The sequence below is a fragment of the Patagioenas fasciata genome, chromosome 14 (assembly GCF_037038585.1).
Source record: "Patagioenas fasciata isolate bPatFas1 chromosome 14, bPatFas1.hap1, whole genome shotgun sequence".
NCBI lineage: Eukaryota > Metazoa > Chordata > Aves > Columbiformes > Columbidae > Patagioenas > Patagioenas fasciata.
In genome coordinates, this window is record NC_092533.1 from 7406381 (window position 1) to 7475727 (window position 69347).

At 45.9% G+C, this 69347-nt stretch overlaps 4 protein-coding genes across 7 annotated transcripts in view; 3 read left to right on the top strand and 1 right to left on the bottom strand.

Moving 5' to 3' along the window:
• Positions 1-598: 598 nt before the first annotated feature.
• On the top strand, positions 599-23071 carry TBC1D9B (TBC1 domain family member 9B). Of its 3 annotated transcripts, none has more exons than XM_065848844.2 (22): positions 599-778; positions 3241-3351; positions 6037-6155; positions 7230-7458; positions 8114-8372; positions 8988-9195; positions 9323-9535; positions 9694-9855; positions 10461-10611; positions 11013-11227; positions 11972-12089; positions 12803-13088; positions 13762-13891; positions 15076-15174; positions 16010-16078; positions 16855-17095; positions 17449-17514; positions 17668-17739; positions 18129-18200; positions 19281-19328; positions 19777-19883; positions 20666-23071. In XM_065848844.2, exons 1-22 carry the CDS (start codon positions 661-663, stop codon positions 21356-21358), a joined length of 3786 nt encoding a protein of 1261 aa, XP_065704916.1. In that variant the 5' UTR covers positions 599-660; the 3' UTR covers positions 21359-23071. The 3 variants fall into 3 exon arrangements, with proteins under 3 accessions (XP_065704916.1, XP_065704917.1, XP_071670815.1); XM_071814714.1 differs by lacking the exon at positions 599-778 and adding an exon at positions 2099-2285; XM_065848845.2 differs by lacking the exon at positions 18129-18200.
• A 611-nt stretch (positions 23072-23682) lies between these two features.
• Positions 23683-27780, top strand: MRNIP (MRN complex interacting protein). Of its 2 annotated transcripts, none has more exons than XM_065849077.2 (7): positions 23683-23774; positions 23845-23904; positions 24362-24459; positions 25695-25764; positions 26068-26198; positions 26468-26570; positions 27055-27780. In XM_065849077.2, exons 1-7 carry the CDS (start codon positions 23715-23717, stop codon positions 27640-27642), a joined length of 1110 nt encoding a protein of 369 aa, XP_065705149.1. In that variant the 5' UTR covers positions 23683-23714; the 3' UTR covers positions 27643-27780. The 2 variants fall into 2 exon arrangements, with proteins under 2 accessions (XP_065705149.1, XP_065705150.1); XM_065849078.2 differs by having other exon boundaries at positions 26468-26555.
• A 439-nt stretch (positions 27781-28219) lies between these two features.
• Positions 28220-32802, bottom strand: SQSTM1 (sequestosome 1). Its single transcript, XM_065849075.2, has 8 exons — positions 32518-32802; positions 32255-32350; positions 31203-31432; positions 30928-31084; positions 30379-30468; positions 29612-29856; positions 29139-29346; positions 28220-28527 (listed from the first exon to the last, which is right to left on the bottom strand). Exons 1-8 carry the CDS (start codon positions 32693-32695, stop codon positions 28370-28372), a joined length of 1362 nt encoding a protein of 453 aa, XP_065705147.1. The 5' UTR covers positions 32696-32802; the 3' UTR covers positions 28220-28369.
• A 7204-nt stretch (positions 32803-40006) lies between these two features.
• MGAT4B (alpha-1,3-mannosyl-glycoprotein 4-beta-N-acetylglucosaminyltransferase B) overlaps positions 40007-69347 on the top strand; it is a 51624-nt gene continuing 22283 nt past the window's right edge. Inside the window, exon 1 of the mRNA XM_065849055.2 lies at positions 40007-40230. Within this exon, the coding sequence (XP_065705127.1) occupies positions 40134-40230 (97 nt within the window). The 5' untranslated portion in view covers positions 40007-40133. The remainder of the gene's footprint in view (positions 40231-69347) is intronic.

Below are 69347 nucleotides of genomic sequence, written 5' to 3' on the forward strand. Positions count from 1 at the left end.
GACGTGTCCCCGCTGTGCCAGGGACTGCAAGCGAGGGCAGGGTTGGGGGCAGCAGTTTGGAGAGGAGGCTGTAGCCCCCTGCAATGCTGCACTGAGAGCTCCCTGCCAATAAATTCGGGTGTGTAAAATGGGAAGGAGCATTTAAGTAGTCTGTCTTTATTAATGGCAGCTTCAGTGGGTCCCGTGGGATTGCACAGATTTGTCATCTGGTTGATTTTTTACTACATGAGCACATTGCTCTCATCGAATTAGTCACCCTGACAAAGGTCTTCTCAGTGGAAGCTGAGGGCCCAGTAAACGCCTTCTGCAGCACCTCAGCCACCGAGAGGGGACCGGCTCTGCAGAGCGTGGGGTGAACCACCACTGCCCCCCGAGGACGCGACACGGAGCGGGCACTGGCCGCACCCCGGGGAGCGGGGCTCGAACCCGCAACCTGGGCCCGAACCCGCAACCTCCGCCCTGCGGAGCCGCGGCCCTCGCTCCCCGCTGCAGTGAGGGCGCCGGGCCGCCAGGGGGCGCCATGGCCGCCGGCGCGGCCCCGTGACCCATCGGCGCGGCCCGGCCGCTCCCCCGGCACCGCCTCCGCGCTCCGGCCGGGCCCGGCCCAGCCCCGCCGAGCCGCTCAGCTCCCCTCCGCTCCGCCGCGGCGGCCCCGCCGCGATGTGGCTGGGGCCCGAGGAGGTGCTGCTGGCCGGCGCGCTGTGGGTCACGGAGCGGGCCAACCCCTTCTTCTTGCTCCAGCGCCGGCGGGGACACGGCAAAGGGGGCGGCCTCACGGGTGAGGCGCCGCGGGGCTGGGGGGAGGCTCCGGCTCGGGGCCGCTGCCGCCTCCCCGCAGGGCCGAGCCGGGCCCAGGGGGCTGAGGGGCCGCCCCAGGACGGCGGCGGGGGTCCTGTCAGGGCGGGGCAAGGAGCCGCTCGCCTCGGTGCGGGGTTGGAGCTGGGGAGCCCGGGGGTGCAGGCCCCGCCGGCGGGGGTGAGCCCGTTCTGCCGTTCCCGTCGCTTCCCCTCGGGTGTGTGAGCCCCGCAGAGCCCCGGCCGTTGCTGCGGCACCCACAGAGGTGTCCGCGCCTCCCCCCGCCCGTCCGCGCTCGGGCCGGTGCCCGCGCCCCCCGCAGCTCGGGGGAGCCCTGGGCCGCGCCCGCTGCCGCCCGGCGGGGTCCGCGGAGCACCGGCGGGTGTTCGGGGCTCTGGCTGCCCCGGCGGTGCTGCTGCGCAGGGGGGACAACAACTGTGAGGGGGGGTGGCCGGGATGGTCTTCTTCCCTTGTCAAAAATGGCTTGTCATACTCTTGTTGCCTTGAATTATTGAGGTGTTTCCTGTGTATCTTTGGTGTGCTTTTTCAGGATTTAGAGAATGAAAGTAAGACGTAGTTTTTAATTAATGCCTGTATGAAAATTCTGCTGTGCTTGGGCTGGGGCTGAAGTTGTGTTGGTGCAGTGCAATGAAAACTACCCATGTGTGCGAATGCCTGATAGCCCTGTTTGGTGGTAGGAACTGTTAATAACCTGTTACCAAGGCACAGTGTTAGCAACAGCAGAAAATCCCCTCACTTTTAAAATGCCCCATTTGTGTGCAAAATGCTTACACAGTTATGTGAATAATAAAAAATATGCTTTTTACATTTGTGGTTTATGCACAACCAGTTTCATGTATTAGCCCCATTAATCAAGTACACTAACTACAGAAATGACGCAGCTGATAACCATCATTACCATGTTTCATCTCCACAATATTTAAAATTATTTTACCCTGTTTTATGTAACATAACTTACTTGTGTAATTTTGCTGTAGGCATGTAATCGTATTCTGGAATTTCCCAGGTTTTTGCAAGAAGAAGTGACACACGGTGCTACTCTGGAAATATCTGATCTAGGCAGTGTTTGAAACTTTGTGTCTATTTACTTCTTGAGCTAGTTTAGCTCTTTCTTCAGAGCTCCTATGTATTAAAAGCCACGTGTCATCCTTAAGGAGCTGAACAACTGCAAACTGACATTTTAGAGTTAGAACACAAATATTCAGCCAAGCTGCAAAGGTGTTTAAGTTGCTGTCGTACTTGGGTTCTTAACATCTCTTGTTACCAGTCCATATGTCAATATGTGACACATTCAGGATTGTTATAGGAAGTGTTCAGAATGACTTTTAAATCTGTATTCTGCCTAAAACTATACCGAAGAAATGTGGAGCCAAAACTGAGACCCAGCTGTGCTGAATACATCTGTATTTGTTTCAAGGATTACTAATGAGCTTGCTGTGGATGGTGCTTCCCTTGAAGCATGTTCAATGGTATATTCCTAATGTGTTACTTCCTTTTGGGCAGCCAAGAGAGATAAAGGGGAGGAAGTAGCATGTTCTGTGATAATGAGTGAGATATCAAGGGGTACAGCTTACTCAGACTTGCCCAAACCACAGGGAACTGAGCCAGGGTCTCCCAAAGAGTGGTCCCGAGGAGCAGCCAGGCTCCCTAAGTTCTAATGTTAGAAAACCCTTAACAATGAGGATGCTGCAAACTTAATTTGCATTAAAGTTGCTCATAGAACATTATCTAGAATAACAGAGCAAAGTATCATCTTAGATATTTTATTTGCATAGTAAATAGGCTAATTGAAATAAGTGGGTATGCTTTACGAAGTCTGGTGGCTGTCAACATTTATTCTGGAAGTGTCTACTTTTTAATTTAATATATCAAAAGTATTTTAACTTCTGTATTATCAAATTTTGATTCTCTGCCTTCTTTCTTTGTTTAATTGAAATACTTCTAGAAACATCACTGAAACCTGGGAGTACCAGTTTTTCTAGAGCCATTTGATTCATTGTGGATGAGTTATGTTAGCTACTGTTTGCATAGGTGATGCTGAAAGACACAGTATTGAAAGCTCTTCTCTGTTTAAGTTTCGTAGGTTTAAAAATCACTCTTAGTAACAGAAACCCCACAGAGAATAATACATTTCACTTTTTTTAGTAAACTCCTAGGAACGTGATGGATTATAATGAGGTTTAGCAGACATGCAGTTTCCATCTAAACTTTATCCATTACAAGTGGGATTGGCTGTAGTTGGTTTCTGGGGAATTTCCTTACAGTGACAGGGTGTTCGGCTCAGATATTCTCTCAACCAAGTGCTCATCCATCACAGCATATATGATACGAAACCTGTGTTTTCTTGTAGTGTTGACCCTGTATTTTTGTTTAAACCAGTTCTCCATGTTGATGTTACAGTGTTTTGATTTCTTTGCCTCCTAGGTCTTCTTGTGGGAACGTTAGACGTGGTTTTGGATTCCAGTGCCCGAGTTGCCCCATACCGTATTCTGCACCAGACTCAGGACTCTCAAGTGTATTGGGCAGTGGCGTGTGGTACGTATTGATGTGACTTGTCAGGGGCTGGATTTGTTTTATTCCATTGTCTGATTCAGGTGATCAGTTATCCCACGTAAAAGTATCTGTGACAGCTCAGGAAACTTTCTAGAGCTTCTGGTGGAATAGTGGAAGATGCCAGAAACAACAAAACTCAGTGTTGTATAAACTGTAGTTTAGAAACTTAAGACTCTGTAAAAGCTTCAGTTTCTGCAGTTGTTAGAAGTTTTCTTTCTTCCAAGGTGTGTTTGTTTGCAAGGTCATGATGCGATTGTTCAGAGAATAAAACTGTGATGATAGCGTTGCTGTGGGATGACGAGTGTTGTGCCAAAACCTGCTTACCAGGAGCACAATACAAGATGGGAACATGTAAGGTCATTCAAGGTGCCAAGCACTCTTAAGGGAATCTCTACTATCTTGATCCAGTTTATTTTTTTCTGCTATTTTTGGCTTGTAATAGATGTATAGATATACTAGATTGTAGAATATATTACAATAATATTTTTTTAATACATCAAGTATCCTTGGCCTCTTTTACTTGAGAAGTGTAACTGCTGTGTTAGAAAACCATGGTACACCTTGCAGTCTCTGGTGGTGAACTTTGATTAAGGCTTTAAGTCCTACTGGTTGCTGAAAAGAAAATATCTTCAGAAATATTTATAGACTGACTTTGTAATAAGAATCTTCACTTCTCACTTTGTGGTTGAGATGTAAAATCTGAACATGAAGTAATCATTTGCTAAGCCCACAAATGTTGATTGCTTGTTTTCCCTGTTCTCATCTTCTCCCCGGGCAACCGACACAATACTCCCCCTTGCAGAGCTACTTAAATTCTGCAGAAGAGAGGTTTAAAAATTGCAGCGTTTCACAGAAACTCAGTTTCCCATTTGAGGAAGGAGGATGCAGAGAAGAAGGAAGAAAACAAAATGGCAGCAGAAACTGCATAGAAAAAAGCAGAATACTTAGTGGCCTCATGTGCTGCAAATCTGAAATTTTATAGTATATCGAAACTCAACAAATGTGTTATTTTTGTGCAATTTCAGGAGTGCTGTAGTTGATATCCTCTATGCCCCAGTTACTTTTAAGAAATGTAGCATGGTCAATGAGTTGGGCTGTATAACAACTAAATGGAGTTTGATACATTTAGAACTGCAGAGTTCTACTCCTTTGTGTGTGTCATTCTGATGTCGATCTTAGAAGGACATCAGTTATTGAGGCCTGGCTTATTTTAGCAATATGCTCTCACTTGGTGAGAGATGCAGCTCACGTAACCAAGCAGAACACAGATTTTATTCCCCTGCCATTGTTGCTGGATCTGTGGGTTTTTGCATGACCAAAGCATCTTATAACTGATAATTGTGCCCTTAAAATAAGCCATTTAGTATTACTCAAAATCATTTATGCTTTAAAAATGTTGCCATTTGGCTAGGATAGATGTCAAGTAAATTTATACACAGAAGCAAAAGAAATGTCCGATCCATTGGGCTGTACACATGAACCCAAATTCATAGCCTGCGGTCCTTCAAGACAAGACAGCTTACTTGCTTCTAGTTTTTGGTTTCAGGTCCTGGAGTTATTTTTGCTTATGAAACCACAGATTAGCTGGCACTGGGTTGTATGGTTAGGTGTCCAACTACAAATAAGTGAAGACTATTTCATTGCTGAAGCTGCCTCTTGAAAAGTCAGGTAGAGCAATAGCTTTAGGGAGCTGCTTGTGTTGTCTGCTGCTTCCTTCATTGCCATCATTAAACACACAGAGGTCTAATGTACTCACAGAGAAATCGAGGAGCGGGAGGCATGCTGTTAACAGTTTTAGATATCCTGCTGCTCTTGTATGAAACTTCAGAAGATGTATTTACTGGAATTTGGCAAAGAGAAACCTGCAGATGTCTTTGACTTGCATTTAAACTGATTTCTTTTTGTCGGCATTTAACACTGTTTCTTATCTTGTTAGAAAAAAAGGAATTATGTTATAAAAACTACTTCTACATTTGTATTCAAGAGAATATAGCAATACCCATTGAAAGAGAGAAATAAATATTTTAGTGAACACAGATCTTTGAAATAAGTCATGGCAACTAACTAAGGCAATTTTCTTCTATAGAAAAGTTCTTTAAATTGGTTACACAGTGAAGCGTATCCTTTGTGAACTCTTGCGGATTTTCTAGTTGAAGACAACTGACATATAAAAGTTGTGCTGCAATAGTTTTTTTAAGAGAGCAAAGAACTTTCTGACGTGAATATTTTGGTTGCTTTATTTTGCAATGGTATGCTCTCTGCTGACCATTGCTCATCAAAAGTGCAGCCTTTTTGTAAATGTAAAAACTTCAGTTGTTTTGAAATTTCAAGGTTCTTCTGAAAGTTCATTATTTTTATCCTAGTATACCACGAATTAAAAAAGTACTTCTTGTCTGGAACATGAGAATGCTTTTTGTCTGGGGAAAAAAGCTGTGTTTGGTGTGCACTAGGATGGTGTATTGGCAGTGTGCTCATTATCCTTGGTGGCAGTGGAGACATGTAATTAGAAACATAATGTTGGTGTACATCAAATAACCTTGACCTGTGGACAGTTGATGTATTTCATGTGTCCTGATCACTCTTTGGTAATTATTAGTTTCCTGTCGTTAACTTGTTCTGATATCTTTTTACTTTGCTCTTCTCATAATCTTTGACCCCTTAAATTAGGATCATCTCGTAAAGAGATCACAAAGCACTGGGAATGGCTGGAGAATAACTTACTGCAGACTCTGTCCATCTTTGATAACGAGGAAGATATCACCACCTTTGTCAAGGGCAAGATCCATGTAAGCGACACGTTTCTCTGAAGACTTGCAGATCCTGAGAAGGAATGGGGAGGTGGTTTTAAGATTTTTTTTACTGGTGGGAGGGAGGAAGCAAGAGCTCTATTGCAGGACTTCTCTCTCCTCCCTTTTCAGACATACGTACATCTTGAACTGCACACAGTATTACCAGCATCATGTTAGAGTCATAACACTGGCCAAATGTATTTTGGGAGTAGAGGTTTATGAGCAGTAGATCTCAACGAAGAGCCTGTTTAGGGTGCTCCTACTAAGTAAAATACAATGCCTCTTTAAAATCCCTGCACATTACACCTCTGAGGCAGAGAGAATGTTGTTATAAATGAGGGTTCATCTAGCAACAAATATGGGAGAGAGAATTCTAGTTTGCAAGCAGTGTACTGCCACGCCACAATGGTCTGGGAGCCGTCTCCTCTGGCTGTAAGGAGCCGCACCCCGACTCCCGCTGCCTGCAGAGCCAGACGGGTGCCTCTGCTTGCTGCGCAGTTAACACACTCAGATTCCAAGTCCACAAGTTCTCCAGGGTAGAAACTCGTAAGTACAGGGGGTTTTAATCGAACAGCAGAAATTTGAGTGTTTTCCAGTACTCCTGTCAGATTCTTTGTATTTTCTGTGTGTGTGTCTAAGAGAGATGGTGGTCATGTGTTCTTCCTTCTGGCTAATCAAGATCTGTCAGACTGTGGAGTTCTGCCCTTCCTGGCAGATGATCTTTTTCCTGTTGAAGAAGGATATTTGCAAGTGAAAACAGACTTCAGTTTTCCTGCAGGGTGTTCAAAGTGTTCCCAGGCCAACCATGAGAAACTCAGTCAAACGTTAAACACAAATGCTTGCCGCCTGTGCTCAGGAGTAGATCCCAGATCATAGACTCCAGGACTATCTGACTGCTCATTCTATGTCTTTACTATTTCTGTTAACATGACAGGGGAAATGATAACTACTGTGTCATATTTCTTTTTTCTGTCTTCCCGGATTGCTGCTGTGACCTTTTGCTGTATATTATGTTTGTCAGCAGGCATATTCCCTTCCATTTCTTCTCTCTCTCCTCCCATGTCCTTTCAGGGAATTATTGCTGAAGAGAACAAGAATGAGCAGCCCCAGGGGGAAGAGGATCCAGGTAAATTCAAAGAGGCTGAACTGAAGATGCGGAAGCAGTTTGGGATGCCCGAGGTGGAGAAGTTGGTCAATTACTACTCCTGCAGCTATTGGAAGGGACGTGTGCCCAGGCAAGGTTGGCTGTACCTCACTGTCAATCACCTCTGTTTCTACTCCTTCTTGCTGGGCAAAGAGGGTGAGTTATAAGCCTGCATGTTGTTTTTCTGCCACTTCCCATGATTGTTTTGATGCAGTTGATCTTTTGTGTGACCTTTTCTTAAGCTGTCAGGTTTTCTTCCTTTTGGGAATCCTTTGAACTGTAGCTCAATGCATAGATCAGTCTTTGCACTCAGGCAGCTCAGTGGTGTTTAGACTGAATGGCTGAGTCATTTTTCAAAACATTTCTCAAGTTGTACAAGTACACCTTAAGTTTTACTTCAACTGAATTAGAGAACCAAGCAATATTTTGACTTTGGTAAGTTTTATTTGGAATCACCACCAGGACGCAGTATTTACAAAGCTTGAATTTGCTAGAAATAATTTGCTAGAAAGAGAGAGAGAAGGAAGGAAGAAAGAGAGAGGGAGAGAACTTGAGTAATTGTAGTTGGAAGCATTTACTGCCTGGGAGATGGTCCTTTCGGAACTGCATTATTTCTAGTCTAGTTAATCCCAAAGATTATTTCCAAGTATTTTTAGAGAACAGTGTGAAAGTATGAAGAAAATAGTTGTCCACGTGTAAGAAGGGAAAATTGCTGCTACACTGAGAGCTTACTTGCTGTTTGAGCTTCATTTATGATTGCTTGTTGTTTTGCTTCAAATTGTAATAGTATTTTTTTAACTTTTTTTCCCAGTTACATTGGTGATCCAGTGGGTGGATGTAACCCAGCTAGAAAAAAATGCTACACTGCTGTTCCCTGAGTGCATTAAAGTAAGCACAAGGGACAATGAACTTTATTTTTCCATGTTTCTCAACATCAACGAGACATTCAAGCTGATGGAGCAGTTGGCTAACATTGCTATGCGGCAGCTGTTGGATAATGAGAGCTTCCTACAGGACAAGTCCCTCCCAAAGCCCAGAAAGCCTCTTAAGAACATCTCTGCATTAAAAAGGTATATGTTTCCAGCAGTGAGAAGACAGATAGCACGGGATTGTAATAATAAATAGGGTTTTCTTACTCCAGGAGCTGCATCACTTACTTCACTCATTAGCCTTCTGTCTGTTCTTTCTTTTTCCTGTCCCAAATTGGTACCGAGTTCACTCACACCCTCGTGTCTTTCTCATGCATGACTAGCTGCTGTCAGAAGGAATTTTCAACTAGGAACTGTTGAAAATTCTGTTTGAAAAAAAAAAGTGAAAGAAGAAAATGACATCAGCCCCTTTGTCTGAAGTTGAAGATTTGTAAAAAGTCAATACAAATGTATATATAATAAGTCCTCCCACTGGGGATTGTTCTCTGCAGTTTCAGAATCTGATGTAACGTTTAAGTTTTGCAGATGCACTTGCATATTTTATCTTGTATTGCAGGACATACCTTGTCAGTGAAGCATGTCTGAAGGCTGAAAGAGGAGTCAGATAAGGGGTGGCACCTCAGTTAGAGAAATGAATGCTAAGAATACACAGCACAGTCTGAAGGTTGTGATTGGAACAAACACTTAACATTAGAGTTTGAGTGGGTTTTTCAAGTGAGGAAAAACCTCTGGGAAATACTCTTTACTTTTCTTCAGAGACCTGGATGCTCGAGCCAAAAATGAGTGCTACCGTGCTACTTTCCGGTTGCCCAAGGACGAATGCCTGGATGGACACACAGACTGTACCTTGTGGACACCATTCAACAAGATGCATATTCCTGGCCAGATGTTTGTTTCCAACAATTACATCTGTTTTGCCAGCAAGGCAGAGGAGGCCTGTCATCTCATCATTCCTCTCAGGGAGGTGGGAATTTCTTGGCTGTGTGTTGAGACTACAGACCTTATTTGTGTGCTTCTCACTTTTGTGAGGTGCTTTATAGATAATGGAGAATCTGCTAGATCCAAATGGCCCTTGTCTTTTTGTCTTCTAGGTGACAATAGTTGAGAAAGCAGATAGTTCCAGTGTCTTGCCCAGCCCTCTGTCCATCAGCACTAGAAGTAAAATGACCTTCTTCTTTGCCAATCTGAAAGACCGAGATTTCTTGGTACAGAGAATCTCTGACTTCTTGCAGAGAACGCCATCCAAGAAACCATGCGGCAGCGACAGGGAGTGGAAGTGGAATTTGGCTGATCCTGGTTGCGAGGTACTAAGGAAATAGCTGGGAGGAGCATCTGTCTGCTTTTCAGAATAATGTTCCTTGCAGTGTGGTAGCAGTGCTCGTCACCAGCAAATGACATCTGTTTGTTAGACAATTAGCAGAGGAGGCTGCCTGAGCTGAGATGTTTCATGTTCTGTCCTTAGGAGGTTCCAGAGTTGCCCTCCAGCAGCCCGCTCGCAGTTAGTCCCACGGCTGCTCTCAGCAACCGACCTGTCAACTTCTGTGCTGGGGAAGTGCCAACAGCCTCGCAGGGACTACTTAAACTCTTCAGAAGAAACTCCGAGGAGCTCTTGGGACCCAAAGGAGTAAATAATATTCTGACTTAACTAACTATAAATAGTTTGCTGTAGGTTACAGATTTCCTGTCCTGCTCTGAGACTCTGACAATGCATTTTATCCGTGGTCAGTCCTGCAGTATCACTGCTCTGTCTGTCACAGTGACAGTGCTGCATGGATGTAACCTGACCATCAGTTTACTTTATCAGTACTGAGATACCTGAGATACTTGACTAGAGGCTAAGAAATGAGTGTTACTGTGTTTCTGGGGTGTAAATTCATGCCTGTGAAGAACTGCTTTTCTTCATATCAGGGAAGCAGAGAACTGCTATCTCTGCTTCTTAGTTAATCATCTTAGACCATGGTTCTACTTGCATTTATGTAGAGATTTGCAAGTTGTAATGCCATTGCATAGCCCATGTTAGCATTGTAAAGACTTGAGTTTAAGCAAGGTCAGAGCTGATTCAGAATGGTGTAAATTAGCATACAGCCTTTTATTCAGCAGAAAGAAGAAAAGCTTTAAATGTCACAATGCATTTTTCTTGTGTAGGCCTGAGTATACTCAGAAATCACCTGTCCTATAAACATAAAAATGCATTAATCTGCTAAAATAGCTATATTTGTTCCTGTGAAGGCAAAGGAGAAGATGAAGGAAGAGTCTTGGAACATTCATTTCTTTGAATATGGGCGAGGGATGTGTATGTATCGCACTGCCAAGACTAGGGAGCTGGTGCAAAAAGGAATCCCAGAGAACCTTCGTGGAGAGCTGTGGCTCCTTTTCTCAGGTAGGAGGTTGTGTGGGATACTTTAACAACTAGCAGGAATAAGCTTTCTGTACATCTCACATGAAAAGCTCTGAATCTTAGCTTATTTCAGAAGAAATTAAACACAAGCTAACTCCACCTGGATGACACTTCGTAGTGTTTTTGCCAAAAATGTAGTGATCACATTCCTGATACAACTTTCTTAATGAGCATAGTAGCTCTTTGGCCTCCTTTGCATTTCAGTGTTGGGACCTAGGCTCTAACATGATGGTTTAAGAATGAGATTGTTACTATACTTTCATAGCTATTTGTAGTTGATGAGTTTATGTAGTGCTTCCTGGCTGCCTCCTCACTGAAACTACAGGCAGAAGATCTGTATTCCAAAGCTCAAGAGGTGAAGCACTATTTGTTTGTCATTACAGGGGCTTGGAATGAGATGGTGACTCATCCTGGTTACTATGCAGATCTTGTGGAAAAGTCAATGGGAAAGTACAATCTTGCTACAGAGGAAATTGAGAGAGATCTGCACCGTTCTATGCCGGAACATCCTGCCTTCCAGAATGAGTTGGGAATTGCTGCCCTCCGGAGAGTCTTAACAGCTTATGCATTCAGAAATCCAACAATTGGGTACTGTCAGGTAAGAAAGAAGTCTTAGACTTGTTAGCCCTACACAGTGATTATGATCGACTTGGGCTTTTTCTGTGTTATTTTGTTCAGTTTCAAACTTTTCCTCCATGCTTTCCCTGTGGTGGTGTGAGAGTAGGAAAGAAGTAGTGATGTTGCAGGATCTCTTAAGTATCTTTTGGGTACAGTATTTAAATAGACTTTGCACATTTTTGTTAGGGGTAATAACAGGGTCTTTTACTACTGTTTCCTTATGGAGCTTTCCCTAATTGAGCAAAACTGTCTTCTGGTTTTGTTAAAAAGAGCAATTAAATGGAATAGGTGATGATGCACATGGGCGGTACATTGAAAATGAAGCCAGTTGCTGGTTTGTGAAACAACTCAGTGGAAATTCAGATTCATTTTGTGTATTGCTCTGGTATAAGAGGTTCTCATTATGTTCTTCTGTTATAACCAAATTGTTACAAAGCTTTTTATGAAAACTTTGAATATTATACTTAGTCACGCTGGTTAGTGAGTGCTTGCAAAAAGTCTCTGTATTATTTGCTGCCTCACAGAGGAACTGAAACAGGAAGGTAAATTGGCTCAAGGTCATCTGTTGACTCAGATACCAGTAAAAGCTGGAAATAGATGCGACTCTTAGTGACAGTTTTGCTATTATCAAGCTTTTTAAGTTTAGCTGGTCTGTAATGACAGAGTCATGAACATCTTCATGTTTCTCTCCTATATCTGCCTATCTAACGCTGCCGGCTTGTAGGCCATGAACATTGTCACGTCAGTACTGCTGCTGTACTGCAATGAGGAAGAGGCTTTCTGGCTCCTAGTGGCTTTATGTGAGCGGATGTTACCAGATTACTACAACACCAGAGTAGTGGGTGAGTCTTTGTCAAATTCATGCTGGAGCCTGGATTTTCAGCTGCAGTTCCACCAGGATCTCTCAGGGACGTTTCATTGTTCAGAGTGAATTAAATATAATGCATTTTAAATATTATGAAGCACAACCCTGTTCCCTTGAAAGTTGGATGCATGTGATGGAGACATGGGAAGAGACACTACAGACTGCCAAGGTAGTAGTACTACCTTGTAGTGACAAGGAAGATGAAGTCACTAAAAATTGGTATCAAGAGGGACGATTAGCAGTAAGGAAGCATACCTAGAAGAAAAGTAATTGGGTTATTTTTTATCCATCTGAATGATGTATTAAATCTTTGGACTAGGCTTCCAGGAAAGGTTAGTGAAAGCACCGCTTAATGGGCTTTTAAAGTTGGTCTCTGTAAAAGAGTATGGTTTGATGTAAATACTTTATCAGTAACCTTCTACCCCTCATTTTAGGGAAAATGCACAGATCAATGAGAGACTGTCTTGCTGCATGCTCTGCAGTGTAGAAATAGTCTCTGTCTAGGTATGTTATTTTTAATGAGAACAGGGAACAATTCTAAATAAAAGTGTTGATTTTAGTTCTGATGTTAAGAGGCTTATATGAAATTCAAGTGAACTCACACCATTTTGTTTAATCATTTATTAGCTTGAGTATAGTACCCTGCTACCACCAGTTTGAGTTCTACTGTTGGTTTTGTTTGTCTTCCAGGCGCATTGGTGGACCAAGGCATCTTTGAAGAACTCACACGGGAATATCTTCCACAGCTGGCAGAAAAGATGCAGGACCTGGGAGTGATTTCCACCATATCGCTTTCCTGGTTTCTCACTCTCTTTCTCAGTGTCATGCCCTTTGAGAGCGCCGTGGTCATTGTCGACTGTTTTTTCTATGAGGGAATCAAGTTTATCTTGCAGGTGTCATTGGCCATACTTGATGCCAACATGGAGAAGCTGTTACAGTGCTCTGATGAAGGTGAAGCCATGACTATTCTGGGCAGGTACCATTCATTGTTCTTATTTGTAACTGAGTAGTAGCAGTACCATTTAGCCATAATCTCTTTCTACCTAATTCCATTACCGAGCAGGTCACAGGTAACACTCTAGGACAAAACTTGAGCTCCAGAGGGGTTTGCTGTTGCTTTCTGCAACAGCTGAAATGAGTTTTTGGCTCAAGTACGGAGGACTCCCATCTTTCTGGAATTGTTTGCTTTGCAGCATCATGCATTCCTGCTTCTCAGTTTGAATTTGAACTCCAAAAGGTTGCTCCTCTGAAATTCACAGAATTCTGATCTACTGTTAAAAAAAAAAAATCCTGGCAGGAATTGCCCTGTATTATAGAAACATAAAGCTTTATCAAGCAGATATCTCCCAAGTCTAGTAAATGTAAGATTTTCTTGTTTGAAATGTGAATATCTTATATGCATACCAAGGTCTTCAGCTTACTACTAGAAACCCACTTTAAAAAGAGTAGAGACCCCAAAACTAGGGTGAAAATCAGCTTTACTTCAGGTACATTGAGGGTGGCACTGCAGGTTAGCTGGGAAAAAATAAATTTTCCTACATGTTTAGATTAATGTTACAAAGAAGTTCCAAATGATGCATTTAGGTTATTACTTCTTTTCTTGGACACTAATCCTGGAGTCTTGCATCTCTTCTGTTTCTTCCCCACAGATATTTGGACAACGTAGTTAACAGACAGAGCGTCTCTCCCCCTATTCCCCACTTGCACGCCTTATTGACAAGTGGAGATGACCCACCACTTGAAATCGACATCTTTGAGCTCATCAAAACATCCTATGAGGTAAGAGTCCGACTTGGTTTTCACCCAAGAGATTTTTCTCTACTAACATCCAGTTTTATACTTCGTGCAACCAAAATTTGAACAGTGTTCATAGCTTGAGGTGCTCATGGAGTGCAAGCCCAAGCCATAAATCCTCCTTTTCGGTGTGAACAGAGCATAACTCTGTTGTCTGTTGTGGATTACAAAGAGTCTCCCCAACACTGTTGGAGTCTGAAATGAAGACTACAAATGAGGAAAAATTACAGAGCAGAAATTTCTCCCTGCTTTGCCAAAAAAAGTCTCTATTGTTACTTGTATGTGAGGATTGTTACTGCTTGAGAGTTGAGGTGGGAAATTCAGGTAAAAATTGTGAGGTAAACTGCAGAGAAGTGGAAGCATCCCAGTTCATGTGCACAGGAGTCCTGTTCTGGGATCCACATTATGTTAACAGAAAGGTGACCTGAGAATGGTGCCGGTGCTGTTGAAATACCTCTGCAGTGCTGCAGGTGTAGCCCATTATTCATAATGAGAAAAAACTCGTTAAAAATGTGTGTCTGAATGGTGGAAAGAACACAGCCAAGAGACCTGGTGTTTGACAGTTTGTTTTTGTTATGCTGTGGTAAATGTGAATTCATTTCCCTTTTTATCTCCCGTTCTTCATCCGGTCCCCTTTCAGCTGCTTACAGTCAGGCAGCTCTCATTTAGCTAGGTATTTTGTTTGTTTCTTCAAATCTACCTTCTCTATTTGTTCGGTTTTTTTTTTTTAAAGAATGTTACCAGATTAATCTCACTTGTCTGACCTAGGCAGTAGAAAACCCCGTTAACTTTGGTGTTTGTAGCTGAATCTCATATGGGTCCTAGAAGAAAGCAGGGCTGCGAGGAATGACAACCTGTCTGTTCTCTTATCTCTGCCACAGCACGGGATCTGGATTTCTGTCAGTCCTGACAGATGCTTTTTCAGCTGTTCTTTAGAAACCTCTGATGTTGAATTTCTCATGAATTCTGAATGACTTCTCTTGCAGGACAGGGGTGAATAGGGAACAGAGCTCAAGTTTTTTCTATCTTCTTGCTGCTGGTAAAAGCCTCCTAGGGGTTTTAGATCATCTCTGAGGGGAGAGTATACTTGTTAAAGAACATGTAATTGAAACAGGGCTTGTTCTTTCTTTAGGAGGTGATGTTGACCTGGTCTGCTTCCTTTCTTGTAGAAATTCAGCAATTTGAAGGCAGATGACATTGAACAAATGCGTTTTAAACAAAGGCTGAAAGTGATCCAGTCTCTGGAGGATACAGCCAAGAAGAGTGTGGTACGTGAAGCTCAGATTGAATGAGCTACCAAATGGCGTATTAATGGAACAGGTTTTGCTGTAAGCATCTAGAAGGTTTGCCCTGTAGCAGACTCAGTTTTAAGTGACCTAGATAATTGCAGTTAAAGTGGAAAAAATGGTTTTGCTGGCTGGAATAATGGATTTTTAGTTGCCTTCTTTACATGGTTCTCTTTAATAAAATGGATTGAAGTGCTAGGGCATGATCAAATGAGTTATTTGGTATGGAGGGAGATAAAAACCACTTGTAGGTCTTGTAGTAGTCTCCACAGCTTGGCACTATCAGTTTTACTGCTTGCCTGGAATCTTTGAGAAAAGCTGGCTAGCAGATAATTATTTTCCTGCCATTTAGAGAGTATGCTAGCGCATTAGGGAATCTTACAGAAGGGTTCATGGGCAAAGGGGAGTATCCACATCTATTGCAGTTATCTCGCACATCCTAGGTGGAGAACCTCGTCCACATGTTTCTTTCACTGTTGTTTTCCAATGCATCTGAGTCAAATATCTGAAGATAAAAACAAGATGGGGGGGCAACACAATCTGCAGAGTCAGATCTGCACAAACAGGAGATTAGCGCAGTAATTTTTTCTAGCTACTCAAAATGTCAGTGGTTTCTGCTTGACCAGAAACTGTCTTCCTGACCTGTAATCCACAGCAATGGGAGGTAGTGGAATGGTGGTTTTCTCTCCCATCCTGTGTAATATCTCCTTGCACGTATTGTCTTCTCCTCTGTGCTACACAGATATTTCAGTGAGTCATGTTTAATTTTTCTAGCTTTGAAATAAATTGTTCACTCTGTCTTCTCCCTAAACTGTAGGTCCGAGCTGTGTCTAGTGACATTGGTTTCTCTATTGAAGAACTGGAAGAGCTGTATGTGGTGTTCAAGGTAAGAAGTTAGAGTGAGTTAGTGTTCCAACATGGAAAGAACAATTACTGAGAGAAGTTGAAAGGGAAGCAATGACTTTGATTCTTAATCCAACCTGCCAGAGACAGATGTGGCATTCTGTTGTACATGGTGCCAGTGAGACTGGCGCTATTACTATCCCATTGATTTTTCTTCTTTTTTTTTTCCAAAGATGCCAGAAAACATTCACAGTATTTGAATGATACTCAGATCATGAAGTCTGTGTAAAGGAATGTCACATAGCACTTAAAACAGAGAGCGAGGATTGACCCTACCTCAATTTTTATTCTCATGTTTGCCATTGACTTGCTCTGTAATTGTGACAAAATGACTAAAGTGTTTTGCCTCTATTTGTTATTTTTAAAAGAATGATGTTACTGAACTGCATTTACCAAAGTTACTGCAAGCTCAGTTGCCCTGTGCTGTAGACTCAGGAAGAGAGGCTTAGTTCCAAAACCTGCATGTTCCCTTCATAGTAAAACCCAAGTGGCATTTTTTTTGAAGTTGAGTTCATATTTTTTGTATTTTTTCACTTAAAATTGTTCTTTGTACTTTTTTGTGAAATCCCTGTCTCTTCCTTCATTTCATATTATTTTGTAGTGAAGTAACACTAGGAATAATGGGGGAGATGAACAGTGTGTCCTGAAATGTCTCTTTCCTGCTTACTCAATGCTCTTCTTGAGCTATAACAAAGTCTCCACTCCTGTGCGTTGTTGTAGTGAAGTATAATGTGACCTATTAATCCTTTCTCTCCAAAGGCAAAATATCTGATGAGCTGTTACTGGGGAAATAATCGTGCTGCCGCTGCTCGCCGAGATCAAAGTTTACCCTACCTGGAGCAGTATCGCATAGACATGGAGCAGTTCAAAGACCTGTTCATCAGTTTGACCCCCTGGTCCTGCGGCGCGCACACGCCTGTGCTAGCAGGGCGTTTGTTCCGGCTTCTGGATGAGAACAGGGATTCTCTCATTAACTTCAAGGAGTTTGTGACAGGCATGAGTAAGTGGTGCTTTGGGAGATGATGGAATATTGCAAAAAAAACGTTTCCGCTCTTTTCCAAGCAGAACTAAGAGGAGATAGTGGTGTTTGCAGAATGACAGCCTTACAGGCAGCCGCAGGCAGAACAGAAGGTGCCTTTTTGCCGCTGGGCAGTCTCCTGTTTTGAGAAACAATAGGTGGCAAACCAACAAGATGCAGCTTTGCTGTGGATTTCTTTACTGCTTCTGCGCAGGGCTTTGTGCACTTAGTGTTTCCTCATTGCATCTGATCTCATCCTGTTTTGAGCCTGTGAGCAGAGGATGATTCTTTATCCTAAGCACTATTTTTCTTAGCTATATTTTTTGTTTTCACAGGTGGGATGTATCATGGTGACCTTACTGAAAAACTCAAAGTACTTTACAAACTGCATCTGCCTCCCGGTGAGTTACCGCTGTCAGATATTGCTACTGCTGAGCATGGTCTGTTCTGACATGCAGTTGAAAATGGCAGCCTCACAAATTTTGTTACTGAAGTGGGTGATACTGCTGTTAATTATCTTAGACATCTTAATTTTTCCTTCTCTGTAAATACAGCTCTGAATCCAGAAGAGACAGAGTCTGCTTTGGAGGCCACGAGTTATTTCACAGAGGATGTTACAACAGAAGGTAATGCCACACTTGCTGCCTTTACCTCTCATTTTAGGCAGGAATTGCAGCATAAATCCATGTGCTACGAATGGTGATATTTGCAAGGCATGGTCTCATGGTGGCAGCATGTTGAGATTGCCAGTGTGTTTGAGTTCACTGTCTTTGCTGCATGATGGGAAAGAAGTTTGGAGCTTAAAATCCTCAGTGCCCATTCCATGCAGGACACAGCGTGCTCTGAAGCACAATCAGACTGCTGAGGAGCCGTGTGCTTTTACCAGCCCATCTCCCACCATGAGTTAGGTTTTTCATGCAAGTCTCATTGTCTCTCTTCTTGTTTTTGTTTCCTTCTCTCTGTCTGTCTATGTCTGGCCTCTTCTTCTGTTTTATCTGGGATGTTGTCCCCTCAGCCCCTCTTTCTGCTGCTCAAGTATCTCCTTTTGTCTCAGAGCTGGATTTCTGCCTGCACTGTGAATCTCAAGGTCAGTCCATGGATTATGTGCATGCATTGAGCATGGTTCTAACGCTGATACCATCTGCCAGCACCAATGTGTTATTTTAAATACTCTGAAGTTGTTGCTGCTGCTCCTCTCTCATGACGCTCCCACTGTGAATAAAGTGTTATAAGTAATTAGATATCTTTCAGTATATTCTACCTATTGAGTTTCAACCTTGGTGAAATAGGCTTTGTTCAGCTTCTTTCAGTGGAATTTATCTCACCCTAGAAACTAGCAGGGGGAAAATATGCCCACAGCAGCTTGTGGGGAGTGCTAGGGTTGCTGGTCTGGGTAGATGCTAACCTGTCTCCTTCACAGTCTTCTAATTTAAAACAATAAGGATCCATGGCATTGAACTGTAAAACTGTTAGTACACTAATTTACTGTATTTCTTAAAATACAATTTTAGGGCTTGTCATATAGGAGGTCAGATTATGTTAATTGTGCTAAATGTTTACCAAAATGTAATAATGCTCAAAAGAAATCTGAATAAGTACAAGGGATTGTGCTCTTTGGTGCTGGGTGGCTAACTAAATAGTCAGAGTTGAGCCAAGACTTCTATATAGTCTAATGACAATGTAGAGAACCAGAAGCAAAGTTCATGAAGTTAGATTCACAAATTACTCTCAGAGTGTCAGTTCAGTCAGTTAATAATGGTGAGTGTAGCTCTTAGTCACATTTATGCTTAGCAGTGGTTTGGGTTTTTTTCCATTCATTATCTTGTTTTGGATAACCTAATGTCTTCATCCTTAAGCCATCACGTTCCTTAGCTGTCTCTCTTGTCTGTGTATCACCCTTTCTTTTAAGAGTTCTGTCTTCTTCTTCTTCAGCTCTTCAACCCACTTTTTCAGTGTGTTTTTTTTATCCAGTTCATCTCTTCAGCTCCTTGTTTCCATCCCGTTCTGTTTTCTCCTCCAAACATGATGTGGGAATGTGAGATCTAACTTCCATTAAATCTATTATTTTATAATTTTAATTTGTATATGAGTTGTCTTATGTTCTTCATGTGATTATTGCTGAAAAATCAGTTATTAATCATTCTTTTATAATTCCACAATTTTTTAGAAACCCAAGAAGATAAAGGAAGGAGAAATGAGAATGGTCCAGAAAAAGGTAATTTCATCATAAATAGACCACAATCCAGTCTTGTCTCTCTCATATTATGAACTGTTTATTGTTTGTTGCTGTATCAGGGACACCTTTCAAAGTGTCCCGCATGAACAGAGGTGAAGTGGGATGTGAGCTAGGAAATAAATCTTATGCCTTACTGCTCTGACTCTTTTACATACCAAGATTGTAACATTTGTAAATCATATTTGGTAAGTTGTCAACTCACAGAGTTCATTTATGAGAAGTCACACTGATGCAGCAGCGTTAAGATTTTTGCTCTACTGAGCTGGATCAGATAAACCAGCAGAAAACAATGCTGCCTTCCTGGTAGATGCGTTCCTGAACTGTCAGTAAAACCTGCTTCCAGCATGATTTGTGCTTGCACAGTGTTGACTTTTTAAGTCTGAAACCATTAACCACCTGACAGTAGTGGTTTGGTCTTGCCTTGCAGAGGAGAAAGGTACCAGTCCACAGGACTATAGATACTACCTAAGAATATGGGCCAAGGAAAAAGAGTCCAAGAAAGAAACCATCAAAGATCTCCCCAAAATGAGCCAGGTAAGATGTGAATGTGCAGGTTTCCAGTGAGATGACCAACAGCTTAGTGGGGAATTCAGCAGTATGTGAAGCCATTTTGCCAGCATACTCAGTCCATGCCTGTAGTCTGCCCTGCTGTTCTGGTCTGCTGAGCTTTTGAAGCCTCTACTTCCACATGTTTGTGTTGACTTCCTCAGTGGACGTGGACAAAGTGCTCTGTTTTCACCAGTCAAATGTAATTGATTCTCTCTGCCTCCCAGACCAATTTCTGCTATCAGAACTGCAATCTATGTTTTCCCTCCAGAACAAGATGTTTCAAATATGTCATCAGTCACAGGAACTTGTTTGGCTTTTTTGATTTTGCATTGCCTCAAATTACAGCTGCTTGGCAGAGAGCAAAGAATGTGGTTACAGGAAAGAGAGTCTGGTGACCAGTGTGATCTTTTCTGTCTCTAATTTCCTTGATGGGCGCTACTTAAACCAGTTTGGAAATGCTTACAACCTGACCACAAAAGAGTAGCAGGACAGAAGGAAAACTTCAGATTTTCTCAGATGTGAATATGTGAGTGCTCTGTTCATCTGCCAGCAAAAAACCCACCACTATTAAATTGCTGTGTCTCGATTTGGCTACTGCAGCAGAGTTTGTCTGTATTGGACTGTTCTGAATCACTAGTCAGTTGCCATTTGGTGGGGAGGCAAATAAAGAAGGAGTCAGTCAAGATGGTGCCTGTTGCTTTATCTAGCACTGTCAACTCTTTTCAGCCTGAAATATAGTTGTTGTTTTTTATTTCTGTCTTTTAAAGGAACAATTCATAGAGTTATGCAAGACCCTTTACAACATGTTCAGTGAGGACCCGGTGGAACAAGAGCTCTACCATGCAATTGCCACTGTAGCCAGTCTCCTTCTGCGAATCGGGGAGGTTGGAAAAAAATTTTCCAACAGGCCTATGAGGAAGTCCGAGGACTGCAAAGCAAACAACACCCAAGATCCTGTGAGTGAAGAGGAGTCACCAACGTCTGAACAGAGTCAGAATTCAGCAGTGGAGCAGCAACACCAAACTGACTGTGAGGACAAAACCTGTGTGGGTGCTCAGTCTGAAAAAACACAGCAGGAGAACCAAACTCTAGGAGATGGGTCAGGGGAAGGACAAAGCTCTCCTTTACAGCTGCTATCAGATGATGAAACCAAAGATGATATGTCCATGTCGTCTTACTCCATGGTCAGCACAGGCTCCCTGCAGTGCGAAGACATCGCGGACGACACGGTCCTGGTTGGCTGTGAAGGCAGCAGTTCAGCTGCCAGGTATGGCAGCACCATTGATACTGACTGGTCGATCTCCTTTGAGCAGATCTTGGCTTCTATGCTGACAGAGGCAGCCCTCGTAAACTACTTTGAGAAGAAGGTCGATATCCTGCAAAAGATCAAGGATCAGAAGAAGGTGGAGAGGCAGTTCAGTTCATCCAGTGACTATGAACTATCCTCTGTGTCAGGGTGAACTCAAGGAAGCAGGAATTTGTCTTTGGGAGATAAAACAGGGAGTTAATGTGGCGGATAGCAGGATGGTTTGCTGTTTTGTGTTTGGGATTTTTTTGTTTAATCAGAGACCAGTAACTACACAATTACAGTAGATTCCTATCGATATGGGGCTTCTGACAGTGACTGTTTTATGTAGGTGCTTCTTTGGCTACTCTGGCTGACAGATTTACATTTTCAAGAGCCATTAGAACCCGATAGCCCCTGACATGTAGAATTACCACCATAAATTATGCATGTCTGCCTTTTGCTACCTTTTATTTTAATGATGTTTTATTTCAGACAGTAACTGCTCCTTGCCTGCCCTTGTTTGCTGTAGGTCCCTGGGTAACTCGCACAGCAGACGCAGCCTGGCTTGAAACCGCGTTCACCTCTGGCTGCCAATCTGAGAGCTAACGCAGCATAGTCCAGTGCTATAGGACCCTGACCTACAAATAGTCTTGTGAGTTCTTCAGTGCTGTCCTGTGACTCAGCAGCTGTCATGCAGATGTGCCCCACTGCTCCCAGCACCCTAAGGTCTGAACAGAGTCATTTCTCAGCTCTGCAGGTTTCTTTCAGAATGTGATTTGGCATTTTCATAGTGTACGATCACTTTCTTTCTCCTTTAGCATTCAGGAGTTTTCAGACACACCTTGTTTTCTAACATTTGCTTTTCTAATTCTTTGAAAGCCGTGGGTTTAAGTTTGTCTGGGAAGCCACAAGTTCCTTGACCTCGGTGCAGAAATAATATTAAGTCAATCAGTGGGCTCATGACGATTATAATGAGGGCGTATGTTCCTAAATTAGAAGTCGGTGAGTCAGCCTCAGCATTACATGGCGGTGGCACTCTGGTCTGCTGGATTTTCTCTGCCCAATTTTTAGGAAGACCCCTAAGAATACTCATCAGTCAGCCCTCACAAAGGCTTGGGGCAGGAAGATGTGCAGGAGGAGCGTTGTGCCACCTGCAGCTGCTCAGTGTGTCCTTTCTGAGCATCTCTTGTACAAAGAGTCTAGCAATGTACGTGCTCTGAGAAACTAGTAGACGTCGAAGGGCGTTTCTACCTAAAGAGGACAAAATCAAAGCAGTATGGCCCTCTGCCATCAGCCCATTATGGGAAACCTCAATGGAGCAGATCTCTTTCCAGTTAGAGACAAAATACTGGGAGACTGAGTCACTGCTCTTCAAAATCAATTTAGACCAGAAGAAACGACGAGTTAGCCTTCTGGTAGTAAGGCGTCTGCTCCAAGGAAGGAGAATTAATGCTGTTCCTATAGATAAATTCATCTCAGCGTGCAGACGTCTGCCTGGCAGGGCCGGAGCGAGCGGTGCTGCTGCTGGGTGTGAGCAGACCCTGCACTGGAGGAGAGGTTTGCGGCGGCTTTGAGCTGGTGTTCAGAGCGTAAAGGCCGGGAAGGACCCGTTGGGTTGGATGTTCCCATTTAACACTACTCTGTGTGGTACTCGGTGTTAATTCCTTGTGACATTCTGCGTATTCACGGCTGGTACATGTTTCTTATTTATCTGCCTCCTCTGTCCTGTATCACTGGAGAGCAGCCATTAGTAAAACAGCTTTTACTAATTATTCAGTAATTTATTGTAATTTTTTAAAAGTACAAATAATACATGTGATTTTACACTGTCTTGTCTGTCTTATCTGTTATATACTCAATAAAAGAACCAGAATCTTGTAGGCAACCTTGACTGCCTCGTATTTCTGTGAGCCCATGGAGTGTTCCTTGTGCTTTGACCCTGATGTTTATCTGGAGGAGTGGACTCGGTGTGAGTGGAGTCTTTCCTCCTTTTTTCATCTTATTTTCTTGTTTATCTTCTTTCTTCCTTTTCTTTTCTTGGTCATATTTTTTATCTTGTTCATTTTTTTAGTATTTTTTCTCTTTTTTAAATATTTTCTCCTTCCTTCCTCCCTTCTTCTCTCTTTCCCTTTTCCCTCTCTTTTCTCTCTTCTTCTCTCCTGTTTTTTTTTCATCTTGGTTTTCCTTTATTCAACTATTACTCTGTGTATTTACTTTCCCCATAGCACAGGCTCAGGCAGCTTCAGGTCGGTGCAAACCCGTGATGTTTTTCCCCATGCGAGCAGGTCACTTCTACTAAACACAGCTCCTGCTCCACCGACTGCGAGGTGCCGCGTTGAGTCTTCCCGTTCGAAGACAGATCAGGCCAGTTAATTGATTATTATTGAATAACTTCTGAGAGGCTGCAGAGCGGCCAGTCCCTACCGCTGTGTCACAGCCGCCGCCAGCGCAGAGCTCGGGAGGCAGGGCGGGAGAATGGCGGGGCGGTCACGTGGCCGGAAGGCGCGCGTTGCCATGGCGGCGGCGGGATGGCGCAGCGGTTCTGGGTGCTGCGCTGCTGCTCCTGCCGCCGCTTCCAGGTGCAGCAGGTGGGTGCGGGCCGGGCCGGGGGACGGGGACCGGAACCAGAACGAGACTCACCCCCCTGTGCCCTCCTAGGCCAAGCGGAGCGGGAAGTGGAGCTGCAGCGTGTGCGGCCAGCGGCAAGCGGTGCAGAAGGTGAGGGGCCGAGGTGGGGTGAGGCCCGGGGGGTGGCAATGGGAAGCCCTGGGGGTGGTACAGATCCCTGTGGAGTGGTACAGAGCCCCGTGGTACACAGCCCTGTGTGGAGTGGCAATGGGGAGCCCTGGGGATGGTACAGAGCCCTGTGGAGTGGTACAGAGCCCTATAGGGTGGTACACAGCCCTGTGGAGTGTTACAGAGCCCCGTGGTACACAGCCCTGTGTGGAGTGGCAGTGGGGAGCCCTGGGGGTGGTACACAGCCCTGGGGGGTGGCAGTGGGTAGCTCAGCGTGGCATTTAGCCCCACACAGGACATCATGCGCTCAGCCCTATATGCTCACTAAAATTCACGTGTCAGCACTACCTGGGGTGAAGCCTCGCTTTGTGCTGTTTCCTTCTGGCTGCTCCCTAAGCCTTGTTTTTATTTTCATTTTAATTTTTTTTTTTTTTTTCAGATTTATGGCCAAGGGTCTGGCCTGGACTGTAGACACCATGTCCAGAAATTGAATTTACTGCAGGGCAAGGCAGAGGAAACGATTGGTCAGACATATCGGTAGCGTGTTTAATCTTTATTTGCATATTTCTTTTGATGTGCTACAGCCAATGCGTGTCTTTACACACTGGCCACCTGTTACATAGCCTGTTTCCCTGGAAATAAGACAGAGTCTTTTATTAATTTTTGCTCTAAAAGGTGCTTACTTTTTTACATGTGTAGCTGCCTGGACAGTATTTAAATTGACTTTTTTGTGAACAGTAACTAGGGCTTATTTTTGGAGTAGGGCTGATATTTCAAGCATCCTCAAAAATCCTGAGAAGTCATGCTAGGGCTTATTTTCAGGAAAACAGAGTAATCTGAGCTCACAGGAGGGTTTTCTGTCCTGTTGTCATCACCTCATAGGACTAAGCTATTTGTTTCGTTTAGTGTCCTGGTGTGCTTCTTTTGACAACATTTTTTTTTTCAGATAATTTTAGTTGATTAGTAATTTGTAGTGGTCAAGCTTTTACCCACTAAAATGTATGCAATAGGGTTTGGATTTGTTTTGTTTTAATTGGTCTTTCTGATTTACTGTTTGATGAGATGACTGTGGAGATGGTGACTTGTTTAGTTCAAGCATTTGAGTGTAATTCCTGCTGGGCTGGAAAATCTGAGTAGCACTTTCCTGTTTATTTCGTCCTTAAATCTGTTTACAAATCGCCTAATCCTGAACTGGCCTTGAACTGGTCCGGCTTCCTTTTCACTCAAGGTTATTTTCAGAAATCTGTCAAAACTAGTTAGATAACTTCATTGTTTATGTGCAGTGCTTCAGGGTTAAACTTCGGGAGGAAAATTCATAGTTTGTTCACTTTTTCAAAATGAGTTCCTATTTCTATTCTCAAAACATTGTGAAATTCAAAACATTGTGACATAACTTCCCTTTTTCCTTGGTTGCTTGGGATATAATTAGTGGGTTTAAGCTCTTGTCCCAAAAGACACGCTGTTATATCCCTAGTTATGATCAATTAGAATTTATAATTTCATGATTAGTGGCTTTGTATCAAATGTGCTACTCTATTCGTATTGAGAGAATGAGGGCTACCCCCTAACTAGAGATTTTCAGCTATTTGGACAATATATCTTGCAAATCCTTCATTTGACATCTGCTTTTCTCTAAATCCTTTTTTTTCTCTGACATGCCACCTATCCGCTGTTCCTATCCACACTTTCTACCCAATCCCTCTTGCTATGACTAGGTGTTTTGAAAATGATAAATTGACAGAAGTGTTTTCTAGCTTAAACATCTATTTTAGGTGCGTAGAAGAATCTGTAAATGCCAGAAAAAATATAGCAGCCCAATGTGAGGACAGTTTGGTCCAGCAGGTAAGATACCTATAAAGCTGATATAAATACCAACCCATACTGACTGAGGTGAATCAAAGTGAAATTGGTGATCGCTTTATACGGGCTCAAAGAGCTGAAATAGTGTCTGTGATCAGAGAGGCGCCAGCAAAGAGAATGAGATGTACACAGAATCTCTGCCCCACGGGGATGCTGAACCTGGGAACACAATACAGGAACATGTGCTAAACTGACTGGTGATTTGAAGCATTCAGCACATACATGACAATGCCAAAAATGAGAACGCTGTATTTTGCTGTTTTCAGTGATTCTCTGATATTGTAGGAGGGAACGGCAGAAGTCAGTCGCTGGAGTAAATACCTGGACAAAGACAGTGAAGATCAGGAAGATGGGCAGGAGGAGGCAGAAAGACAATGGTTCTGTTCCCAGAGGAACAACACTGTGGAAGACCAAAGGTACAGAACGAATATTTTTTCTTTTTTCTTTTGTAATTCCTGCCCAAGTGGTGACATTTGGTTTGGAGGTGTGGGAGGTAGCTCACCTCTGATAGCTGAACAAAGTACAGGTTGCAATGTACAACCTGACCTGAGCAGGAGTTTGGTATTCGGGGGTAAAACTTCTCAGATTGCTAGAGCCATGCATTTTATAAATGTTTCTGGTGATTTGTGGAAAAAAATCACTGTGGAGCTAACCTGTCCTCTTTGTGAATGGTTTTGTTGGCTAGGAAACAGCAGAAGAGCTTCCGCTCCAGCGATGCGCAGGAGTACGCAGAGGAAATTGGAGATTTCCAGCTTGCCTACCGAGCCAAAAAGGTTAAAACCTCTGAGGTATTTTAGTTGCTGAAGATGCTTCCTACCAGTGAAACAAAACAGTCTTCTCCTGACCTCTTTCGTGTCATCATAATTTTGATGTTTTATGAGTCTTCCTCTGCTCTTTTGTTTGAATGATTGGGGAGGAAAAGAAAAAAACTGTGTCAGGAGTTTCTGTCTGAAAGGTTTTTGTCAGGTGGTGTAAGCAGAGTGGTTGAGCTGGATTCTCTACCAGCACAGGTGCAAACTACGCTGCTTTGCTTTATGGCACAGTGGCACCTGTGTAGTATGTGGTTATTATGGGATTACCTGGGGTGCCGGTGAAGTTGGGCTGAGTCTCCACAGCCTAGAGTTCACAGTTCCACCCAGTGCATCAGCCTCAGCGGGCTGCTGAGAATTTGGGTGCATTTGAAGCACCTTAATGCTCTTTTTTTTTTGCCTGCTTCTATACAGCTTGGCTGTGGTTGCTGGATTTATAACCAAGCTCTCTTTCTTCTTACAGCGCAAGAAATGTTTAGTAGCTGTGCGTGCTCAAGATGATGGAGACGCTTCTGGAGTCAGTGTGGTTCCTGCTGTCAGTGAGTCTGTAGTGCCTGAGGAGAATACACAAACCCCAATTGTTTGTACCAAACCCTCTAAGTGGGAAAAATTTCTCTCATACTCTGACAACTATAGTGAAGATGCTGCCAGGGTCACCTTGTCACCACAGGAGGGCAGTGGGAGGTTGGGGCTACACAGCACCACTGCAGCAGATGCTGGTATGACCAGTAGATGCTCAGGAAAGGTTGGAAGAACTCTACCTCAAGGTACAGGTTTTGAATTTAAAAAGTGTGTTGCTAGCACTGAGCAGCTCGTCTCAGAACTGCCTGGCCCCATGGTGCCTGCCATCAGTCACTCAGTTGAAAAGAACGCGTTCAGAGAACCTCAGAGCCAACTGATAAGGGCAGGAGCTGATGTCTTGGAGACCACTGCAGGAAGGTGCTGCTTGGACAGCCCCAGGAGGACGAACACCCTCAGTAACCCAAAGCCCAGTAGGGTTTCCTATGAACCCCTCTTCTGCACAGGTGAGGAGTTTGATGATGATCTCTGAGTTCAGGCATCTTTAGCATTACTCTCTTGGTTTTCCTCTATAGTGTATTTTTATGTTGAATACTGACCTGAGTTTGACCTGAAGATGGCTTTACTGTGAGCCTTACAGAACTGAACTATTAAATGTTTACTTGCTCTATGGCTGTGTCTGCAGGATGAGTACAAGGGTGGAAAAAGATCATTGCAGTGGGCAAGTACTAGGGTTACACTATTGTCTACCAACTTCATCAGCTAGAAATAAGAATGGAAATAGGTCAGCTCAGGGGAAGAAAGCTCCAAGGATTCCTGGCCAGTACCATTGAATTCTGTGATTAATTCCCCATTACAAACTACAGTTCTTTTCCACTGTGCCACCTCGTTGTTTACATCTGCTATAGCAACCCTTTCTTCCAGAGCTGCAGAGCAGGCTTCAATGGAGCCAGCAAAGTAGTATAGCCTTAATGGTATCCTAAGGTGTGTGCGAAGAGGCCTGTACTACCTCTCACACAGGGAGCTGCTTGGTGAAACCACATGTTCATAGCAAAGTCCTTTCCATCTTTTAAATAATACAGCTGTGATACTTAAAACACTAAGACTCATCACAGGAAGTAGTATTTATTTGTCTTCCGTTCTACAAGCACTTAGGAACAGGAGATAAAACTCTTAGCAGGAAGAAAGATGAACTGCTGAGTAAGTTGAACTGCATTGTTTGCTTTCAGTTAGAAGGAAAGTGCTTTTTGTTACACAGACTACAAGTGAGGTGGCTGCTTGGAATACTGGATGGCATCGAGTGCTGCCCCGATGTCGCAGTTCTTTGTCTGCAGGAGTCGAGTGAGCCATCCACCCTCATCAGAGAAACCCATGGAGAGCATCTGGGACAGAGATTCAATGAGGCGAGGGTCTGCTTCTGTTGAAAGAAGAATGGTTTAAAACTTTAAGAGGAAAACCAGCCAAGGCCTCAATAGCACACAGTAGGTTGGTTGGCACTAATCCTAGTAAATCTAGCAAAGCTGGATAAATGCTAAAAGACATGCCCTCCTGGGAGACCAGGATACATAACCGGTTAAGAGAAGTGCTGAGCCAGACTGAACTGGCCGTGCTGTTGCTCTCAGTTAAGTGGCCTGTGTATGTACTGTTACTGGCTCCCACCAGAAAAATGTGGTCCTGAAGTCACAGGATGTCCTAGTCTGCACCCTGCATTAAAGGGCTCTCTTCAAGAGTACACAGCAAGGATATGATTCAGGATACTACCTTTTTTCATGTTGCTTGAATGGCATATTAGTCTAAGGTCAGAAGTCTTGTTCAGACTTAGCTGCCCATGCTCAAAAGGAGACGCACCCGACTGTCTCTAACAGGGTGCAAGAGCTGCCATACTTGTTAACAAAGTTATGGACAAGTTCAGCTGTAATTTGTGTGACCTTGGTTTCTACCATCTCTAAAAGCAGGTCTGCTTGTGTTGTGCAGGTTGGTAGTTCCCAAGTGAAATCACTCTTATGAAACCTGCACACATCCTCCTACCTGGTGGGAGATGTGGGTAGAGTGCAGCTTCTCGCAGTCCTGTGGGTCCTGCTTGGGGAGGATCCTGAGAGACATCCAGGGAGCTCGGACCCTCTGTCTCTGGCATTTGCAGAGACTGTAGTTCACCTGTGGAAGGATCCACTTCTTTGGAAGATAAGTGGGTCCAGTCCTCATCACCCCCTGAAGAACTGCTGGACTCACTGTGTTCCTGAAATGGAAAGAACAAGGGTCCAGGTGCTGCAGTGTTTTCCAGGTAGGATGCATGCTCCTACTATCTGAATTTCACATGAAGAGTTACATCCACAAGAAGTCCCACCACCTTTGCAGCAAACCTGTGAAGCCAAGATGCTGTGTATCACTTAATCCACTGACACCTTAATATTCCATCCCACAATGCATGCTAAGTGATTATCTATCTACCTTCCTAGTAAAGCAACAGCAAGCTTATTAAATTAGCATCATAGTTCCTGTACCTGGGACTGGAAGCTGCCATCTTCCATTTGTGTGGGCACAGGGTCGATGACCATGTCTTGTATCTGCTCTGTAACAGTATTTACTTCTGGAGCAGAATCTGTATTATTCCAGTCTGGTCTGGTCTGAACATTTTGGTTAAGAGTACTGCTGCTCGCCTCAGCACTGTTCTTCTCTTGATTGGGAGAAGCAGGCGTCACTTTGCTTCTCTGTCCTCCATGTTCCACATCAATATCAACTTCAATACCTAGAAATGCATTTGAGATGGAGAAAGTCTTACAGATAATTTTCTAAAGCACAGTCATAGAAGAGCACAGATCAAGCCTATTCTAAATGCTGTAAGGTTGCTGTAATCCTACAGTTTGCAATGTAACAAGTAGGATTTAAAATGCAAAGCATTCTTTAAAGAATAGTTAAGCACCAAATAGTCATGTTCCTCTAGACAGACATGCCATGCATTCAGAGGGTCAGGGCACAACTGTCCACATAACCCAGGCAAAATCTTGAGTCACCTCTGACTTAAAAGTAGCGTTACAGTGGTGACATGTTAAATGACATCTCTCATTTCCTTCCAAAGGTGGCCTCTGAAATGGCAGCAAGTGGCGGTTCTAAGCCCACGCATTACTAGTACCACGAGTAAATGAAGCCTTCAGAGCTTCATAGAGTGAGGTAGTTCTGGTATCAGTCACAACAGCTGACTGCTGCTCCTGTTAAAAGGACCTTTAAGCCAGTCTCAGAGATCAGAACAACAAACCATGAAGTCACTTACCCAGGGGGCTCAGAAAAGCTGCAACACTCTCCCCAACGTTCTTTAAGAAGGTGACATTGGGGTCCTGAGGCTGGCTGTTAGTAGAAGCTTCTAGAAAAACAACTTCTGTTAGCACACATAGAAGCTCAGAGGGAAAGAGCATCTACAGTGTATCCCCGAGATCTTGGTGCTCGTTCCCTGTCACTCACATACACTGCAGAACAAAGGCAGTACAGTGACAAAAACTCTGAGCTACCTCTGGAACAGAAAACCAGTGGCATTAGCAATGTTAAGGCTCATTAGTCATGCTGAAAGGCAGATCTGGAGCAGTGACATGCTTGACCCAACAGCTCAGCTCTGTTTGGTTCCAGATAGCCTCTCTGCATCCTCATCTACTGCACAGGCCCAGGCATGCCTTACAATAAGCCCACTCTGCACTGAAAGGTGCTAATTATACTTCAAGCAAATTCATTTAGTTCCTATGTCTACTTTTCCACCCAGATTCCACCCTGTGCTGCACAACCTCAGCTAATGTGGCTCCACCACCCCCTTCACCAGGGCATCTCTTACCTTCCGCAGCAGGTGGACTGGAGGCTGCACCACCAGCTTGGGCTTGTTCAGAGTTTGGGCACGGAGCTGCAGGGCCAGGATATCCCCAGCAGTGCATCCATGGGAAGGGTGGAACACCATGCCGCATTTTACGGAGCCAGCGTCCTCGGGGAAGCCACTGTAAAGGGTAATGTCCACATGACTGTTCACACAGCCAGATTCTGAGTAACTGAAACTTATAACCTAAATTTAAGTAATATCCCATTCACTAGTTCCCCTCCATAGTTTTAGCTCACCTCAAATGGATTTAGCAGTGGACTCTGAAACATCACCATGTTGTGCTCCTTGTGGATACCTTTACCCTCGCAGGTGCTGCACAGGTCATAGTCTGGACAGACAGTGCACTTGAACCTGGCACCCACCACCGCTCCGTCGCAGCCATCACAGATGACATTGGGGTGCACCATGTCACGGGGAGGCTCCTGGCTGCACTGCGAACGATGTTCCCGCCTGCACTCCTTTTTCTCTATTAAGGAAAGGAAACTTTGCATCAATAACGAGGTTACTATTTAAAGGCTGGAAATCAGGCAGAGGAGAAGGAAGCACAAACAGCCCTTGTCAGAGCAGTATTGACTTACTAGGTCAGTTTATTTTTACACTGGCTGCCAAACAAGCTAGAGGCATGTAAGAGAACTTAAACCAAGTGCAACGGGGTTTCGCAAAGATACCTGCTCCTCAAACCGAGCATACCTTATCCTTAATAGTCTCTTGACATGTTTATTTTAGATTAGTATTGCGCTACCCCATTTGGCTTCTCGTCCCACCTTCCTAAGCGCTGCAAGAACACAATGTTTCTGGAAAGGGAGCTGGGAAGAAATGCCAGGAGGTACAACAGATGACAATGGGGTCAGCAGCACAGGCTCATTAGATGGGCTGCAGACTACGCTTTGCAGGTATTTCTGTGAACAGAAGGGACCAGGCAGCAGTGATGCATTGAATAAGCTGGAATTAAAGCTTCCTAACACGTTGTGAATATTAAGATGCCAGTGTCAGGCCAGGGTTTTCAGGGAGTCAGCACAACAACAGTGGCTCGCATTGGGCCAGCTGAGATGACGGGGCAAGGAGGAAACTTGTGATCTGTTTACCCCACCTGAGCAGGGAGGATTTATATCCTGGCAAACTACCCTGCCCTTTATTTAACCTCCCCTCTGAAGGCTGCAGGTTACACCAGGCCCTTGAGGACAAAGGGAAGGGCTGGTGCTTGTTTTGCTCGTTTTCAGAGCCCTGCCAGCCACCACACAGTGCTTAGCCAGAGCCCCGCTCCCACCCTTCGGAGCTGTGCAGGTACCTTTGATGTAAACACGGAAGATGCCGTCCTGCACGTAAGGCATCGCCATCTCTAGCTCCTCGTCGGTGGAAAAAGCAATCAGGTCCCCGTCTTCATCTGAGGAGGATAAAGTGCAGGATTAGTGCCCGGTGAGGTGTCACAGGAGGCAGCGAACCCGGGGACGGCAGGGACAGCCCGAAGGCTGGGCAGCCCCGCGCCCTCCCCACCCCAGGGCCACCTGTCTCGGGGCCTGACCCACAGAGGAGCCCCCCCGGCCCACTCACCCTTGTAGTGCATACGGAAGGCGGGCGGCGGCCCGGCCCGCAGCAGTCCCTGGAAGAGCTCGGCGACGCGGTCGTAGATCGCCTGGTAGCGGGCGGGCGGCGGCAGGGAGAAGCGGCGGATCTCGCGGGCCGCCTCCTCCTTGCCCAGCAGGTAGGCTTTCACCGTCAGCGCCGCCATGGCTGTGGCGCAGCAGGAATTGCGGTCGGGAGCCGGGAGGGAGGGAGGCCGGGCCGGGCACAGGCGGTGGCGGGGCAGGAGGCGGCCTGTGCGCCGCAGCCTTATAGCGCCGCGGGGCGGGGCCCACTCGGCTGCGCGCTCGCCCCGCCCCCAGAGATAGGTCCCGCCCCCGAGTCACGGGTTAAAAATACTCCCACCCAGGCTCCGCCCTCGGCTTCTAGGCTCCGCCTCCTGTGGACTAGGCTCCGCCCACCAGCCTGAGGGTTCGGGTCCCGTTCGTCCGCACACCGTGGGCACGACTCGCTCTTCATGTTGTCCAGCGCAACGCGGTAGATGTTCCCTGGTATGTTTCGTGCCGCCAGAGAATCTGTGAAGGCTTGGCAGTGGCTGCGTTTGCTATCTGCCCTACTCACCCCCTGCGAACAGTACCTGTGCGGGGGTTTGCACCCCTCGCTGCGGTCAGGGCAGTGCCAGGGAACACAGCGGTTTGCGGCGCTGAGCACAAAAGCATCTGTGGTGCTGAGCAGCGGGGAGCAAGTGCGGTGTCAGTGCTTTCTGGGTAGCTGCACCACCTCCAACACCTGTGGGTGGGGAGACATGACCACAGATCTGCTGTGCGCCGTGGGGCAACCCCAAATGAGTCCCCATTGCTACCTGCAGCAGCCACCACTCCTAGCCAGGGCACGTGCTAACGCAGCTCCCAGCCATCCCTCTCCACCTTCAGCATCGGGGCAAGCAAAGCCCAGCCCAGGCAGCCCCATGGAGGTGGGGAGCCGTGTGCCTGCCCAGCTCCTGCCGCGCTGAGGGGACCCGTAAGAGGGTTCGCGTGCTCAGCATGGCAGGAATAAATAACTCTTCATCTCATGCTCTTCCCTGAACCCAGTGTTTTGGAAAGGGGTCTAAAAATAAAGATACTAGTATAAACACAACTGACATTAAGGAGGATGTTCTGGGGGCTTTCCAAGTCGGCTGGCAGCAGTATTTTCTTGCAGATCAGATAGAGTTGACAGGCCTCTTAATGTGGCCACAGGAGAGTCCAGCTGGCAGAACATACCATCTCCACCATCCAAGTGTAATTAAATAAAGATGGATCAATGATTATTAGGTTCCTTGTTGGTGTTAATTTCCTCTCACCCAAGGGCCTGACCACTCTGACTCCTAGTGACATATTTCTTGGTTTAGGATTATAAAAACTAAGAAACTGTGTCATGATTTGTCATCTTCTGCAATCAAGAGAAAGGTAAGTTTTAATTTTCATCATGGAGATATTTTTCTTTTGACCTACAGTATGCATGTTAGAACACTTGACCTTCTGTATAGATAAATCTTTGGCATATGTGTGGCAATTTTGAAATCATGACACTTTTCTGGAACATAGTATTTACAGTGAAAAGGGTTGCCCTTTTAGCTTAAAAAGTTTTCTAGGAATTTTAATATCTAGGTATGACATGGCAAATATTCCACCATGAAGTGATGAGTTAAACTTTAAACATATGCAGATTCAGGTTTAAGCATGAATGACGCTGTACAGGGAATGATTCACCAGGTTTTACACTACAAGATATCGAAAGGTTTGGGTGCACAGCAAAGATATATTGTGCTCACCTTCCCTTTCACCTATTTCTTGTGTGTATCCTTATTTCTGAAAACGTCAGTGAAAGTTGCTGGCTTGACATCGTTGGATTATGTTTTTTGTTCCCGAAATCAGAAGAGGAATGGCAGGGCATGCAGTAGGGGACATTCTGCCATTGTCATACCTGCCTTGCCAAGCATCACCTCTAGCACATCCATCACATGCCCTATTTCTGAGGACCCAATGGCCAATTTTGGTCTCATTTGTAGAGCCAGAGACTTGTCTTTTGGGACCCAGCCTCTGCACATTCATTCCTCAGGCAGTGATCTGCCGCCAACCCAGCCAGAACCAATCCCCCATTCCCCTCTCCATCACTCTGCCTGGGTGTTGGAGGCACAGTGGGTTGTCCTCATGTTCCTGGGTCTTTTCAAGCCAGTTATGTGTCCACATTAATTGATGCATTTATAATTATCAGGTGATTCACCCAATTAAAACCAGAAATCTAAGGTTTCCTCTGTGTGAACTTTAATCCAGTTGGCAAATATGGAAAGGGCCAAAAGCCAAAGGGAATTTCCCTTCTCCTGGTGGGGAGTGCTGAGTCACACTTGGCTTTCTGGTCATTACATCATTCACTTTTACAAAACATAAGGAAAACAAGGCTTTCACCAGCCTGCTGTGAGCTTAGCTCACCGATCACAAGACGGGGTGACTCAGTGAAGCGTCTCCCCCTCCTCCTCCTCCTCGAGGTCAGTGATTTCCTCCCGGTGAGCCCTTCTCCAGCTCAAACCTCCGTGTTTCCTATTGCCCCCAGCCATGGGACGTGCCTCTCAGCCCCTGGAGAGGCCATGTGAGCAGCTGTGCTGTATTGCCATGTATTTTGTGTGTATATATATGTAATTATGTTTTTCCTTCTGTTTGCTGGATGATCTGGGTTTTGGCATTCCTGGTGTGAAGCCCTGGTTTTGTGGATGTTTTCTTATAGTTCTTTAGGAATTGCATAGCATCACAGCAACCCTGCCCGAAACGTGTTTTGTCAGTCTTAGCTTCTGAGCAGCCAGCTTCACAGAGGGATATAGCAAAGGAACAGCAGAGGGGATGGGAAACAAAGCTGTTCAAGTTTAAAATTTCAAAGTTACAGAGGAAAGGCTCAAAAAGGAGCAGTTAGTATCCCTGCAGTGCTCTGCTTTCTCTCTACACCCACTTTCTGCTGGGAAGTGTTTAAAAATAGTTGGTGAGATGCTTTGAGGACACGATCACCAGAAATTCTCCTTATGTCCAGGCTCTTAATGTTTGCAGTAAAGTCCTGGTGGGATGAGGGTGGGGGTGGGGAGTGTTCCCAGTCTTTTCCTGGCTCGCAAACCACAACAGAGGCTGAGGATGATTTTCCAGAGGGAATATTTCCCAAGCCATCACTCCGCTGCCCCCGCACTCCCGGCGGGCAGTGGCAGGGAGGGTCTGGGAAGCACCCCCGGCCCTGGCAGTGTGTGGTGACGTGGGGACAGCGCAGAGCGGCAGCGGGCAGGTGCTCACCGGGCTGGACCGGCTGCCACGGCCCACACGCTGTCACAGTGCCACATGCTCCTTCCAGAGGCTTCTGGAGAGGTGCAGGATCCTCGGAACACATCAGGTCAGATGTTGGTGACTCAGCCCGGTCCCGTGATGGAGTTCCTCCTCCTCCAGCCCATCACAATCGCTGTTCACCGCCCCCGATGCAGAAACCCTCCTTCAACCGCAGCGCAGGCAGAAGCGAAAGCTGCGAGTGCTTTGCTGTCTCATTTTGCAGGTTGGGTTTTCCTGAAGGTTAGCTCTGCCACGTCAGGTGTTTACACAGGCTCAGCACCATTGCTCATTGGCGTGATGTGAAACTTCAATGGCAGAAAACTCTGGGACAGTTTTTTCATTGAGACAGAGGAACTGATAGAGAAAACAGGAGGAGAACAGGCAAAAAGTACAGGCGCACCATGCAAATACGTAAAGATTTTGTGTTCCCAAAGGTGAGAAGCAACTTTTTGCAACCTCCAGTAATTACTTGGGGTGAGTGTTACTTTGAGGACCTGACTTGCAGCTTTTGCCCTGAATTAAAGCATCAAGGTGTCAACACATGGAAGGCAAGCGCCCTGTTGTGATATTCATCTCTCATGCTAAGGAGAATTTGGAAACATTTGTACTGCCATGAAACAAGCCCTGGTGTTGTCTGAACACAGCAGCCTGTGAAACACGCAGAAAATGAAGTTACTTTGGTTTATGAGAAAATAGCAAGGGCTCTTTGTTTAATGCAGCCTGGGAAGGACAGAGCCTGACCTACTCACAAATGGGCCAAACTCCAGAGCCAAGCTCCTTAGGAAGCCTGATAACATCAGCTATAAATCTGGATTACATTTTGTATCTAGACCTAATAAATGTTTTATCTTTCTGATTTTTGTAATAGCTTCAGGACCTGTGGATTACTATCAGAGAGCTTTTGGAGGAAGGTCCTGATTTCTGCAGTGTGCTCAGGCTTGCCAACATCAGCTGTTCAAAGATCATGAGATCCCCTTAGAAACCACCTTCCCTCTGTTGATTTGCTGCTGGTGTTTTGAGTGTCTGCAGCTCATATTTTAAACTTCGCTCTGCAAAAGCATCAGGGCTCAAAACTTGCTTCTTAAAAAAAGAATACAATCCAAAACTGGGATAAGAGGGAGGGACTTCAAGAATAAAAGGGAACTTTGCAGGTCTGATATAAAATCTCTGAATACTGGTCATTTTGCTTCATCCCTTCCTTTTTCCAAGGGAGCCCAAGGTTTTTGTCATGTGGGGACAGCATAAAGCTCATTCATTTATTCAGAATTTTATGAAGACAAAGCATAACAGCAGAAATCAGATTAATTTGGGAAAGAGCCTAATTAATAGTCTTGGAGAAATTATTAATGTGATTCTGTTCTTTTCTGCTGTAGATACACCGCATATCCCAAGTGGTAGGAGTGTTTTGCACATCCGAAAATAAACACCCAACATCTGATGCACTAAAACATGTCACGTTATTGCTGTAAACGCTTTAGTGACAGTAGGATTTCACACGCCTTTCCCACAGGTGGGTCTTACTTGGCTGCTGTCTCTGGAAGGTTTTTGCCATTAATTTCTGTGAACCACTGGCTGGCTCCTGGGTTTAACATGTAAGTTTAAAGTGAGAAAGCAAGCATGCTGGGGCTTGTTTGCTCTGCTCTGATGGTGGAAATGCTGTTGGTGGTGCAGTTGAGGCTTCCCCTGCAGCCCAGGAGCAGGTACGGTGGGTGTGCTGGGTGGGGGGTCTGAGCCTGGGGACGTGGCTGCTCTTTGTGGAGCCAATCAAAGCCCTGATGGGACGTGCTGCTGGCTCCCGATCTGCAGGAGACGGTCGCTTGGGCAGTGCCTTGCAAAATCCAGGTGAGGAAGCACAGATCCAGCCTCCCTTGTTTGGTTTTCAGTATTCCTAAGAGTGATGTTCAACACATTTCCCCAGTCAGGGATGTACTCAGTGTGAGCAATGGTCTGTGCTGAGGCCCCACATCTCCTCACTAGCTTCTCACAGCAGATGCAGAAACTTTCGGTGCCATCCAAAGGGCTCCCTCTGCCGATTTCCTTCCCAGATGTTCTCAACACTGGGAGAGGCCTTTTCAAGATTCGAAAAATGTGGCTTGATTTAACTAGAGAAGAGTACAGTCAAAAGTACCTCCTGCTGAAATGGGCAATCCTTGCTTTTCCATGTGCATGTGTCTTTCAACAAGGCACATGTATCACCCAGAGCACCCCTTCACCACTCACCTCTCCATAAGGAAATGGAGCGAAGGCCTGAGGAACCCTTTGCTGGTTTTCCCTGTTTCAGGAGGATTCCCGTGTTTGCTGGAGCACTGCTTGGAGGAGATGTCCCCACAGAGCCCAGCACATCCCCACATGATGCCTGGTCCAGCACTAAGGCTGTGGCCAAGCATCACCGAGCGCCTGCATCGCTACTCCTGCCTCTGGCACAGGCACTCTCTAATTGACCCAAACATTTCAGACAACAGACTTTGATCTCTGGAAGCCAGTGCTACAATATTTACATGTCTGAGAAATATTTACTTACTGAAAGAGGTCAGGGGAATGGATGATGATGACTAGCTGGAGAAATTATGTACCCGTGTATGGAGCACAGGAGCTGCCACCTCCTGTTTGACCTCACAAACAACTGCAGAAGTAAGTTCAGGCAACAGAGGCACATAAATTCAGCATTTCAAAGCCAGCCTCGCTGTACAGCTCCTTGTGGTCTATAAAGAAATAAATCTGGAGCCATTAACAGGAAAAAAACACAAGCAAAATGATTTTAAAATCTGATTTCTTCTGTCCTTCATCCGGCCAAGCTGCTTGAGGCTGTAACCCCTGAATGCCAGGTCCTTTGGAGAAGTGATGATGTCCTTCCAGATGGCAGCTTCCATTTGCGATATTCATCCGGCATTAATTTTCTCTCAATAGACATTAGATGCTGTTTTCTTAACCATTCCCTTAACCATTTCTGCTACTGCAGAAATGGCAGCAAATATGCACTGTGTGGTTATGGGCCTGCTGCGCCCCAACCTCGTGCTGCACACCCCCACCAGCTGTGCACACACCCCCACCAGCTGTGCACACACCCCCACCAGCTGTGCACACCCCCCCATCAGCTGTGCACACCCCTGTATGCAGGGCCATGGGGTCACCCCTGTGCCTGGAGAACAGGAGCTGAGGGGAGACCTTCTCGCTCTCTACAACTGCCTGAAAGGAGGTTGTAGCAAGAGGGCAATTCAGTCTCTCCTCCTGAGTAACAAGTAACAGGATGAGAGGAAATGACTTTGAGTTGCACCAAGGGAGGTTTAGATTGGATAATGGGAACAATTTCTTCACAGAAAGGGTTTTCAGGCATTGGAACAGGCTGCCCAGGGAAGTGGTGGAGTCACCATCCCTGGAGGGGTTGAACGGATGCGTAGAGGGGTTCTTGTGGATATGGTTTAGTGGTAGACTTGGCAGTGTTGGGTTAATGGTTGGACTTGATGATCTTGAATGTCTTTTGCAACCTAAATGATTTTATGATTCTACAGGGCCAGAGCACACACCCCCATCCATAGGCACCCATGCACACCCCAGGTGTTGGGAGTAATTTCCATACATCCCATCGCAGAGAGATGCCAACACATGGGGCCACGCACACCCTGCATGTGAGGGTTGACGCACACACCCCCGTGCCCAGAGATGTGCGCAGCCCCATGCACATATACAGATGCATGTGCACACACCCACACGCAGACGTATGGAACAAGGCACACACATACACACAGAGACATATGGACCCAGACAGACACATGCACAGAGACATATGGACCCAGGCATGCACACACAGACACACACACATGCATAGACCCTGCAGGCACCCATAGCTGTGTATGCATCTTTGTATGGATATATTTGTGTGCACAGGTAGGTGTGTATACAGATATATGGACGAACCAAGTATATACGTATCTACGTTTATATATGTAACTCATGAATGCGCGTACACACGCGCGCGCACACACACTCACACTCTCACACCCCCCCGGCCCGCCGCGGCCCCGCAGTTCCCCGCACGGGGGCGCCCTCCGCCCGCTGCCGCCCCGCCCTTGGCCCCGCCCCCTCAGCAACACCCTTTGGCCCCGCCCCCGCGGCTACGCCCATTTGGCCCCGCCCCTTTAGCCCCGCCCGCCCGCCCGGCGCGGCCCGGCCCGGCCCGGCGCGGGCGCTCTCTGCGGGCGGGGGGCGCGCCCCGTTCCGTCCCGTTCCGCGCTCACCGGGGCCCCCGGGGCCGTTGAGGCCGCGTCGCGCCCGGGACATGCGGCCGCCCCCGCCGGCGAGGAGGCGATGAGGCTCCGCAGCGGCACAGCGCTCACGCTGCTGCTCGGCTGCCTGTGCGCCCTGCTCTCTCTCTCCTGGTACGGCGCCTTCGGTGGGCACAAAGGTAAGGAGGCTCGGCCGCCTCCGCCGGGGGCGCCCGGGGCACGGCCGCAGCGGTGCCGCCCGGGGTCGAGATGGGGGAGGCTCCGGGAGCCGGGCCCGGCTGAACCTCGGGCGTCCGGTGCCATCCGGAGCTGGGGGGATCCTGCGGAACCCGGGGCATCCTCTACGATCGGGACCCGGCGGGATCCTGTGCGCCCCAGACCCACCCCAGTCTCCGTGGGACAGTGACCCGTGGAACGCCCGGTGCGGGCGTGCCCGTGCCCAGCAAGGCAGGAGGGGCCGGGGGTCCCTGCGGGTCCCCGGGGCGCGCTGTGGCTTTGGGCGCCCACGGAGGATGTGGGGGCTGTGGACTGGCGGGCGGGTTGGTGTCTTGGCCGGGCTGCGTTGCGCTTCTCTTTGGGGATGCACTTCTTTGCACCCCTTAGTTTATGGCGAAAATGTTCGTGGGCAATGGGAACCACGCAGGTTAAATCCTGGTGCGGAGGTGGTGATGCCAGCAATCAGGTGAACCGCTGGGCTGGAGGGTATCAGGGCAAACTAGAGGTGAGGGGAAATAGGAGCAGTCCTGCCCTCCCTGCACCATGCGCAGCTCTTGTGGCTCGATGCTGAGACCCGTAACTTAAGAACATGTAGGACGGGTGTGAGGGCTGCTGGCTTCAGCACTTGGTGCTGGTTTTGTACCAAGTAGGCGGCTGCAAAGCAGGGGTGCAGGGCCCCATCCTGCCAGTGCTGCAGAGGAATCCCACAGAGATATCGCAAAGTTGCTCGCTGCTGGCTTTTCCTGACAACATATTAGTTTCTTTTCCCCATCCTGTTGTTCGCTAAAGCAGCGCATAGGATTTATTCTGGCCTGAAGGACAATTCTGCTAGTTGCTTCTGAATTGTGTATCTGTCTCGTGTATGGGTGCGCTACCTCTCGCGCTTGTGCTAGTCACTTAGCTCTTCCAGTTCCTGCAATTTTCTAAGTCGTTAAAGGGGGGTGGTCCAGCCGTCCAGCCCTTTCTTCCCATTTGCCATGCAAGCATCTCTCCCTGCTACAGGTGAGAAGCAGCTTTTGCTGAGTGTAAGACGTGACCTGATTGATGGTTTTGCAATCGCTCAGCACACCACGCACGATCACAAGGTGCAACCTGCGTGTGGTGCAAGGCTGGTGCCAGGGGTGGGCCAGCACCGGGGGAAGATTTATTGGCTCCGATGGGCAGGATGACATGAGCCCATGTAGGTGCCCGTCCAGCCCATCCACCCCTTCCCTGGCAGCAGGGTGGGAGCACCTGGGACGTGTCATCTCCTGTCAGCTGCAGGTACCTGGAAGGCAGCTGTTGGGGCTCTTCTGCCGCGTTCATCTGCTGAAGGGCTTTCCAGTCAGACTGCTCACATGGTTTAAATCTCAGCAGAGCTGCCTCCCACAGAGGTTGGGGTAACAGGCATTTGTAACACAGGGGTATCACTGGTGGGTCAGTTATCTTCTGCTCATAGGATTTTTAACGGGACAAAATATTTGCACAACCAAGTGTTGCTGTGTGCACTTTCAGCCAGAAATGCCAGGCTGTGTGTGATAAGTGGTGCAGGGGCAGAGGGGCGCTTGGAGAGCTGCTTTCTTGTGGTTACTGCTGGGCGGCTGCTTTGCTCACAGCTCCCTCCTGTAAAATGAAGTGAAAGCAGCACGCAGTGCTGCACGGGCTCTGAGCCGTCAGGCACTCCTGGGTGGCAAACCCTGCTAGGTAGTTTGTACCTTCTGGACTGTGCCATCCTTTGACTCATTTTTAATATTTAACTAGTAGCTTTTCCACGTTGCTTCTTCAAGTGCCAAAATAATAACCTTGGGTACCACTGTCCCTGTCCTTCTTGGTAGGACCCTCCCTGAGATACTTGTTTTCCTCTGGCAGCAACAGATTGTCACTTGCAAACAACAGTCACTACACCAGGTCACAAGTAACTCGGGCTGTGTCAGCACAGCAGGTTTCCGGCTATTATGGTCATTTACGTATCAGGCTGTTATTCAGTGCAGAGCTGGAGAAGACCTTGAGAGGTCATTCAGTCCATCTCCTGCCCCTACGCAGGATCGGTGATTACCAACCTCTTCCTGACAGATGTTTGTTGTATTCATTCTTAAAAACCTCCAATGACAGAGATGCCTGAGCTCCCTGGGCAATCTCTTTGACATTTAACAGCCTTGCCGTTAGATTTTTCTTATGATCTGAACAAAAATGTCTTTTCCTTCTGCTTGGTTTCATGATTGCTCTTCTTTTTCCATTTATTGGGCGCAGGCAGAAAAGTTCCTTCCTTGCTTCTTTGCAGGAGCCTGTTAGATATTTGGAAGTTACTACCGTATCTCCCGTTAGTCCTTCCCGGTATAGATTGAACCATGCTGGTTCTTTTGATCATTCTTTTTAGGTCACGTATTCTTGGTCTGCAATTGTTACTCTCTTCTGGACCATCATCCTTCATGGAGTGATGCTTAACCTGTGATACAGGAGTGAAGCTGCTGCTTATTTTTGCACTGAAGAATAAGGGCTTACTTCAGGTCTTTTACATATAATGATCCTGTTTATACATCCCAGTGTGTTTGCTTTTTATTTTTACCACAGTTTTGTTGTTGTTGGGGTTTTTGTTTGTTTGGGGGTTTTGTGTTGTTTATTTGGTTTGGGGTTTTTTTGTTTGTTTGTTTTGTTGTTGCTTTTTCCCATTGACCCTGTAGCCACTCATCTCCAGAACTTTTCCTGCTTTCCATTCCTCATCTTGTATTTGTCTGGTTAATTATTCTTACCAAACCGCATTACCTCACGCTTGCCTTGTTGAACTGTGTCCTTTTTTTGTTTCCAGACTGCTTCATCCAAAGTGTCAGGCTTGTTTTGAATTCTGATCTTGTCCTCGCACAGGCTTGCAGTCCATCTCAGCTTGGTGTAGCCTTCAAAGTCAATCAGCGTGTTTTCTCTGCCATCATCTGAGTCGTGGATGAAAACACTGAGTGGTGTCAGATCTGGGATGGGTTCTCTTGGAACCCACTTGTGTGAGGTCCCCACAGTCTGTGCTCAAAGAGCAATGACCAGGTCAAGGGTGGTCCTCCCAGCAGTGCTGTACCCACCTGCAGGTGGCTCAGTCCAGCCCCTGCATCCCTACCTCCGTTATGGGCATGTGCTGTGAGACACTGTCAGAGATCTCCCTGAAATCTTTGTTTCTGCTCCCCTTCCTCCAAGCCCTGGTACCCTGTCGAAGAAAGAAATCTGATAGGTTTGATGTGATTTGTTCTTGGTAAACAGAGGATAGCCCTTGCTCTAGTCCTCTTTGTCTTCTAGGTACTTCAACTGAAATTAAACTGATTATTCTGTAATTTCCTGGATCCTCTTTATCCCCATCCCCTTATTTTTCAAAGACAGGCTTTGTGTTTGCCAGTCCTCTGTAACATTAGCCATCCCCTGTTTGCACATGGAGACAATTCCCAGTGAGCTTAAGCTCCTCATATCATTGCATTCTGGGGAAGGGTGGCAAGGTGTCTGCATTGCATCTGATGGAGAATAAAATGATATTAAAACACCTGTAAAGCATAGCAGAGCCTGTTTGTCTTCCTGCTCTGTGTTGGGAGGACAAAACAATTAGTCGAATGAAAATAAACCAGGTCAAATCAGCTCTAGAGCTGCTTTTCTGTGACCAGTGCAGGGTTTGTTTACCCACTAATGGTGATTTGCTGTGCTGTGGTTATTAGTAAAGTTCTGACCTCGTGGTCTGCGAAACCAGATGCTGCCTCTTTCCAATTATAAATGAGGTTTGAAATAATCTGTTGGAGCAGGAGGAGAGCAGGACAGCCTCAAATAGCACAACCAGTCACCCGGGTGGCCGATGTCCAGCATCATGGGGCGGTTTGGAGGGGGACCACGTGCTGTGCATCATGGTGGTGGGTGCCTTGGCCAACATTCAGTATTCTCTCTTTGCCGATTTTAGGTTTAGGTATGGTGTAACTCAAAAAAAAAAACAGCTGCCTTGGAAGAAGCTTTTCTGTAACCTGCTGTCATAAGGTGGACCTGCAGGGTTTAACTGTGGCAGGCGACCTGCAGATCAAGCCTTTGGGAAGGCATGGGCAGGCTTGGCCAGTAGGGTGTCCAGTGTGGGTGTTATAGGGGGTGTTTTACTGAGGGCTCAGTAAAAACGAGCAGCTTTCATGACTTTAGATAAGTCACAGGTGCAGGTGGGATGAAGGCAAACAATTTAACCTACCTTCAATTGAATTGTGGTGGTTTTTTTTCCTTTCCAATGATGAAAACTGTTCAGTTCTTATCCATGATGTTTGTTCTTATCTTGACTGATTGACCAGCAATGTACTGTCTTTCCAGCCCTTCTCTTTTCCCTTTGGAGCCTACTCCAGAGCCAAAAATGCTGCAGGATATTTGGTTTTTAAGTGTTTGGGTTTTTTATTAAATAGGAAATTCTAAACCTGTGTGAACCTTGTAGGAGGCTCCCAATGTGCTACCTCTTGGAAGAGCTGAGTTTTGAGCTTGGGATTTGGTACAGCTGTGTAGCTTGGGGTGGGCTCTGTAGCCACTCTGCCGGTGCAGGTTTCTCCCAGCAGGTTTTTTCCCCCCTCAAATTTTGATGATTTATAGTTAACCAATGCCAGACAGCTCCAGATTTCCATTGTAAACTGCAGCTATGGGCACCTCCATACCTATAGATTTGCCTGCAAAGTGTGGTTGCTCTTTGCATAGTGGCTTCACAGCCCTACCATCATTTTGACCGTGCGGTATTTTGGATGCTTGTCCTGTGGGAACTGTTCTTCCCATGGGTGCTGTGAAAGCGCTTCAGACTCAATGTGCACAACTCCTTGAAGGACTCACTGCCCATCCCGGGCAGGTGTCTCGGTGCAGGTTTGAGCGCAGGGTCTCTCCCTGGACTTGTGAAGGTGGTGGGGAGCGCGATGCCGGGGTGTTGGTGATTGCGGGGCTCCAGCTGCAGCAGGGACGTTGCTCTGGTGCCAGTTGCAGCCGGGCAGCCTCGGGCAGCATCTCCATAGAGAAATATTGCTTGTTCAGTGCCGTGCATAGCAGGATGCTCCGCTCGCTTGGGGCGTCCTTTGTGGGAAGCAGACTTTGTCCCGGAGAGAAATTCCTCTGAGCGTGTTTACAAAGTCTCCTTATGTAATGCGTAAAAGCCATGAACGCTAATCCACTCTAGCAGCAGCAGAGTCAAAGCTTCTGATATTGCTAAATACAACCTGTGTCTTGCGGCACCTGGGGGTTCCCGCTGCTTTTTCACTGTTACCTGCGCCAGCTTGACTTGAGGTTTTTACAGTTTCTTGGAGGCCTTGGGCACAGGCTGCAGCTGGATGAGTGAGAGTGAAAGCCATGGTCTGAGCTGGGCTCATTTCACTGCAACCCCTGGAAATATTTACTAGGAGGAGAGATGCTGGTAATAGACCCAGCATGTGCTTCTGATGGCTGAGGACGTGCAGGCAGGGACCTGGCTGAGGAACCATGAAGTCTGGAAGTCTGTCATTAAAATGCATGGCAAATAAGAAGATGTGCAGGAGCATTTCTGAGAGCTTTTACATGGCCTGTGTGACACTCAGCAGGCATTGTGTGTAATTGGTGGCTGGAATGCAGCAGCGTTTGTAAAATTATCCTGCATACGATTTGACCAAGTTCATCCCAAGAGCGAGGGACACTATACAATCTATTGATATGCATTTAGCAAAATACATCTTTCATTCTCTGGAGTCACCTGTACTTCTGTTTTTGTTTCTTAGCTGTTTTTGTCACGTCTTTAAGCTGGGCTCTTGACTTGTACTGCACGTGCACTTGTCCGTGTCCCCTTGCTGCCCCAGCGATCAGAGCTGCAGTTGTGTGGCAGAGCTGAAGTTACTGCAAGTGGAAAAAGGCTTTCTCCTAACCGGGACAGTGCTCACACACACAGGATACTTGGATTTGGGTCCTTGCTTTGCCGTATCCCTCCCAGTCTTAGGAAAGTCAATCGGCTGGTTTCATGCCTCTGTTCCCATTGGGTCTCTGAGGACAGTGACATCTCTTGTCACAGGGGTTTGGAGGACGCAGATGCGGTTCTGTGACAGCAGGGACTGAGTCAGTGTGTAGGAGAGGAGTGGGCAGAGCAGGTCAAAACACACACATCAAGTACTTCTCTTGGTTCACTTCTGTTACAGAACAAAACCCTGTCTAATTTGTGATTCCCTTTGATTCATCTTAAACAAATAATTGATTTGTGCTTATATCCTGAATGTTCATTGATTATTCATTTAGTGTTTAATGTAAAACACATCTATAGCTAGCTGGTTTAAGTGAAGCTGCCAGTCATCTCCAGAAAGCTTTGAAGCTGCTAAGTGATGGAGAAGTTGCTTTGACAATAGATTGGGCAAGGCTGCTAGCAGGCTCCTGCGGGTAGGCTCAGCTTATCTGCCGTTGTCTGTTCACAACACCCAAACCAGTTCCCAAAGTACCACTTTCTCAGTTCATAGTGTAAAGAAACATGAACAAATATCCATCCTGGGGCGTCTGGCTTGGTGCAGGGATCCACATCACCCAGCACTTTGCAGGAGACCTTTGCAGGGCTGGGGTCAAGCCACCTGCCTGAAAGGTTTGGAGATGAAGCTTTATGTTTCACATGAAGATTTTCCGTATCATTATCATGCCAGTTGTAATTTTGATGTTTTATTTTCCACGAGACAAAGCCCAAGAGGCTGGTGTAGCTCAGTGGAGCTCCGTGGTTGGAGAGGGCTGCTGTGGTGGTAGAAGTCACTGGTCAAATTAAAGGATTATGGAAACTATGAAAATAAGGAAGGGGCTTTGGGGGAGCTGGCAGGTGAGCGTTGATAGGAGGAGAAGCTTTTTGAGGAGTGCCAATCAAGCATCTGCCTAACGGCTTCCTGCTTCAGGGAGAGGACTGTTGTGTTTGGTGGAGGGAAATGCATCTTCTTCTGCCTTTGTTATGTGACTTGAAGTGTAGTGGGCTTTTTATTCAGCGATGCCCTTGGGTTTGTTTTTAAACTCACATCAAGCTTTTCTTGCAAAGCAAGGGAAGGGCAGATTTCTGTTTTAAAGCATCTCTTTCTGCGTTAATTGTGGCACTGGCTGCTTCTGCTGCTTTTGTCCCCAAGTCAAGCCACATGTGAGTCTCCAGGATCCGTGCATTAGCGTAGATGCGTCTCTGAAGCACAGAGACAGCTCCATAACTCCATCCTCCCTCCTGCCTGCCCTGCCTTGGCGTGACTACCGTAAATCTTAAATATTCCAGCCCTCTTGTGCTATGCACAGGAGAAATACTTACCTAAATGTTAATTTGTATTTTGAAGTGACTAGACACGTTTGTGCAAGATATTTTCATTTCTGCTGATATTAAAGTGGACAGCAGGAGCATTAAAATGTAAATCATTAGTCTTTAAAGAAGCTTCTGTGCAAAAATTAATCTCCACCTGTCTTTTATTTTCATTATGAGTGTTGTTGTGTTGCAGTGTCCATTTACTTGTAACTGTAGTTTCTGCACTGATGGTTCAGGACTTGTTGGTAGTGGGATGGATGCTGAACTGGGGCAAGAGCACGAGTTGGCTTGTGTCAGCGCCCCGGGTCCACACCTATTCCTCCATGAGCTTTAGACCATCCTGATCACATTTGCAAGACTGCCTTAGAGCGCAGAGCTTTTTCTTCTCTCCCTGTAACAACAAAAGCTTTCTGGAAATAAGGTTTAACCTGGAGACCTATTTTTGTCACTTGCTACTTGTACATACATTGCAATAAATCCTCTATGTATTGCCGCTGCTCAAAGGAATTTAATGGATTAGATAGGAGGCCTGTGGTACCAAAAAAAGTTGTGTAGCCTTTAAAAGCCCTTGTAAATAATCAAACAAACCCTTCCAATACTGAGATATGAGCTACTTAAGGTATGTATAATGGCGCTGCATGTTTATATAGCCTGTTTTAGTGAAAGGATATTAGCAACACCAACCTTGCCAGTGCGAAGAGTTTCCTACAGAAGAAGCTGGGAAAGTTTCTGAGTGAGGACTAAATTGCTGTATTCCGCCCCAGATATGGGTGCCCTGGGGAGCAGAGCTGCTGTGCGGTGTCCCCACAGCACGTTCTCATGCTGGATGTGAACAGTATGGGTTGGCTGATGGGTGGATGGACCTGGATGATGTTGAACTTTCAGATTCAGCCATTACCACAGACAAGTACCTGACATATAAATTATTCAATTAAAGCTGGTGAAAACTGTGTGGTGGTCTCCCCTCCCTCCTCTCTGTGCCTAGACTGTGATATTTTGCTTTTATTTGATCTTGCCTTTTGTGTTTAAACTATTCCGTTTTCGTGCCATCTCTCATTGTGCTCTCTCCAGAGCTGACTTTGATATCTTTTCTCCTTGTCTTCTCTTTCCCTCATTTTCCTCTCTTTCTTCTTCCTTTGATGATGCAGAAAATGACCAGGATGGACATCATCTCACATGTTTCTTGTCCAGTTCACGTTATCCACTATTTGAGGAACTTTACCAGATGCTCACCTAATCATGTGGCTTCAGTGACTCCAAGCTATGGTTTTGGGTGGAAGCTGGTAAAGTTTGGGCTGCCTGGGGCAGGAGACAGCGCAGGTCCTTGCACTGGGTGCCAGGGGTTGCTCCGAGTCCCTCGGGGTCCCAGGAGCGATGGCAGGACAGGGCACAGCCCCCCAGGACAAACGGGTGGTTCCAGGGTGGGGATGTGCTGTGGGGACGCTCGCACAGGGCATCTGGTGCTGCCCGGCAGCGAGAGCTCATCCTGCACCTCACAGATGGAGCTGAGACCAAATGCACGGCAAAGCAAGAGTCGCGTTTAGAGGCAGATTAATTTGCCGACTTTGAGGAGCAAGAGGTATTTAGAAAAAAAATTGGAAATGCAAATTCTAGCTGAGCCCAAACTTCGTCATTTGATGGCTGAAATTCTCTGCTTGGTCGTGCCAGGGAAGCTGCGTGAAACGCTGTTTTCCCGGAGCTAAGAGCTGACCTGGGTGGGGGAGGTAAGGACCCAGAATGGTGGATGAACGTAATCAGGACATGGATTGTGGGTTGGCTCTGTATAGATCAGTTTGTGTTTCGTTACTGTCTGGTTCCACCCTGTCTGTCTGTTTTATTAGATTAATTTATTACTTTCTGAAAGTGCCTCTCCACTGAGCTCAAATATCTATTTACTGGAAGTATTTGGTTACCATGAAAAAGTGTATTTGGCTTGTGTTTGGCAAATATTAACTACTTTCTTCTGTTTCTCTTGCAATTTAATTGTCTATTTATCTTGGGTATTGATTGCTGAAGGCCTTAGTAATTATTTGCTGATTTTGGAAATAATGATTTTAAAGGCTCAGATTACTTTTGTAATATTAATCATTACCTCGGTGCGCTTGCCTCAAAGGATGGAATCTCTCTGATGGCTCCAGTCGCAATGTGGACATTTACTGTCTGAAGCTATGCTGCTGTCTTAAAATAACAAAATCATTACCGGTGTTTTGTTCCTGAAACTAAGCAGATATTTTGCAGAGACGCAAACCTAGCTGTCGCAATTAGCTCACAAATTTGTCTGTTGGCAGGAGGAGTGAAACAAAAACATAACTTTATTTGCTTTCTCCTGTTTCACTCTTCCCAAGTTACAGTAATTTCATGCTGTGTTGGTCTCGACTCTGGTGCAGGGTTGGTGGGGAAATGGGCTGCCCCTCTGCGGTGGTGTCAAGGCAGCAATGCAGCGTTGCTTTGTAGGAGAGAAGCACCACTCCGAAAGGGTGTTACACTTGCGAGTGAATGTGCTGCCATACAGCCGCACATCTTGCTTTGGGGGAAGGTGAGAAATTGGAAAGTCTCTGCTGGGAGCTGAATAATTGGCACCTGCTATTATTGTGTCCCTCCTTCCCCTTTTAATAACTTGTTTATAAAGATAACTCTCCTACAGATCTCATTACACAGCTGTAAAGTATGCTTTTTTAAAAAAATATGTGGATTCCTATTCATGTTGGGTCTGAATACCTACCTCCTTGTGTTTCTGTAAGGAGGAGGGATAGTTGTAGTGTTGTCCAGGCATCTTTACTCACTGCTGGACAGACTCGTGGGTGCCCGTGGGGAGATGAGCCGTGTCCTTGCTGCACCTGGACGGAGATGTAATTCTTCCTTTAATACAAAAGCTGGCAGGCGGTTAGAGTGGCTAGGAGGGGCGTTTTGTCTTCTTGTTGTTTTAGGCCTTGAAGCAAGGGATTGTGTTGGCTGTTCAAGTGATGCTGGCGTTATCTCCATCTGAGTTTGCATAGTGACGTGTATTACTGGAGAGCGTGGAACGCGACATTTAGCATACGCCCCTGGGATCTCTAGTGCAGCGAATCCCACTTCTTTCTCTTGCATCAAGTGATTAGTTTAATTGGTTTTAACAGTTTCATCCTTGTTGTTTTATTAGTGGATTGTGGCACAAAAGGGAGCTGGGAGCATTTTTGGGTAATTTGATGACTAAGTCCCGTTGAGCTTCATCCCCGTGCAGGTGCAGTGGTGCATCTCCCGCAGGGGATGCGGGAGGAAGAGCGTCTCCTCCTCCTCCTGAACACACACATGGAGAAGGCAAAATCGTGTCCGTGACAATTGTTTTCTGATTCTTTTCATCACCTTGCAGAATGAAAATGATAAAAGAAGCCTCAGAAAAGAGGGCATTGCAACAACCCTGCCAGGGATGTAATCTCTTTTCTTCATACCAAGGTATAAAGATAATTCCAATCGGGATTGAAACAGCGGTTGGCAAGTAATTCTTGAACAATCCGCTTATGGTGTTCCAGGATGCGAATGAAAACCACTAATGGGATAAAGAAGGATCTAGATAATTATCTTGACTGCATTAAATCCTGTCCTTTCAGGAGAGTACTCTTGTGTGGACACCCATGTATGAAACGCTAAAGCTGACTAGACGTTTTCAGAAGTTTGCTGATTCCGAAATAGCCATCATCACTTGGTGATCATCTATCTTTTATCTACCTGGTTGGTCCTAAAAACACTGATTTCTGGTCTATGCTGTCATGTTTCTTTTTTCCCCCCTCCCTACAGCTGGTTAAAGATGTGACACACATTTTCTCCAGGATGAATTTGAAACCTCATTCATCCTTTTGTTTTTTCATTTGGTCTGCTGTTTTGGGAGACTTCCTGGGCTTTTTTTCCCCTTTTACAGATGCTAATGCTGTTGGTTTAAGTCTGACAGAAGATCTGCTTGTAGTATCAAGGTATGTAAGATACTTTTTAATTGGATCCATTTTTTGGCCAGCAAGGGCTCTGCCTTGCAGTGCGGGGGACGGCACTGTGCTCCAAGACAAATCCAGTTGTACAGGCAGTTAATGAGGCTCTTGTTGTAGGCTCTTTTCTGCATTTGTGTTTGAACCTAATGGATGCCCCGTGGGTGAAGTGAAGGATGGCAGGAAGAGAAAGGAACAGCTTTGTATCGACAGCAACCGTGACATTTGGATGGGGTTAGATCAGTTAGCAGCATTCAAAGATCTGCGTTACGGGATCTCTGTTCTCTACGGCCCCATGGTCATAGGAAATCTGCTGTTTGGAGGTGTGGGTGACAGAAATGCACTTCTAAGAAGCAGCTGGTTTTTCATCATCCCCCAGCAGCTGCAGGCAGCTGCATTTGGCAGCTGTCAGAGCGTTGTTTCTATGCAGCTTTACACATGCCTGCACCGGCTGCAGCATCCTTTGGTGAGCCAGGCTCTGCATCCGCTAACAGGAGCCAGGTCTGGGCACTCGAGCTGGGAGAGCTGCCCACGAGCCATCCTCCGGCTGGAAGAGGAGGACGGGCAGTCAGCACCGTCCCTTGGCACGCTGAAGGACAGAGGCTGTGCACAGCTGTCTTGCTGGGGAAAGACTCCATCATGAAGAAAGACTGAGGGAGCTGGGGCTCTTTAGTTTGGAGAAGAGGAGACTGAGGGGTGACCTTATTAATGTTTATAAATATATAAAGGGTGAGTGCCATGAGGATGGAGTCAGGCTCTTCTCAGTGGCAAACAATGATAGGACAAGGGGCAATGGGATCAAGCTGGAACACAAGAGGTTCCACTTAAATTTGAGAAAGAACTTCTTCTCAGTGAGGGTAACAGAGCACTGGAACAGGCTACCCAGGGAGGTTGTGGAGTCTCCTTCCCTGGAGACATTCAAAGCCCGCCTGGACACATTCCTGTGCGACCTCACCTAGGCGTTCCTGCTCCAGCAGGGGGATTGGACTAGATGATCTTTTGAGGTCCCTTCCAATCCCAAACATACTGTGATACTGTGATCACCACGTGGAGAGTGCCCAGATGTGGCTTCTCAGGAGCAGACCCTCTCAAATCAGAAGGTTCCCATCTTTTCATGCTGGCACAGCAGTACACTTAAGGTTCAGATGTATTTTGGAAGTACAGAAGGGCTTGCTTCCTTTGAATGAGAAGTCAAACAAGAAATGCTGTCCTGTCCAAGGCGGACTTGGATTTCCAACCTCCTTCGTGTGGCACAGAGAGTTTACGAGGGCCAATCTTGCACTGAGATCCAAGGAGCTGACATGTCTATTTTTGCTGTGGACAGGAAGTTGCTCTTGATACCAGATTTGCCGTTCACACCACCATGAGCTGTGTCTTGCCTGTCCCAGCTGGAGGATGTCCTTAGAGGTACCTGAAGTGCAGCTCTCCCATAGCAGGCTTGGATGTGGGGCAGGTAGGCTGCAACAGTGTCTGGTATGCAATTAGGCACATGCAGATAAGGCTCTTGCCTTATCCCTATGTGGGATCCTTGCTCCCCCTGGAAGGCTCATTAAGAAATTAGTCACCTTCAGCAGCTGTGGTCACCTTTCATCTCGGTGGCATGCTCCTTGAACAACAGCTCTTAAACTGACTTGCTCACACAGAAGGGTCAGTATCAAGGTTTCTTCATTTCCTGGTCACAGTTAGCAGCCCTGTGGCTCTAGGAACAGGGCTGAACTTTAACAGTGGTGCCTCCACAGGCTTTTGCCCTAATACCACTGGTATTCTGCAAGAGAAGTCCGGCGAGATCTGGCAGTTGACCCCTAAAAATCGATGAACTGCAATGTAAGGCAAGTTATCCACCATATCTCTGAGAAAACCAGCCCTCCTACATGCTCTTGACTTACAGAAATTTTAATGGGGATTTTTACCTGGTTCTTGATATCAGTGCATATCAGGCTCACTAAGAAATCTCATTACTTGGTCCTCATTAAAGGTGTCTTGTTAGCTAGGTTGCAAGTTGAAGTATCCTATCCTCAACCCTGTGCTGTGACAAAGTGATGACTGGAGCTGTTGTGCCAAATGCTACTTCTATAAAGCATAATAAGCCATCTCCTGCTTGGGTGAGTTGTACCCAGAGAGACATGGTGTGTTTTTCTGGATGCCTGTGCAGCTATGTGTGTGCATCATGTGAGTCACTTGAGAAAGGCAGGTATTTCACATCTCTTTGGAAATCTGTCAAGACAGTGACAGATTGTTTAGCTCGTGTGTCTGGGCTTTGGTTCATAACTTCTAAAATGCAGGTCAGGAAGTATTGCTGTAATAGTTAAAGGTCAGGCAAAATGACAACCTTTAGCCCTTCAGAGCAGCTGTGATCATCAAAGGAGGTGTTTTACTGCTGGGATTGAAACTTCAAGCACTCATCTGTTGTTCCAGAGCACTGGTTAATTATTCTTAAAGTCTTCAAACCAAAGGTGGTTGTTTGTGCAGCTACCCTTGATGGTGACCCCATGGTGCTCAGAAGCCCTGGCCAAGAGCAGGATCCTCTGGCGTGCCCTGAATGTGCTGGGAGCACCGGGAAGCCCTCCACACAGCTTCGCCGTGGAAGGCTGGGCTAGGAGAAGTGGGTCTGTGTAGGTGCGGCAGTCGTCCGTGGCAGAATTGGTCATTTAAAATCCACATCTATTCATCAGCATCGTTCGGTGTCCAAGATTGACACAGTGCCAGGGATGAGCATGGCGGTCATTTGCATCAGACTTACAGATTCATTAGAGAGGATGAAAGGGGAAGATGTTGGCAAGAGAGGACTTGTAGCTGCATAAAATTTGGATTGCCAAACAGTGCAGAAAAGGTCAAAAATGTCTTTTGTCTGCTGGTGTGTGACGTAGCGCACAGGTGAGAAGGTGTGGATTTATTTGTGTGTGCACTCTTGTTCAGTTTGGCTTCCAGGAGAAGCCCTTTTCTCTTTTCCCGCTGCCAGCTTCTTCTGAAATGCTCGCTTTCCCTCTGCTCTGCCTACATTTCTTGCTGTGGTTTCAATTATTGATAGTATTTCTTTTCCCCTTAAACTGCTCTGCTGCGTGTGCACTATTTAAGCAGCTGTCATTTCCCAAGCCCATTCTGCTGGTAGCTGGAGAGATGATCTCTGTGCGTACAACTTGTTGAGAGCATTTCAGGGCTCTTCAGTATGGGCAGCTATGTGAATGTAAAGTTGCAGTTGGATCTTATCTTATGGAAGGTTCTGATTGTGGCTGATGAAATAACGATCTGCTTATTAATGTAGAGTAACGGGCAAGATGCAGAGGGTAACAAGGGGGGAGGAAGAAGCGTTTTGCAGAGGAGCGTGCCCCCTTTTTGGGTGGAACTTAAGCAGCCTAAAATGAGAGGCATATTCTCCTCGATTACATCAGGGTACATCCAGAAGAACCTAATTAAAACAATTTAATTTCTTTTCGACACAGGCTGGTGTCATTGGTGGCAGAGAAGTGCAGGCTTGCTGGGCTGGTCTGAATTCAGAGCTGGGGCTGGGTGAGGCGGGTTTAGCTGTTCAGTTTAGTACTCCCTCATTTTTACCTCTGCAGTATCAAGCTTAGAGAGAAATCAGAAAATATTTGTTTAAATCCCTTTCTTCATTGCTGCCATGTTCAAAGCGTATTAACTCTCATCCGAAGGAAGCCTGCGCAATAGGAAACGTCTGCTGTCGTCCAAATTGTGTTTGAGGTCAGAATTAAAATGTATGTAACTGTTCAGTGGTGAGCAATGAATACACAAATCCTGCTCTCTGCCAACAGTTGTTTTGCGAGACATGATTTGTACGCTTCCCTTGTACCTGTGCGGTTACACGACGGTGTTATTGGAATACGAAGCGGCACAACGTGTCTCAGGAAATAATGATTATAAGGTGAAGTGGCTTGCTAGAATGTCAAATAAGTCCTTATTCCAAGCTTATGTTTGTTTGTTTATTTATTTGTTTTCCATGAATAGTGTTTCTGGAGTGTACCAGTAGTTGATGTGAGGGTGTAATTGTATTCATGGTGCATCTTGTCGGGGGCAAAATTTATGTGCAGTGGCTGCTCCGTGAAATATTTGTTCTCTTGGCTCCTCCATCCAATGAGTTGCTGTAAGCTCTCAGGGAAAGTACAAACAACTTTTAGAGCTGTTCTACAGATAGTCCTTAAGGATTTTTTGATTGTGTAACTGAAAAGAGCTTTTGAAAAGATATAACAAGTCTCAAGTATAGACCGACCAGAGAGAGGCTGGTGCTTTGCTGTATTTGATGAGCTTTCAGTCTGCTGAATTACAAAAAACTGAAGCTTCCATTTTATGGAGCACTGTCTGAGGACTGGGACTCTTGGGTTATATTTGAGTGCCTAGACTGCCTTCTGGCTTCTTTTGGGTAAAGACTGTTCAAGTTATTTAAGTTGTGTCCCATCTTTCAGTGGGAATTGCAGAAATAATTGCAAAATAAACTGAGGAGCAACTGACAAGAAAATGAATAAGGCAGAAGTTTGAGCAGGACTCAGTGGTGTGTGCTAATGCCATATTTCTGGTGTGTGGTGGAAAATGTTGGTACCATGTGTATTTCAGGGGTTAGTTACACATCACTGCCAGATTCTGAATGGATTAATGGCTGTTTTGGTTCAGACTGACAGGTCCCAATGCCCCAGAGCAGCACGGTGAGGGTGGTGGCACTGGGCTCCTAGACATGGCTTGATTAAAAGCAAAGCCCTCTACAAAGTTGGGTGGGTATCATTCAGCCCACTTCACAGGTGGGAAATCAAGGCACAGGAGGGATTCCCAACCTGGAAGGTGCATAAATCCCTTTGCAACCCCCCTCTTACCATCCCTCCTGCAGCTCCCCAGAGACAGAAGCCATGTCTACAGAAGGGAGGGTGGGTTTGCATTCCTCTGCTGGCACATTTGCTGGCAGAGAAATATCGTTTATTGGGTTGCTTCAGGAGGTCTGTGCTTGTACTGGGATGGCAAGTCTGTGGGTTTGGGGCAGGGACCTTGAGCGCTGTGGTATGGAGAAGGCATCCATGTCCCTGGGGCTGAGATGCCGCAGCATCTCGCCCCACTCAGCTGAATGTTCTTCAGCAAGACTCCTTGTGCCAGACAAAATATGCGTGTGGGGAGGCGGACGGTGCCAAAGCAGCTCCAGGAAAGCAGCAGTTGGCCATTAATTTGCTCTGACGTTGGGTGGATTGACTCTGCTGCTGTCGAAACCCAGGTGGATGAAGGGGCAGGAGGACAGGGGTGGTAGGTCACACCAGAGTCTGATGCCAGCACAAAAGAAAGAGGGAGATTTTATGTTTAGTGATCACTCTTTTCCTATTTTGGAAAAAATTCCTTTTTATGTGCCCATGTAAATGCTTTGTAACCTGAGTGCTGTGACTTTGAGCAGCTCCTCGGAAACTGATGATGAATTTTGACTATGTACAGCCAGTGTCTTCAAGTTCATGAGGGCTCTGCTCTCAGTTTGTGATGTGGTTTTTTACTGCATTTAAATGAGTGATTTTATATAACTTCTGAGTATTGGCAGGCTTACAATCAATTTTTCTCTCTCTCTGTTTTTTTTTTTGTTTGTTTAAGCTTGGTTTTTCTAAGGGACTGGAGCTATGTCCTTCTTCCCAACAGGTTTCAAACTCTTAGTCTTGCTTTAGCCCTGTTCGGTTATGGTGATCTAAAGTCCTCTGGGTACTTCTGAAGGTATCCAGGAGGGCAGAAGAGAGAAGGTCTGTTGATGGCTCTGCCAGAGGATCAGACAAACTCCTCCATGAGTGAATCCGTACAGAAGGTGCTATCTTCATAAAGCCCCAGCCACAAGAAATGCTTTAGTCAAAGCTTCCGTGCGAGTCCGGGATGTGCAGACGCTGGGTTCCCCCTGGGGAGGGATGTGGTGGAGGCACCGTGGCCAACCCCGCTCTCTGTGCCCAGTCAGCACCTCAGCCGATCCCTCATAAAGTCCTGCCAAGTGCAGAAAATAAGCAAGACCAAAGCTGTTTTTTCCTTCTCACACCTCTAGCAAAGGTCAGAAGTAACTACAGAAGAAAATAATTTTTTTTTTTTTGGGTAATGGGACCATAATTTCTTTATTCCCACCTATGGCAAGTGCCTCATTCTCTAATTTTTGTTGCTTTGACTGCTTTGTTTCTTTGTTGCAATCAAGATAATGTAGTATAATATTGCACTAAGAATTTCAGCTATTCAATTACCTTTCAGGAGCTGGCTTAATTGGCTCTTTAAGTGATAGCTCTCTATTGTGTGCAATCAGCACGACTCAAGGAGGGAGCAGGAAGAGGATAAGGACTTTGTTTCTAATCAATAAATAAGGGTCTTTGAAATAATACTGCTTGCAATTTGTATGACTGGTTAAATTACACCAAAGATGATAGCCTGCACGTTCCTTGCGGAGCATGGCTGTAACAGAGTAATAAGGCTTTGCTGTCAGCCAGCATGTGGACTATTTTACTCTGTTTCCAGCAAATCCAATATTCTCTCCTTGGATTTTCCCCCCCAAGTATTAGAGAAAACCAAAGCAAAACTGCTGCAGAGCCTGGCACAGATGGTTTGGGAAAGTGTAATATGTAATGACTAATAATTTGGTTTGCACCTCATAAAGTATGCAAATGAATGTGATACCTGATGATAAATAATTCAAAATGGAGATGCAAGGCAAGGGGAGATTATAGATGGAATAAATACATGGTAAACCAACTTAAAAAAATAAACAGTCCCAAAAGCCAAAGCTCTTCTTCCAAACTACGATCCATGGAAACAGGTGCTTTTTGGTGTGGGTTCGCCTCCAGTGTTTGAATCCAAGAGACTTTGGCCAGCAGGTTTCTAGAGTTTGCAGCTTTGCTTAGAGTTAGAGTTTGCCTTGCCAAGCACCATGTTTCTTTCTTTTATATATTTTCCCCCTGGTTAGTAGGGCAAAAGGGGTTGTCTACTTAATATTTTTTTTTAAGCTAAAGTTACCACTAATAATTAATAATTTTGTCCTAAATAAAAATATTTTGGGTCCAGAAAGGTCTTCCTGGGATCGCAAGAGGCACAAGACTGGAGGCCACCCTCAGTGCCCTGGTGCTGCTGCTGCCTGGGACAATCCCAGCTCCTGTGGCTATGATCCCATCCCCTTCCCAGCTGTAGGGGTAGGTGAGAACTGCGAGTGTGGAAGTGAACAGAGCCACAGGTTTTAGTGTTTAAGCGTGCAGCACGCTCCTGGGTACAGCGCATGTCTCCGCACTCCATTTTCAACACCTCGCATGCAGGGAGTTTGTTTGTCTGGGGAAGCAACCAAGGGATGTTCTTTGCAAGGATGGGCTGGCTCAGACTAAGCTGGGATTTAATTGATTAAAGATGCTGCTTCTTCCTTTGGTCCCTACCCCATCCTGGTAAGAGATGGATGGTTCTCCTTCAGCGTGATGTTGTTGCTGCAGGCAGGAAGACGATGCTGATCTAGATTTATAATCCTGCACCAAAGGGCAGTGTTAAGACCATTTCACATGTCGGCTTGTGAGACTTCTCACAAAACTCTGGAGGTAAATTGAGCTTGCCCTTTTATCAGCTGGAAGTGGTGATGCTACAGCCTCCTGGTCCAGCTCAGCGTTAAGCGTGTCCTTAAATTGCCAGCAATCTTCTCCTGGCAGCTGCTGGCTGGTGTCAGGCGCCTTCGTGCCCAGACACCCTGACAAGGCGGCGTTTGTTAGCGGAGGGTTGGTACGGTCTTGCCTCGGTGGAGAAGTGGAACTGAATGGTCATTTTGTGATGACAGTAATTGCAGCATCCGTTGTAGTTTCACCAGCCAAGTGTTTTACTGATGATCCAAAGGGCTGTGTCGGTTCCATATTGACTTTGCAGAGCACCATGGTGCAGGGAAGGTGTGTAGCATGTATTTATAAGATGCAGTAACTGCTGGTTTGCTAGTTATTTTGTCTGTTATTGAGTTAAGCAATATAGAGGGAGAAGGGCAAAACAAACAACTCTTTTGTTGTTAATTTACTCTGTGGTTTCTTTTGCTTCTTGGACGGGGCATTATGATAAAGCCTGATATATTTTCGCATCTGCCTATGAAGAATGTAGGATTTATCTTTCAAATGAAATTTGCTTTGCTGCGCTGCCAGCAGTTTTGTTGGGTTTTTTTGAGTAGCTATTTTTGTGAAATATAACCTGAGAATTTGTATTGGCTTAACACTTAAAATGTAGCCAGGGGTAGATGGAATATTCATCTTTATTGTATTTGTTTCTCCCGTAATGAGACGTTACTGTCTGCTGTAAAGGAAGCAGTCCCCACGCCCAGGGAGCATACCCAGTTATTCTCTGCTTGCTCCATTAGCTCATGTGCAGACCTCCTGAGTTTTTTATGTGCGTGTGCTTTTCCACGTGTTTAATCCTGCCAACTGCTCTTCTGGTTGGAAATCCATTTCTATAATGCCGGGTATTACACAAATTTGTTGAAGCTCCTAGTGCAGATAACGGGGTGGGGTGAGGCCGGTTTGCCCAGCCAGGCTGTGCTGACTTTCAGCTTCCCATCAGTCACGCAGAGCTCGACGCTGCAGCTCGCTGAGGGCATAAAATGCACGCAGTAAAGAAAAACAAAGTTTAAGGAACAGCTAGAGTGCTGTAAACATCACTTGGATTTTGATTTACAAAGTCCAAGCAGAGCACAAATTGTATGGCTCTCTGTGCCCTGTAGAAATCTTTCTTTGGATTCCTTTTATTTAAAAAAAAAAATTCCATAACTAGTAATCATGGGATCGTAGCAGAGAATCCTTCTGTAAATAGCTTTTTGGTCACCACTGCTGTTTACTATTACTCTGTACGCCACGGTACTCGAAGCTCCTCATTCATGGCTATATTCATAATGAATTGCAGCACGGATGCCGGCGGCAGAGCTTCGCAGCCCTGGATTTCGGGGGTCTGTTGTGTGCATGATGTGTTGGGGACCAGAGCTGGGGCGGGTGAGAGGTGTCTTCTCTGCCCGAGCGCTGCGTGTGATTTGCAGTGTTTGCGTAGCCGTTTCCAGCAGAACTGAGCACATTCCTGCCTGTTGTACTGCTCCAGTTGTTTTAATCTGTGAATTTATCCGTGGCATTTTGCCTGGTGGAGAGCGGTGGAAATGTTGTCAGCAGTGGCACAGAAGGATGCCAGGCAGCTTTTTTATTGTTATTATTGGTAGTGAAGCCAAAGGAAGTCCATCCAGGGCCTCATGGCAAAGGTTTAAGTAGCTCTCAAGCATGCACGTACCCTTTATTAAAGCAGTGGAGCAGGCAACCTGCTCAAAGTTTAGTGTGAGTTTATATACTTCTGTTAACTTCTGACTTAACTAACCAGTTCTATTAAAAATAAAAGGAATTAAGTCATTCTGGCACACTTTGACAGCTACAGCAATTGGAAACTTCTCAGCTTCTCTCTCTTCTCTTTCCTGATTTCTTCCCAAGAATAGTTGCAACACTTTTCTTTTTTTAGGACTTTGCCCTAATAGTTACATCTGTGAAGATCTGCTGGGATGGGTTATCCCACAAGCAGGGTTATGCCCTTAAATGGAAAATAAGCTGCCGCAACAGCCAAAGTTTGGGAAGAAAATATTATTGTGGGAAAACTAAGTTGCTGGATGTGTTATTCCATGTTGTGGAGCTGCATGGTCAGGAAATGCTTATTAGTGCGGAGAGGAAATGCTCGTGTCTTCTAAATGCTTGCTGCATTCCCTTTTTATTTATTGCTAAAATAGGAAAACATACCTCTACTAAAATACCAGCTGATACACCCTGTGCAAAATGGGTGGGAGGCATAAGAAAACATTGGAGGGAGATGGGGAGGCCAGTCTTGCTTTATGAACTCTTTATTTGCTGGCTCATGCTCCCTTTCCCCCAAGCCGGTGGTGCGAGCCCTGCCCAGGCTGCCCGGCCAGTTCCCTGGTCCTGCTGCCTCTCGGCCAATGAGTTGGGCTAAATAATCCAATTAAGCTTTGCAGCTTATGTAACTGTCTTGGCTTGAGGCAGCAGTCGGACTGACTGGGATACAGAACACATCTGGAAATGGTGTACTAAACATACTACCACGGCCAGAGCCAAAACGATTTGGACAAATTTGCTCATACACACAAGATGTCCTTTGAACAGCGAGACGTGTATGGTCTCCTTGCTGAAGAAGTCGAAGTTAGAAAATGCTCCTATCCATAAATCATTTCTCTGGCTGGGAAACTTAACTGGCTTTTCTCCCTTTGCCTTTGGAAGATCATCTGGCTCTTCCTCCAGCTCCAGAGGATCAGCCAGTCCCTGTGGTACACTGATCATAAATAACACGTATGTTTATGTATTTCAAAGGTGGAAAGGATCTCTGGTATTATTTAGTCTGACTTCTTATCTGATACCCATCATAGGAGTTGCTTTTTATTTAAGCTGAAAAGTAACTTGGTGGATAACTGGAACACAGCTCCAAAGAAATAATCAAGTTGTTTTTTCTTTTTTTCTGAGAATTCATTATAACCCTGGTAATTTATAGAAACGGTTAATCACACTATTAAAATGTGGGCATTTTACATCAGCTTGTGGGTTGAGGCAATACTTGGCAATACTGTATTTAAGTAGTGTGCCCAACACAAGCTTAGAAGAAAACCTGTGCACGTTTTAGCACTCTCGGATGTCTGTTGTTAGTTGATATCCGTTACTCACAGTAGGGATGTTATGGACATTAGCAGCAGAATGAATTTCCCTTCATGTGCCGTGATATGGTCTTATAATTTTGTTTTATAGTCTACTGTCTGATGTTAAAGAATTTATTTGTGTGTGTGTGCATGGCTGGTTTAGCACTCGTGTCCTGCCCATTCCTGGGTGCTTGCATGGCTGCCTGTCCAACACTTCCAAATCTGTGCTGGGGAAAGGGTGTAGCAGTGCCGCCCCCCCTTGAAACCTGATATGCCACACACAAATACAACTGCTGGGCTTGTCCTGGGGAAAACACGTACAGAACACATAGCTCCTGTCAGTGTGCACTGGCTGGGCTGCAAATGAGTGGTGCCAGAGCTGCAGGGATGCAGGAGGTGGTTTGGCAGAGAGGGCGTTTCTGTCCTGAGAGGGGACATCACTGGGGCATGGCAATGCCGAAGCAGTGCTCTGTGGCCCTGCTTTGGCTTTTGAAGTGGTTTGGCAACTCCTGGGCAGTGCCCAGGGATAGCGCACCCAGGCAAAGCCACCGTGCCGGGGAGCTGGTGCAGAGCACTGACAGCTCTGCTTAGGGCTGCCCCGTCTGCGCCAACACAGGGCTAATAAACACCCGACCCACACTGACAGCATCCAGGATCCCTTCGGTATCTTTGCACTACCAGGGCTTACTCCAGTTTTCTATGGAAGACTTCATATTTATTCCAGTGTACTGATTTGCAAGGCTGTCAGAATGCCCCTGCTCTCATCACACTTTGGAGGTGGCCATGGGAGTCTTCTGCTAGTATCTTTGTAGTCATAAATATATGGAATAATATATATATATATATATTTTTTTTTTTCCCCGTGATCATGAAACTAAATAACAAGTTCCCCAAGAGAGGTTCCTCCCGGCCCATGGCAGAGCTGGGGCTCCCCTGTCTGCATTGCTGCTGTTCAGACATGGCTTTGCTGGAGATGGTGACACAGCTCTGCCTCCACTTTTTCCACATTGCTGCTGTATTTGACCAACTGCCTGCCCTCTCTGGATACTTTATCCCTAAAGAAGAAGAAAATTGGATTAGCTTTTTCACCACAGTGCGTAGCAGTGATCCTGGGTAACAAAGCTGATCTATACACAGGGAGCTTTGGGGAGCTGGATATGAGGGTAAGTTATTAACAAGGGACTCAGGGTGATTTGCTTTATGGACATCTCATGAAGGCACCCCAAAGGATGAATCAATCACTAAGCTTTTCTTCATGTGCTCAGATGACAGCTCTTAATGTTTGAAGAGGAGCTGAGCAGCCTGGCTGGCCGGTGAGATGATTTCTGAAGTGGTGTTCGGATGCATCGGGGTACCTAAAGGACCCAAGTACAGAAATGGCCTCCCCAGGCACTGCAGTCCAACAGTAAACCTCTTTGTACAGAGAGAACAGGGGCTCAAATTGAGCTCCAAATACTCATACTGCAAGTTTTAAGGGCAGTTTCCATCACAGTGAGTCACGCTGCTTGTTTTTCCTGTGCTGTGCTGAGCCTTGCCCCCCTGCAGTGGGATTTTTCCCTGGGTTTTGACCTCCTGGCACCCCTGGGACAGTGAGTGGGGTCAGTGCCTGCACTTGGTCACTCCCACTGGTGTAGTTTGCTGTGATTTTGCAGAGTTTGAGTCCCTCAGTACGAGCTGTGGCTCTGCTCAGCTGTGCTGGGGGTTCTTGTGCAAAGCCTCTCTCCCCACTGTGCCTTTGCCAAGCAGCCGCAGCCCCTCCGGAGCTCTGTGCTCTCTCTTGTCCTCCCCTCACACCTTCCCAAGTTTAAAATGGCTAGTGTCTTGGTTTGAGCATCTCAGCAAATCCTCCCATCTCGGTATAAAACCAATTGATCAATTGATTTAATCCCAAGGAGCAGCTGGGGACGGCGAGATGCTGCTGGGGAAACCGCGGCTGAATGCTGCAGCACTTTGCTCTCCAGACTGCCCGATTGAACCTCATCCTGCTCATGCTCCTGTGAGAACGTACAGCTGCGCTGGTGCTTTCTGAGCCGTGTAAGATGCAACTGTTTTGTCATGGAGAACTCCATGGGCTCTGACATTGGTTGCTGGGTGCAGCTCGTGGGTTCCTACAAGGAGAGCAGGGTTATCCTCCTCGCAGCAGGCAGCCTGTCCATCTTCCATTCTCCTTGTACCACCTAAACATGTCAAGTTGAGTCTTTCTGTAATGTAGCTTCCTCTGGGTGGAAAGCCTGGAAAACTGAGCCACAGCAGCCCACATAGCAATTAGTGTTACCTGATATATACCACCACTAAAGGTAACGGTGTGTGAAATATTGAAAACCTGAATGCATTTAAATAGACATGTCTGAAGGAAATGAGGGGTGTGAACTGCGCCTCCGCTCACAGGGAGCGTGAAATGTCCTCTGCCAGGACTAAACAGCACTTCAGGAATAGTCATGAAATTAAGAGTAAATACCATGGACTTGTGGTCCTAGGCTACAGGAAGCATACCTATTTTTGGGGGTGGTAAGCAGCATACTGTAAGGCTCAGTGCATTGTCTTAAAGACATTAGGTAAACCTGACATTGCAAGAAAGCAAAACCTCTAAGGATGTGGTTTCCCAAGCCATTTAAACTGCTCTCCATTTGGGCCATTGTCCAAAGGGCATCCTAGTTCCCATGTGCTTTCTTTGCAGCATCGGCAAAGCCAGCAGGATGGTCTGGCTGAAAATCAGGCCTGCCTGGCTTGAGATTGCCAAAAACCACTCGTGACACCCTGCCCGGAGCTCGGCATGGGGGAGTGGGAGATGCCAGTAGCATTGCAGCTTGTTGAGAAGCTTTTCAAGGCATCATTTAATAAGCAACCAAAGGTCTCAGCAGCAGGACACCCGCGTAGTCAGCATCCTCCTCCTCCCCCAGCTGTTTATTCTCTACCCTTGAAATGTCCTGCAACCCCCACCTCGTGCGGTGCCATCGCCAGCAGCGGCGCTGCCGCCCAGCACGGCCGATCTGCCGGGGTCCCGGGGCGGGCAGGCGGCTCCGCAGCTCCTCTGCTGTCAGAGGTGGAACCAGGGCCGCCGAGCTCTGGGTCAGCCCTTTCATTTTCAAACAGGGAAAGGTTAAATTACAGCAGGTTGCTGTTGCTGGCGAGTCAACAGCTCCATCTTTTTGTACAGTGATGTGCTTTCTGCAAAAGGAAGAAATAAGGGGGTTTTTTTCACTCTGAAGCAGACTGGTGTGGTTTTGTGGGTGGGGGTGTTAGCTTTATTTGATAGCCCTTTCTCGTGTTTTGTTGGCTGCAGAATGAGAAAAGGGAGAAGTGGTTCTTCCTACTCTTTTAGCGGTATGTTTTTCTTCTCAGGAATTATCCTAGCATATAAAATGAAATAAGAGCCCTCAGATAGCATCAACACTTATAGTTGGTCTAAGTGTGCTGTTTAATGGCAATGTCTTGTTTTTCCTCTGGAGAGAGAGAAGAAAATGTACCCCATTAAGTGCTCATGTTACAAGCATGCACCCTGGGGGATAAATATTTCAAATATTAATGCTGAGTAATTTTTAAAAGGTTCTGTATGCATTTTATTTTAAGCATTGTGCAAATTACTTAAGACTACAAAACCAAAATGCAGTTCAGATCAGCTCATCCCATGATCAGTATGTGGTGATTTAAAAATCTGCTTCTACCCACCAGCACAGTTGTGAGTCTGATCGGGCATTGGTACAATAGGGAAATTGTAATCTGTTTGCAGCTGCGGGTCTGTAGGTAGACAAGATGTACAATTTACGCAGACAGTGGAGTGAAGGGAAGGCTCTAAATATCCTTTCACTCTAATACAGTTGCATGCATTGCAGATGAGTTACTCTTTTGGAAAAAGAAGTCAAACCTGACTTGCATTGAAATTCTCAGCTATCAAAATCAGCAGAGTCAGGGACTCCAGCCAGAACTTCTGTGATTTCCCTGATATCCCTTTGACTTAGTACATCGCTCTAACTTTTCCATGTGTGTTCTCTGATTTATAACACAGCAGTGCTATATTTTGCTGTTGTAAAATTCTTTCATACGCTCAGTCATGCCAAAAGATTCATATGTTGTTGATTAAACAAATTCCCTCTCTTCCAGGATTTTGGCTGTTCTGAGTCTGGTGCTAACTTTAATGAAATAATGAGTGCGGTGGTCGATCGTACGAGGAGGTGGGGAAATACAACATCCCAGCACTTATTGCTCCTAATCAATAAGTTATCCTTCAATTTGCAAGGCGGAACTGCTTTTTTCTACCCACCAGTGCTGCATCTCTCTCAAGACAGGCAGAGCTCGTCCATCAGCTGCAAAGTGCTGGTGGCTCGCGGTCGTTTGTGGGGGGGATGATGATGATGTTGGATTTTAGTAATGTTGGGAGGAGAATTAACAAGAATTTTATTTCGACTCCTTCACAGGCAATTAGCAACAGCTGCTGCTAGAGAAGGGGTGTGATGATTAACACAGTGACCTTTGCAAAGATCAGCTTCCCATCTTGAAGGGATTCCTTTCGGATGGACTTATGAGCTATTAGCACTAGCAGGATGCACAAGAGCTTGGTGGAATAAGGTCCCTGTTTCACTATTATCATAATTGGGTGGTAATAAAAAGGGGGTTCCTGTTAGACAGTGAGGCATTTGCTCTGCTTCAGGACTTTCTGCTTCTTTAAAGCTCCAGAATTGGGCCTTACCAGCACCCACAGAAACACAGTCCTGCGCGCTCCAGACATCAGCTGTTTCTTCAGGGCTGTTTCGGTTCATGAGATTTTACTCACTAACTTTGGTATTCATTGTGAGAACAAGGCAAAAGGGAAAGAAATCCAGTCGGGAGGTTTACAAGTAGTGAGAGCCAAGCAAATCCGATTGGGGTTTTTACCGCGTGTGGTGGTTTGCAATCCAGTGTGATGAGTAAAGCCACCCATGGCACGCACGGCCAGCACCGGGACTCGTGTGCCTGGACCTCGGCCGTTCACGGGCGAGGCTGTTGCAGGTTCCTCCAAGGGCATTCTCAGTGCAGGAGAGCAACAAACGCACTTTCTAGGTGCATCCGAGAGCGTTTATCCTCCCCGTGCCATGGAAGGACGGGGCATTAGGCAAATGCAGCTTCTTTTAAACCATGGGCAGGTTTGCTCAGTCAGGACTGAGCATGTGTGCAGGCCCCCAGCCCTTCCCATTCCCCTTTCTCCCCCTTTCTCCCCACCTCTCGCCCAGGTTTGCCTGTGTGATGTCCTCCCTTAAATCCTGTAGAGCCAATGCAATTATTTCGAGGTTTAATGACCCATGATTTCCGTAATGCTTTATTTTGTTCACTTTCAGCATATTTTTATTCCCCGATCAAATAAAGAGTATTTAAAAAAAACCCCACCAAGAACAAAGCCTTTGCTTTCCATTTGAGAGAAAAATGCTTTGAAAGCTGTATTTGTGCTACACAGGTAAATAATTAGATTGCTAATGAATTAGCTTTGCTTTGAAGAAGAAAGCTGCAGTGTTCCTAATCAAGTTGTGAGGAGAGACACAGATTTGGGGTCTTTCTTTCTCCCATATAACAGGGGAAAAAGGGACTGCCAAGCTGAGTGAGGCCAAGGACCACCAGCGGGGTGGTGATTTATCCCGTCTTGGGCTCATCCGCATCTCATGGTGCCTCTGTGCTTGTAGAATCTTCCAGCTCTTCTATATTGTTTAAATTTCTTGTTTCAGTGGTTTTGCATGCAATGAATTCAGAGGAATAATATACTTTTTCTGCGCAACACATTTCCTTTCATCAGTTTCAAATTAATATTTGAATTGAGTGGTTACTCCTATATTTTGAGACATGCAGAATGGAAGTCTGTGATATATTTTCATTATATCACTCTATTTTATATGCTTTTCATCACGAGCCCTATTATTATGCCCATCCAAAAATGAATAATCTCATATTTTTTCTTTCCTCACAGAGCAGGGTTTTTTTTCAGTCCTTTGATCATTTTCATCACCCTCTTCTAAAACCCCTTTTAAGTCTGTAATAATACTGTTTTTTTCAGATGAGGTGAAAACTCTTCTGGGATTAGGCAGCATCATTTTAATAATAATCTTCATACTATTGTTCCCCATCCCGTTCACTAAGCAGACTAACAGCTTGTTTGCCTCCCTTCCCTCCCTTTATTTTTCACCCTGAATTGCTGCTGCCTGCAGAGGAGCATCAAGACACTCTTGTGCTCTGTTCTCCTTCCTAGCTGATGTTGTTAATTAAGAACCATGTGAAAAACACCTTGATTCCCCCCCGATTAATTTGCTTCTATCAGCTTTGGAATTAATTCGCCATTTTGTTGCCTTTTCTCGTTGTTTGCTTCTTTTCTGGCTTTGACAAACTTCTCTCCGTGTCAGCTCTGTATTTGGCTACTTTGCAAATTCAACTTCTTCTCCATATCCTCAGTAAATCTATTAGGCAGTGGCTTTAATACCGATCCATATGGCTTCCTCTTGATAATTAACATTTTGCTATGATGAAAATTCACTGTTTAATTCCATCTTCTTTCTCTGTAGATCAATGGCAGTATTTGCCCTCTTCCCTTCTCCTCCTTAGCTTTTTTGCAGCAAAATGAATTGCCATCTGATTTTTCCATCTATTAAATCACTTGAACGGGTTGATAAACCACAGGAAAAATCAGGGCGAGTTCCTTTTGCAGAAGCTGATGGTGGTTTATACCTACCAGGGATTTCCTTGCCTGCCTTTTGTTTGTGGCACAGTAAAACCCTAGGGATTCGCAGCCATCTCCGAGCCCTTTGTGTGGTTCGGTGTGATTCACCCACAGAGCTGGGCTGCAGAAAGAGATCCCAAACCTGTTCTGCAGGTACCCAAGAGCCGTCTGACGGCTTCTGCTGCCTCCTCTGCCCTGATCCAAGACGTTTTAGGCATTGGTGATGGGCATCACTGTTTGCTTTCCTCATTTATGACTTTTTACATCCTTGCTTTGGGGTCTGCATCCCTCCTTGGGGAACTCATTGAGTCTGGGCACAGGCACCTCTGTGACTTTGTCTCCTCTTTGGAAAGGGAATTATAATGTTCACCATCCCCATAATGGGAAATCTACTCCTCCCCATCCCTGGAAACTTACTACTTAGTTGTCTGAACTCAATCTCAAATGCAAACAGTTGCTCCTACTGTGGAACAAAAAGGTGCAGGGGATGTGTATTTTCCTCTCTCCTTCTAAGGGCGTATGTGCTGAGATAACATTAAAATCCAACAAGGAGAGGTACAACAGGAATATGATCAAAACCTACTGCTGCAAAAAGAAGAAAT

Coding starts and splice junctions, on each gene's coding strand:
- TBC1D9B (XM_065848844.2), top strand. CDS start 661: ATGTGGCTGGGGCCCGAGGAGGTGCTGCTGGCCGGCGCGCTGTGGGTC. Junction 17,096..17,448: donor GGAGTTTGTGACAGGCATGA/GTAAGTGGTGCT, acceptor TTGTTTTCACAG/GTGGGATGTATCATGGTGAC. Junction 18,201..19,280: donor CCTGCACTGTGAATCTCAAG/GTCAGTCCATGG, acceptor ACAATTTTTTAG/AAACCCAAGAAGATAAAGGA.
- MRNIP (XM_065849077.2), top strand. CDS start 23,715: ATGGCGCAGCGGTTCTGGGTGCTGCGCTGCTGCTCCTGCCGCCGCTTC. Junction 23,775..23,844: donor GCCGCTTCCAGGTGCAGCAG/GTGGGTGCGGGC, acceptor GTGCCCTCCTAG/GCCAAGCGGAGCGGGAAGTG. Junction 24,460..25,694: donor ACGATTGGTCAGACATATCG/GTAGCGTGTTTA, acceptor CATCTATTTTAG/GTGCGTAGAAGAATCTGTAA.
- SQSTM1 (XM_065849075.2), bottom strand. CDS start 32,695: ATGGCGGCGCTGACGGTGAAAGCCTACCTGCTGGGCAAGGAGGAGGCG. Junction 31,433..32,254: donor CTTCCGTGTTTACATCAAAG/GTACCTGCACAG, acceptor TTTCCTTAATAG/AGAAAAAGGAGTGCAGGCGG. Junction 29,857..30,378: donor AGCTTTTCTGAGCCCCCTGG/GTAAGTGACTTC, acceptor ATGCATTTCTAG/GTATTGAAGTTGATATTGAT.